Source organism: Physeter macrocephalus, chromosome 20 (genome assembly GCF_002837175.3).
Source record: "Physeter macrocephalus isolate SW-GA chromosome 20, ASM283717v5, whole genome shotgun sequence".
In the NCBI taxonomy this organism is placed as follows: Eukaryota; Metazoa; Chordata; class Mammalia; order Artiodactyla; family Physeteridae; genus Physeter; species Physeter macrocephalus.
Window position 1 is genome coordinate 84,504,042 of NC_041233.1, and position 53,986 is coordinate 84,558,027.

Here is a 53,986-nt window from a genome sequence, read left to right on the forward strand (position 1 = left end):
TAAAATCCACGCGCTAACCGTGGGGCCGTGAGCCAGGCCCCTCAGGTCTGCTCGGAGAGGAGAACCCCACTGGGGCAGCAGGGGCTGCCCTGGGGTGTTCCCATCAAATCCGGTGAATCTGCCCTGCCAACCAGCAACCCCTGAGGCGCTGCAACCCCGTCCCGCCGTGGACTCGGCCGGGCGGACGAGAAGCTGAAATGGGCTCCCTGTTTGCCTCTGGACACCTCGGCTCCATCTCCCCGAGCGGGGGTGCCCTTCCTGCTCCCCCCATTTTTCCTGAGCAGAGATTTGTCCCGGGAGAGAAGTGAGATGCACTTTGCACACCTTTGAGCCTTTGTTTTCTGGGCCCCCGACCCCCTCCCCTGCACGGAGGTGGGCGCACCGCCCTGCCCCTGACGCTGGCCCTGTGCCCCGGTCCCTCGTCTGAGACGGAGGACGCTGAGTGTGTTGCTCTCCGGTCTCAGCTGCAGGTGAACCTGCTCTCCAAGTTTCTGCTGCTTGCCAAGTCCTGCTACGAGCAGAGGAACTTCGCAACAGCCATGCAGATCCTGGGCGGCCTGGAGCAGCCGGCCGTGCGGCGGTGCCCTGTGAGTCACCGGGGGCCCGGCTGCAGCCACGCCGTGGGCACACACAGGGCTGTGGGAGTTTCACCTGTGCTTTTATTTTAGGCCTGGAGAATTCTACCCGCAAAGATAGCGGAGATCATGGAGGAGCTGAAAGCCGTGGAGGTAGCCCTCGGTCGCGGGGGAGGGGGGGATCGCCCGGCAGATCCTGAATCGTGGCGCCCACCTCACGGCCCCCTCAGAATCGTGCGTGGCCCCCGCATCTCCCCCGGGGCCTCGGCCGCTCAGCTGGGCAGAGGTGGCAGGGTTGCTCCAGGGCCGTGATTCCAGCCTGGGGTGCAGGTGCCCTGAGGCCCTGCCTGAGCTTGGCCGACCTACCTGCCTCCCGGCCGCCCCTCATGAGATGCTAAACGAGGACACGCCCTCTGGATGAGGGGCGTCTCCCAGACTGAGGAGGCGGAGCGGCCTGCAGCCGGCCCCAGACGCAGCGCTCTGCCGGTGGGGGGGCTGCTGTGTGTCCGCGGTTGCCACCGCACCCAGGGGTCCCTGCGGCCGGCCGGCCCGGCTCCCCGTCTACTGTGGGCGGGGGGGGGGGTCACCTGGCTCTTTTCTGGAGAGGAATCTGCCACCAGCAGCAGGAAGCGCACGGCTTTCTGCTGGGGGTCAGTGTTCCTTTTGTGTCTGCAAGCTTTAGACATCTGGACTTCCCCCAACCCAAGAGCCAAGGTACATTTTGGACTGGCTGATAAACCGGGGTGCTGTAGCCCCCATGCAGCAGGAATACAGGCGCCAGCTGGGATTGGCCGGGCTGAGCCGGCTCCTGCTGGGCACCTGGGCTGACCTCTCACCTGTCCGTCCGTCCCCCCGCCCACGCCCCTGGCTGGGCCCCAGGTCTTCCTGAAGAGCGACAGCCTGTGTCTGATGGAAGGACGGCGCTTCAGGGCCCAGCCCACCCTGCCCTCGGCCCACCTCCTGGCCATGCACATCCAGCAGCTGGAGACAGGGGGCTTCACCATGACCAACGGGGCCCACAGGTGGAGCAAGCTCAGGTGAGGGGCCCACAGGTGAAACGAACCAGGTGAGGGATCCCCAGGTAGCACAAGCCAGGTGAGGGGCCCGAAGGTGAGCAAGCCAAGTGAGGGGGCCCACAGGTGAAACGAACCAGGTGAGGGGCCCACAGGTAGCACAAGCCAGGTGAGGGGCCCGAAGGTGAGCAAGCCAAGTGAGGGGGCCCACAGGTGAAACGAACCAGGTGAGGGGCCCACAGGTGAACAAGCCAGGTGAGGGGCCGCCCCCATCTCTCCTGCTCCTCTGAGGCCTGGGCCGCCTTGCCCCTCACCCAGCCCTCACCCCAGCCCAGGCCTCCACACCCTCTCCCCTGGGTGACCTCCAGCCACCTCCTTCTGCACAAACAAGGGGTAAACAATTCGCACAGTCCAGCGTCCACAGCCCCAAACACTGCCCCAAGGTTGCCGAGACCTTCCTCCCTATTGGGAGATCCAGGCGCACCCAGAACGCCACCTCTGTGCGACCACCCTCCGTGACCCCCCGAGCCACGTCTCCCCTCTCTCCCTGCCTCTGCTGTCCCCTTTGGGGCCCCTCTGTAGAGCTGTCCGGAGGATTCAGAGTCAGTCCCCACCGTTCAACTGCCCGGCACACCTGCGGAGCCCCACCTGGGCGGAGCAGACTGGGGGGCTGCTGGTGGCGACCCACCACCGTGACCCTGCCAGGCACTGGGACCCTCCCAGCCAAGGCGATCGGTGCTCCTCCCGGCCTCGGAAGGAAGGCCACCCTGGGGCCGGCCGCTCCTCAGGAGCTCAGGCCCACGCCCCCCCGCAGCGCCCCAGGCCCGCCTCTCAGGACAGTGCCAGCCTGTCTCCAGGGAGACCCTCCCCCCACGACCTTTCACCCCCCTCCATCCTCTCCCCCCACCTCATCGTCCACATGGCAGTCAGGGGGAGGCCGGGCGGGACTCCTCAGGGTCAAGGGCGGACTGGTCCCTCGGAGTCTGGACTTTGATGCGGCCTGGTTGGGACAGTGCCTGACAGCAGGCTGGGAACCCACTGGCTGCAGACGCCGCCCCCGTGACTTGTGCAAACTCACGTTTCGTTTCTTCCCCCAACACAGAAACATCGCCAAGGTGGCGAGCCAGGTCCACGCGTTCCAGGAGAACCCCTACACGTTCGCCCCCGACCCCAAGCTGCAGTCCCACCTCAAGCAGAGAATCGCCCGATTCAGCGGGGCCGACATCTCCATTCTGGCCGAGGACAGCAGGGCTGGCTCCCAGCAGGTGGCCAGCGAGAAGCACTCCAAGAAGATTCAGGACAAGCTGCGGAGAATGAAAGCCACGTTCCAATAGCGCAGGACAGCGGGTCTGGGTGTGGAGTCCACACCGAGGACAGACCTGGGGTGGAAGGGGCCGTGCCTGCTGTGTCAGGCAGGGACCCCCACGGCCCAGGAGGGGCACCGGGGCGGGGGCATGGGCTCAGACCCAGACCCGAGAGACGGCGCCAGGAGAGGCTGAGGGGGGTTTCTAGAATTTTGAAATTAAATTTAAAGATTAAAAATGTAAACCAAAATAGGGTAAGTAAGCTCCGCGGGAGCCGAATACCCATTTATATTTCTCAAAGATAAACAGCTTTCACCCGATTCTCTGGCCATTCAGCCCCCAGAAACCCCGCACCCCAGCACCCAGCTCAGGCTTTAAACCCAGGTGCCCACTGAGCAGTGTCCCCGCGAGCCTGGTGTATGTCTGCCCAACAACGAAGGGCCGAGACGGACCTCTGACCCCCTGCCAACCACAGATTCCAGGGGGCTCTGAAACCTTCCCTTGGGGCCCCTGAGGCTTCCCGGGGCCCAAGCCCCACCCTGGGCTCAAGTCCCTCCCTGCCGGACCTCCCCCTCCTCCAGCCCCAACCCCCGGCTGCTCACACAGGCCCAGGTGCGGGTGCCAGAGGTGCCAGAGCCTCGCAGCCCTTCCCGCCAAGAGGCCCGGCCTCGCCTCCGTCCCAGCCCGCCTCCTGCTGCCGGAGAGTGCCTCGTGGCTCCACACTGGCAGCTCCCAAGTGCCCCGTGGGCCCTGTGCCCACGCCCCACCACTGAGAGCACTTCCTGGTGGGGCAGGTACACCTGGGCCGAGGCTCTGCTTCCAAAGCATGCAGGACTCAGACAGCCGCTCCAAAGCAGAGACACAGCCTCAGGGGCCCTGAGAGTTTCCTCTGCCCTACCTGGGGGCCTGGGGGCTGTAGGGCCACGGCCGGGTCCCCTCCTTCTTCAGCAGCCATGCATGTGATTTACACGCCCACGCCTAGCTCGCGAGGCTGGCCGCCACCAGCGCTTTCTGACGAGGAAATGAAGTCTGCTGCCTCGGTGGTACCAAGCTCTTCCCCAGGGCTGTTCCCAAACCGCGCTCGGCCGGGGGCATGGGACCAGGACGGCACGTCACACCTCCACAGCAGGGAGGCCAGAGCCCTGGCCCCATCCCAGGCACCAACGTTGTTACGTTGCAAATCGCTGCAAGACCCAAGACTGTTCTTTTAAGTTTTAGAATTAGTGATTCTTGAGCGCAGCCAGCTCGTGGTATTTCTAGGAAAACCATTACCTGTGATAAAACACTGAATTTCTATCGTCAAGATGTGTTTTCCCACATAAATTCATGCGCGACATCTACGTCCCGCTTTCGTGGAACACGAGGGGCACTCCTGGCCCTGCAAACGTGGCTTTTATATGAGAATTTGGTTCTGCAGATCAACTCCTACATTTTCAGGATTTGAATTCAACAAAGATAGCGCCACAAAGCCTGAAGTGAAGTTAGCATCCAGCGCAAATAAACATTCCAACTGTACCGGTTTACCTGGGGGAGCGGCCAGGCTTCGGCTCCAGCACGACTGTCTGCATGTCGCCCTCACGCGCGGTTTAGGTTTCTAAATAAAGTCATTTCTACCAAGATGGCCTCCGCGGACTCCCGGTGTTTACCTGCTCCGTGGGTCAGGGTGGCTCCTCCGAGCCGGACGAAGACGTCTTCAGGGCTGCTCGTGAAGGCGGGAGGGGACGAGGGGACGAGGGGGCTCAGGCCACGGCGATGTCCTCCGACGGTGCGCAGAGGGCCCACCCCCACCACCCGGGGCCCACGAGCAGGCAGACTCGCCCCGCTGCCCGGGACACACCTGCCGCTGGAGGAGGAGACAGCCAACCTCCCACAGCCGCTGACCTGCCGAGGCCTCCGGGCACCACGGCCCGCGCCTGCCTGCCACAAGCCCTGCCCATCCCGGCGTCCGGCCACCCAGACCTTGTCCGCAGCCCACAGGCCAAACAGCCGGCTCATCCTCGCCGGGGGCAGGCTGGGGTGTTCCCGGGGCTTGGTCACCACCGGGGAGGGTCCCAGTGGAAGAGCTAGGGATTGGTGGACACCGACAAAGACGGGGAGACGCTGGGGTCGTGTTACTGTGGACAGTAGCTGCCGTGGTCACGTGGCTCTGGAGTCCGGGCCGGGGCAGGGGGTCCTCAGCCACCTTAGAACCACTAGACCCCTGTCCCTCCTCCTCCCGAGACACGATTAAAGCACCAGGAAGGCCGGCTCTCCCTTCACTACACCGGCTCTGATCACATCAACACGTTTTTCTGAAAACTGCCAGCCAGCACCCCAGCCAGCACCCCCAAACCCGTGCAGCCCCTCCTACGCTGAATGGAGCCCAGCCCTGCGCACCCAGGCTCTGGGGAGGCCCCCGCCCCAAACGGGGTCCACTCCGCTGCGCCCGGCAGGCTGGGATCAAGCCCAAGGCAGCCCCCGGGCCGGCACCAGCACCCGCCCCCTGGAGGAGGCCGGTGGGACCCCGGCAGCCAGGCCATCTCCTGGGACACGGGCTTGGAGTGACTGGTGGTGCCGGGGTAAGAGGCCGAGGGGCCGGCTGGGTGCCGGCCACACCCCTCCCTGCGGCTTGTGTCCTTCAGGCTGCTGTCAGACACCTGCTGCAAGGACAGCGGGACTTCTCCTGGGACGGGACGGCCTGAGCTGCCACCTTCCTGCAGCCGCATCTCCTCACTCCCGCTCCCCAGGGGGTGGACCTCAGTGACCCTGGGAAACGCTGTTCTGAAGGGAGACTGAGCTGAACACAAAAGAACTGCAGTGAGGACCGCACCCCGGTGGGGAGCAGCTGCTCAGGCACCAGGCCAGCCCTCCAAGGCTCCTCTGCGCACTCGCTGGGGGGTGGGACGCGAGTAGACAGTTGGAGACGAGGGTACCAGGCCTCCTACCGTCCGAGAAAGGATCTCACGGAGCCCAAGGTGCGAGGCAGTCAGGGACCCGAGATACAGGTCGTGCGCGGTCCACTTCCTGGCTACCACCACAGGACCTCAGTCACAGCTTCGCTGACGTGTCGGGGGATGGCTCTCTGCTGCGGGGCTGTCTTGAGCCTGCAGGATGTTTCGCAGCATCTCTGATCTCTACCCTCTAGATGCCGGCAGCACCGCCCCCTGCCCCCAGCTGTGACAACCAACAACTGTCCAGACATCGCCAAATGTCCCCTGGGGAGCAAAACTGCCCCCAGAACCACGGGCCCAGAAGCGGTGACACCCCAATAGCAGCAGCTGCATCCTGTACCCAAATCTTGGTTTCCAGATACCATTCAATTCTCCAGGAAAAGGAAATGGCTGATTCCAGGGCTTGAGTGGGGAAAGTACCAGATGAACCAGGAGCTAGGAAGTGCTAAAAGCGGGGCTTGGGGGTAGGAGGGTAGATCACATCAAAAGGACACAGGACAAGAGGTAAAGAGCTGTGAAGACTCCCCACAGCCGGAGCTGGGCTGTCTGAGCCCCCACGTACGACAGTGATGGGCTGTGACCCAGGAACAGGACAAACGTCCATGAGTCCACACTGGAGTAAACGGACAACTGAATGAATAAATGAACGGGAGGAACTGGGAGAAACCCAAACAGTACACGTGGTTGCCCCGGGAGGTGTGGTTTGTTACCCCCTCGAGTGTGGGCGGCAGGGAACCTGGTGACCAGCCCCCACTGCAGGGCAGGACAGGAAGAGGGTGACCTGACAGTGGGGAGAGGCAGGCATCACCTTAACCGGAGATGGGGGCCAGCATCATGGCCCCAAGTCTGCCGACGTCATGCATCCTAACACGAACTAGTAAGATGGCACATCACCTCTGGGGTCTCGTCCCAGAACCCAGAACCCCACTCTAATCATGAGAAGACAGCAGACAAACCCAAATTGAGGAACACACCACAAAACACCTGACCCGTCTCCTCAAACTGTCAAGGATGTGGAAAACAAGATTTAGAAACGGCCACGGCCCAGGGGAGACTGAAGGGACAGGATGACTAAATGCAGCTCAGCACAGGGATGGGATCCTGGGACAGAAAAGGGACATCAGCAGAAAACCTGGCACAGCCCAGTAAGTCTGCGGTTTCGTCAACGCTAACTTCTTAGCTCTGCCGAAGTTCCACGGACAAGTAAGATGTTAGGGACTCTGTGCTGTCCGTGCAACTTGGACACAGAATTATCCCAAACTAAGGAGTTTTTTATAAAACTACTGTAGCTAGTATACAGAAATACAATTGACTTTTATTTTTGTATTCAATGACCTCGCTAAGCTCATTTATTAATTCTAATAACGTGCTTGTAGATTTTGTGCTTCCCACCTATACAACCATCTCATTTGCAAGTGGCGGCTGTTTTCCTTCTTCCTTTGCTATCTATAATTCTTACTCCTTTTTCTTGTCTTATTGCTCTGGCTAGGACTTCTAGAATAAGGTTGAGCAGAAGCCATAATGTTGGGCATCCTTGTCTTATTCCTAATCTCTCAGGGGAGTAGAGGCTCAATACTCTGTATTAACCACAATGTTAGCTGTAGCCATTCTTTATCAGAATAAAGAAGTTTCTTTCTGTGAAGTGTGTGTGTGTGTGTGTGTGTGTGTGTGTGTGTGTGTGTGAATTATGACACTACGTCTGACCACTGGCCTGGCTCTTCATCAGATCCAGCAGAAAACTGCTAGCAGGCAGTGATGAACACTACCCCCTGCACAGACTAAGACCACACTAGGAAGAGGGAGCAGGGAGCAGACCCAGCACACAATTACGTTTACAAACAACATCTAGAGTGCACCAATGAACAAAGGAGGAGGCGCGAGGGAGCCTCTGGAACTGGAATGTTCCATGGCTTCATCTGCGCAGCAGTGAAAGGTCATGGCACATGCGTACAGACGAATCAAACGTTGCGCGCCCAATGCACGTAGCCATATTTGTTTGTACCTCAACTGCGCAGTTTAAGAAGTACAAAGGGAGGTTGGGAGGGTTCTTCCCCGCTGGTCGGGCGGGGGCAGAACTTTGCTCCAGGCGCTCAGGGCCTAGGGGCCCAAAGACTGGCCGGGAGACCCAGGCGCCGGAGCAGCCAAGTTGAACTTGGCGCGCAGAGGCGGGGCGGGGCGGGGCGGAGCGGTGGGAGGGCCGCCTAGACCCGGCTGGGCTCCGGCGCCCTCTCCGACCGAGGGCGGACGCGCAGGGCCCACCGAGCGTGTGTGGGCGGCTTCTCCCGGGCCTCGGCCCCGACCCCCGCGCGCCCGCCGGCCCCGGGATGCTGCTCCGGCCCCGGCGGCCGCCCCCGCCCGCGCCGCCGTCGCCCGCCAGCCCGGACTCCGAGCCGCGGCTGGCGGGGGGCGTCCCCGGGACCCCGCCCGGGAGGCCCGCCTCGCCTGGCGCGCTGGCGGCGCCCGCGCCCCCCGGGTCGCCCGCATCTCCCGGGTCACCCGTATCCCCGGGCTCGGCGCAGCGCACGCCCTGGAGCGCGCGCGAGACGGAGCTGCTGCTAGGCACGCTGCTGCAGCCGACCGTGTGGCGAGCGCTGCTGCTAGACCGCCGCCAGGCGCTGCCCACCTACCGCCGCGTGTCGGCCGCGCTGGCCCGCCAGCAGGTGCGGCGCACGCCCGCGCAGTGCCGCCGCCGCTACAAGTTCCTCAAGGACAAGGTCCGCGACGCGCACGGTCAGCCGCCCGGGCCCTTCGACGCGCAGATCCGCCAGCTCATGGGGCTGCTGGGCGACAGCGGGCGCAGACGCAGCCGCCGCCGCTCCCCCGGGCCCGGGCGCCCCCCGCGTGGCCGCCGGCCAGCCCCCGCCGCGCCCGCTGAGCCGGGTAGGTGGGCTGGGGTGGGGGAGGGGCGGGGCGCCTCGGGCCGGGGGAAGTGGGCTGCGGGCCGGGGGGAGGGGCGGGCGCGCCTCACGCGACCCCCCGTTCCAGGCGCCCCACCGCTGCCCGCCGCCCGAGACGCCGATGCGGACCCCGCCTGGACGCTCAGGTTCAGCCCGTCCCCGCCCAAGTGTGCGGACGCGCCCCGCGCCCCCGGCTCCCCGACGGCCGTTTCCACATTGACCCCCGCGCCCGGCCGCCCCGAGGACCCCGAGCCCTTCCGCGCCCCCGGCTCGCCGCCGCCGTCGTCCCCCGGCCCCACCCGGGAAGATCCCGACTCGCCGCCTGGTCGCCCGGAGGACCACGTGCCCCCGCAGTCCGCGCCGCCGTCGCTGAACGCCGCCCTTCTGCAGACCCTGGGGCACCTGGGCGACATCGTGTCCATCCTGGGCCCGCTGCGTGACCAGCTGCTGACCCTGAACCAGCACGTGGAGCAGCTGCGCGGCTCCTTCGACCAGACCGTGTCCCTGGCCGTGGGCTTCATCCTCGGCAGCGCCGCCGCCGAGCGAGGCGTCCTCGCCGACCCGCGCCAGTGAGGCCCAGCCGCCGCGGTCCTCTCTGCAGGGCCGCCCCTCGGCTCTGACCCCTCCTGCGGCCCTCCCCCACCCCTAACCTAGGTATGGGTTAAATAAAAAGATTGCTTTTTCCGACTGAATTCTGTGAGTGTGTGCGGGCCCCGCACTGGGTAGGAGCGTAGGGCTGGAGGTCAGGGCGAGGTTAAAATGGCCTCGGGATCCCGGGGAGGGGCCAGGAGGGCTGGGGTGGGCTGGGGCCCCGTTGGGATGCTGCCCGGTCCTACCTACCCCGGCAGGCCAGTCTCCAGCGGGGAGGGGGCTGTGGGCACGTGGAACGCGAGGTCGGGGCCCTCACTGCACGCCAGCTTCTCCAGGTCTCCTGACCCTGCCCCCGGGACTTCCCACCAGGCAGACCAGCCATGGTGGGTGAGCCCGGCCGAGCAGGGAGGAGGAGGAGGGAGGGTCCAGGGAAATGGCGACGGCCTGGCTCAGCGGAGCCGGTGGGGGGAGGTATGATCAGTCTCCAGCGCCCACCGCCTGCCGCCCAGGGAAGAGTCTGAGGCTCTTGGCTGAGTTGGGTCAGGGAAAGAGGTGCGGGGGCAGGGGGGACGGGGTGGGCAGGAGAGCTAACGCACGCCCAGGGAAGGTGCTCCTTTCGTCCCCAGGGAGGTGACTGGGCCGGGGGCAGCTGGGGCTGGGGGTCTGAGATCTTCGACCTTGGCTGAGGCCAGGGTCCCTGCAGCTTCAAGAGGACTTTATCAAAATCGCCCCAGGAGCATATTCCAAATAGTAACTGAGGGCCCCACCCCGGGCCGGTGGATCAGACCCAGTGGGGACAGGGCGGGGCCGGAGGTGCTCACAGCCTGGCGGGAAGGAGGAAGTAGCCCGAGGAGCTGGCCAGCATAACAATGCAGGCTCCGGCTGAATGCGGGGCAGCTTCTCAGCGACTAGGGGCTCATTAAGAGACTTAAGCGATTGCTCTGGGCCACAAAGGTAAAAGAGGGAAGGGTGTCCCCACGGGCCCTAAGGTCCTGGCCCTCTGGGCCGGCAGTGGCATCAGCCCCTCCCCCAGCCCTTTCCTGGAGCCGTCTTCCAGGAGGCCCCAGTTGGGCCCTCTGCCTGCAGGGACCCTGGGCAGACCAAGGGCGTGCCTGTCCTTCGGCCGCGTACTGATGGCCGGGCCTGGGGGCTCCGTGTGAAAATCCCAAATCTTCACTTAAGACACACTGGCCTCTGCTCCACGAGGCTGTTTGTGCCCTGGTCCCTGTGAGTCCGGAAGCCACCAAAAACCTGGGGTGGGCTGACTCGAGCTTGTAAACACCCCTCCCTACCCCCACACGCCCCCGGAGGGCAAGAGCCATGGGCTGGGGGGGTCAGAGACAGCCTTGGGACACATCCCATCAAATATGCCAATCCCCCAGGGGTGGGGACGATGTCAGCCAGGACCCTCTGCTCTGGAGAAAGGCTGTTCCGGGGCTTGAAATCCGTGTAAGTCTCTGAGTCTGAGATATTTGGGGGCACCAAGGAGAACCCATCTGCCTTACTGCCCACGTTGCCTGGGGCCCCGGACGCCACATCCCGTGGCTTTCTCCTTGGGGCCCTAAGTTGCAGTAATGACTCTGAACACCCCTTCCCCCGGCATCGCTAACGTCTTCCTGCCTGGTGAGGGGAGAGAACGCGTCTCACCCCAGCTCCTTGGCTAGTGGCTTTAGTTTTAAACTTCAGCCATTCCTGATGCGTGGAAATTCTCAAATCCCTTCTTCTGGCCCTGCCATGACTCCCTTTGGATGTGGCTCTCTCGTGGGCCTGTGGGGTGAGGTGTGTCCCTGTCCCGCTCTGTGACACGTGTGTCTTAAGCCGGGCATACTGGGTTTGGCTCTGCGCCTGTGCGGTGGACACACCCCAGTGGGATAGTGTCCCGGCCACGAGAACATCTTTCCCGGTGCCAGACCCCAAGTGCAGGGCAGCGACCCAGCAGGGTCGCCTAGGACCAGTCCTCAGGTCAGTGCCCTTCTCGTCTCATCAGTGGCCCCTTGGCCAGCAGATTCACACTTTTTATTTTATTGTGGTAAAAGACACATAACGTTAAGTTTACCATCTTACCCATTTCAAGAGTGCAGCTAGTGGCATTAGGTATATTCACATTTTTTGTGCAGCCGTCACCACTGTCAGCTCCAGAACTTCATCTTCCCAAACTGAATCATTAAACACTGACGCTGCAGCCCCCCTCCCAGCCCCTGGCACCCAGCACCTACTTTCTGTCTCTGGATGTCAGTGGGATCAGCCGTTATTTGTCTCTCTGTGTCTGGCTTATTTCACCTAGAATAATGTCCACCAGGTCCATCCAAGTCACAGCATATCGCAGAATTTCCTTGCTTTTTAAGACTGAATGATCTTCCATTGTCTGGATGGACCACAGTTTGCTTCTCCATTGATCCATTGGTGGACACTTAGGTTGCTTCCACGTTTTAGCTATTGTGAATAATGCTGCCATGAACAGGGGTGTGCAAATATCTCTTCAAGACCCTGCTTTCAATTCTTTTGGGTGTATATCCAGAAGTGGAATTAATGGATCACATGGTAGTTCCATCTTTAATTTTGGGGGGAAAACTCCATACTGTTTTCCAGCCACTGCCCCATTTTACGTTCCCACCAACAGTGCACAAGGGTTCCAATTTCTCCACATCCTCGTCCACACTTATGTTCTGTTTTGATTTTGTTTTTTTATCTCGGCCATCCTAGCAAGTGTGTTACAGCATGCGGAACCATAGCAATGCTGCAACTGACCAGCTGATGCTCGCCTGTCCAGCTGCTTGGTGGACCCATCTAGCTGGTATTTCCACCAGCTGCTCCCTGTGTTCGTACCACGTGAATTCAACTGCACGCCCGTTCTGTCCTGCGGTGCACTGAGCCCCGTGAACAGGGTACCTGTGCCCCCACTAGCTCAGATGACCTCCAGCAGTGACCGTGGGTCCTCCGCTCCCTGCCGTGGGGCCCTGCCCCTGACAGCTTCAGGGCCCTGGGGCTGGCTTTGCTTTTTCCCTTTACCCCACGTCCTCTTCGTGCTGCCCTGTTGTGTGTGCAGGACCAGCCCTGGGCCCTCATCCTTGTCCACGCCCATAACTCAGGGTGGTAGCCAAGTCTCTCTCCTGGGGCCGGTTTTGTTTCTGTGTGGGCAGCCAGTAGGCTGGAATCCAGCTCCCGCCTCATTCAGCGCCCTCGTCCTTCCACCCAAAGTCCGTTTCCTCCCGGGCTGGGGCCAGAGAGAATTCGTTTTCACAGCATGTTCATCCATCAAGGATCAGTGCTGCAGGGCCCTAGAAAAGCAGCTATTTCCAATGAGCGATACATTGGTTATAAGGGAACACCTGATGTTAGATGTATTTTCCCCAAGAGGCATTTAACCCTATCAACTTGGGGGCTTCTTTACCCCTGGATAGGGCTACGCTCTTTATCTCTAATTAGTTCTGCTCCTGTGCTCCCTCCCATGTCCAGACTGTCCCTAAAAATTTAACTGAAGTTTCCTGTACAACCTCATGTTTCAGAATTGCCCGGATTCTTGATTCTCGTTGTTTGTCTTCCAAATTAGTCTCTTCTGTACCTGTTCCTCTAATCACACCATCTATACAATGCTCCACTGTCAAAGAGCTTGGTATTCGGAACAATCTCAAACTGGGGAGTCTGTGGGGTGCTTGGACTCAGGGGCAGGCTCTGAATCCACATCATTTTTCAAGTCAGTGCACATGGGGCCTGAGGATATCGATCTACTGTTTTTGCAAAGAAGAAATCCCTCACATTTGGTAAATGTACGTTTCTGTGATTTATAGTGAGATAAGGATGGCTCCCTCTAGTATTTCTTCCATGCTTTTGGTCTGCCTAATTACCCCCTTCTCTTACAGGACATCAACCCTGTCTGTGATTTCTTCCCCACTTTTGTGCCCCCGGGGGGGTGGGGGGCAACTGTGCCAACAGGCACAATAGCAATGTTTCCCTCTCTTCCTGGTTCTGCTGCTAAACTTATCTGTCTGCCAAAAACCACACTGCTCTGTGTTGTGGACTGAATGTGTCCCCAAATTCCTATGTTGAAATCAACCCCTAGTGTGGAGGTGTTGGTGGGATGGGGGGCGGGGGGGGGGTGTTGGGAGGTGATTATGTCATGAGGGTGGGGCCTCATAGTTGGGATTAGTGCCTTTGTAAGAAACGAAATGAGAGAGCTTGCTTTCGGTCCTGTTCCCTGCCAGACGAGGCCACAGCAAGAAAGCAGCCAGCATTTGCTGCTGAAGCCCCCAGTCTGTGGTGTTCTGTCACAGCAGCAAGAGCAGACGGGACACCACTGCCAGTCTACACACGTGCATTCAGGGTTCAGTGCTGCGTCTGCTCCAACATGCTGCAATCTGCCCAGCCCTCCTGCCCACGTGCTGGTTGGCCTCTCCCAGAACTGTCCTCGCTTACAATCTGCAGTTTTTAAACAGACAACGGCTACTCCAGGTGGGGCTTTCCTCCCCCTCACCTGGCCCAGATCCAGGCCCTGCAGAGTCCCCGGCATGGACCCTGTGTGTGACCCATCCTGGTCCTCTTCCCGGGCCTCACAGTGGGATGCAGCTCCTGCCCAGCCTCCATCAGCAGTCAGTGGGGAGTCTCTGGGGCCCATCTCTGTTGGCCGTTTATCCATGTGAGAGCCACTGTCCTTTCTGGTCCAGTTTCTCTGCCCATCGTGGGTCTAACCCAGTTCCTTCCCCTTCAGGACCCCCGTGGGCATCCCCTTCCTGCCTTCATTTTCCGAGTGCTTGGCTCTGATCTATCTGTTCCTTCAAGGGCCCTCCTGGCCTCCAAGAAAGGTCAGATCCCTGGCTGATGGGTGGTAAGTCTTACTCTTCACTGTGTCAACTGGGCCATGATTAATCCGCCTGCATTTTATGGTTCTGTCTTCTACCAGATGTTTCACTAACGTTTGTTACCACACCCACACCACACCCACACCGTTCTTTCCCGAAAGCCCTCCTTTGTCAACAGAGCAGAATGTCCCGTGTCCCTCGCCAGGCTGCCACCTGCCCTCTCCACCGTGTCGGAGTCACCACGGCTTTTAGAGCGCCGCACTACTTCTCCCCATCCTGTCTGTGACCCCTGACCCCATGTGACTCAGCCCTGCTCACGCGCAGCTCTGTGGGTCAGCCTGTCCCGTTTCGTGTCATCACAGATCGCGTTAGTCACCGTGGCTGCCGCCATCTGCAATGCCTCTCATCTTTGTCACCAGAATCTCCCATAAGGGGGTCCCTTCCTGAAGACCCCAGGGGTCATTGTCCTCATCATGTTTATAAGCAGGTGCTTGTCTGACTTGTCTTGGTTCATTGCTGTTTCTAATAACAGCACCAAGCAAAAGAACTCTCTGGGGTGATGGGAATGTTCTAGAACAACACTGTCCAATTCGACAGCCACCAGCCACATGTGGTCACTGAGCTCCTGAAACATGGCCAGTGCAACAGAGGAACTGAATTTTTTTTAATAGGTATTTATTTATTTATCTTTATTTTGGCTGTGCCAGGTCTTAGTTGCAGCACGCAGGATCTTTAGTTGCAACATGCATGTGGGATCAAGTTCCCCGACCAGGGATCAAACCCGGGTCCCCTGCGTTGGGAGCACAGAGTCTTACCCACGGGACCACCAGGGAAGTCCTGGAACTTAATTTTTTAATCTAAATTAATTTACATCGCCACATATGCCTCAGAGTTCCACATTCAGTCCTTATGTAAAATTCTGTTTTATTCTAGTGCCATTGGTTTCAGCTTCCTATCTTCAGAATCTCACCTTGAAATTTACATTTATCAGCAGCAAAATCCCATTCCTTTCACCAAAGACAAAGCCCTGGGGTCAACAGGGTCACCACAGGCCCTTTCTGAGTCTCAGACTTACGGGGGACTTACCAAATGCAGCCTGAACCCGCCCCCGTACCACTCCGACCCCGGGTCTCTGGGGGACAGATGCAAGACCACAGGGCCTGGCTGCGGGCAGTGACATTCAGTCTGTCTTCTTTCGGAGGACCTTGCCCGCACGAGGCCACACCCCAGCGCCTCCTGCCAGAGGCCTTCCCAGGACCAGAGGATGGCGGAGCCCCCACCTGCCAAGGGAGACGCGATGGGAATCAGCCCGTGCTGGGATCGCTTCTGAGGCAGCTGACCAGAGCAGGGAAGGCAAGGCCTGGCGAGGGGTGGGGGGTGGTGAGCAGAGGGGGCTGCGGCCCCCATACTCTCTACAGCACCAGCCTCAGGGCGGTGGTTTTGAGGACGGGAGGTGAGGGCTGGGGGCTGGGAGGTGCACCCTGCCTCTGCCTGTCCACTCGGCCTGCCCTGCTGCAGCCTCTGAGGGCAGGATGGAGGGGGATGAGGAGGCAGGGTCCAGGGCTGAGGTTCCTTGGGCAGCAGCAGAAAGCTCTCCTACCAGGTCCCCTAGGAAGGAAGGGGCATAGGGGAGGCTCCCACCAGCCCAACAGGGAGACCCAGACAGATGTGATGGGGTCCCCATGGGCAGCCCCTTCCCAAACTAGGGGAGGGCGTGCGGGGCTCTACCTCATCACACCTGCAACCTGGGAATCGGACACCACCCACCCATCGGGTGCTCTCCCAGACTACCGTCCTGCTGGGGTAGGGTCATGCCCACCACGCCCCCACACTCAAATCTCTGTTCTCGCCACCGGAAGCACAAACTCGCCCTCTGGGCTACAACGAGGGAGGTTAGGGGAGGGGCGTGGCGACAAGGGGGAGGGACCGACCGGCGAGGGAAGGGGAGGGGCGACAGCCGTGGCCCTGGCTCTCTGAGATCCTCGCGAGACCACGGGGCGTTGGAGAGAGATGGGACAGAGGGGCAGTGATGCGGTCACACAGGACCAGCCTCACCTCTTGGTGGGGGTGGGCGTGGACAAGGGGTCTTGGGAGGGGCGGGGCCTCCCTCGGCGTAGTCGTCCACGCTGTCGGTGGAGGTGGCCTGGACTAGTCGAGGCCGTGATGGCGAGAACCCGGCGGGTCTAAGGATTTAGGCAACTGAACCCCCAGGACCAGGTGCCAGGACGCAGGGCTGGGGCTGCTGGAAGAGCCCGTTTGCAAGGGGGGGAGTTGACTTTGGTCGCGGGTTGGGTCGGGCCGCAGGGCCTCCGAGTGTAGACGGGACTCGAGAACGCTGGGCGGACACTCACCGCTCGCCTCCACCAGCCCGCACTACCCGGCGCAGGAGGGACGCGACTCTCCGAGGCGCGCATGCGCGGGATTCGGTGCGAGGTCGGCTGCGGCGCGCACTAGCGGGCCAGCTGCAGAGAGCCAAGGCCACGCCTGCGCCTAATCACCCGGTCTCCGAGGAAGGCAGCAGTGGGGTTGCAGAGGGGCAGCAAACCCGGGGGGTGGGTCCCAGAGCCAGGAGAGGGGCAGGGCCTAGCACCCCCGGACGCTGCTCCCAAGCCACGTGAGGAAGGTGAGGCCAGACGTGGGTGACACAGCTGTCACTGGAGCAGCCAGGGTTAGAGGGAGGGGAGACCCCAGGGGACACGAGCCAGCCAGGTCGGGAGAGGGCGGGCCTGCGCCCGCGGTAGTGCTGAAGGAAGAGAGGGGACCACCCCAGGCAGCAGCCGGGAGCTGGCGGGGAGGACTCGGGGTGGGGGGCCGTCTGACCTGCGGAGGTGAGGTCACCTTAGGACTGAGGAAGGGGAGCTTCAGGTAGGGGCTGGGAAAGTCGAGGTGGCAGGGCCATTAGAGGAGGGTCCCGGATTAGGGAGGGGGTCGCCCAGCAGAACTGGGGTGGTGGGCGCGGAGGATGGTGCCCGTGTGCGGACAAAAGACCGAGGGGCCGGCCCTGAAAGATTAGGAAGGAAGAGAGGCTAAAACGGGTTTGAAAGGCGAGGTACATGTTAATGCCTGACATTTCATAAATCACCGCTTTTGAGCACACAGTGCTGTAGTTCCCAACAAATGTTCCCTGTTACCTAGAGGGTGCCTGTCCCGCCCGTTCTGTGCAGCTGCAGCAGTCGTGGGGCTGTGGGGTTTACTTCTCTTTGCCGCCCTGGGGAGGCACCACCCCGCCTCCACCCGGAGGGGCTCCGCGTACGCGACTTCCAGGACACCGCGCAGTAATCTCACAAGACACCCCACGCGACACACGGCGAGTGAGTTAAGTCCCCAGCCTCAACCCTCAGGGTCCGGTGACCGAACTGGGCTGGCCCGGGGTCGGGAGGAAGACGCGGGGTTGGCGACCCCGGCTCCTCCCCGGTGTGCCCGGCTCCCACCTCACCGGCCCCTCCCCAGCCCGAGAGGCTCGAGGGCGGGGTTGGGGTGTTAATCCGAAGGCGAGGCCCGTGGGGCCTTTGATGTCCGCGGGGCGGGCGCGGGGGCGGCCTCGGTGTCCTGCCCAAACTGGCGCCGGCGCCCCTGGGAGTCCAGGCTGCGGGCTCGACCCGACCTCTCGGAAGCCCTGCGGCGAGCTGGGGGCCGAGTCCGGCCGCCTGGGGCGCCGCGCCGACTCAGAGCCCGCGCTCCGGGGGGCGCAGCTCCCACCGGCGGGTCCCCGCAGCAGCGCCCTGCGGTCGTCTAGAACGCATCACGTGTCCGTCTGCCTGGCGGCGTGGAGGAGACAGACGCGGTCCGGCCAAGGTTGGAGGAGAGGTCCCGCTGACCCCGCCGCCACCCCAGACCTCGCCGCCCCCTTCCCCGAGGCCAGCTTGGCGCCAGGGACGCGGATGGGGCCAGTGAGTAGTGAGGCGCTGGCGGCACAGGGGACTCGGACAGGGTGACTGTCCCTAGGCTAGCCCGTGCGGCCTGGGCTTCTCAGTCCGCGGGAGCCCTGCGCCCTCCTGGCCACCACGGGGTGGAGCCAGGCAGCAACACAGCACAGAGCCCGAAGCGGTTGGGGACCCACAGCGGAGCACGGTGGCTCCCCTGTCCTTCCTGCTCGGTTCCTCCTGGGAGCCAGACGTGGAGTCATCCACGTCCTGAGCCAGCAGACCCCCTTTCTTCCTGTCACCCGAATCTGGAGGCAGCTCCTATGGCACCAGAGTGAAACCCAGCAGAGGGTCGGGGCAGGGGCTGCGGAGTGGAGAGAGAGCAGGGCCCGCGGAGCCTGAGGGACCCTCCCTGACCAGCCCCTCCCCACCCTGTCTGGCTAGTTGCCCGCCCACATTCCTGCCCAGCAGGAAAACGGGCTGCAGCAGACACGCCCTGTCCAAGCCCACCCTGTGCTGGGAGTAGTGGTGCGGACCCCTGAGCCCCTCGGGTGTGCACAGCTGTCACCCCTGGCACTGCAGACCCACGGGGGCAGGTTGGACAGAGGAGATAGCTCGGTACTCCACAGGACAGGCTCCCAGCCGGGGTGCTGGGTGGGAAGGGGCCGCCCTCGCCTTCCTGCAGCCCTGGCCAGCCGGGTGGGGGTGGGGGGGAGATGAAAGGCGGTAACAAGTCCTCAGTTACCGCTTCTCCCTTCACCAGGGACACAGACCCGCCCCTCCCCCAGACATCTTGGAGCCGGGGGAGGTGTGAATGGCCTCCTTTGTGCCTCTGAATTGAAGGCAATTAGGTGCTACTTATCTGTGGGGGGCATTGGGGTCCTCTTTGCAAATCCACCTCCCACCTCCTGAGCTTATAAGTGCAGCCCAGCCCTGCCAAGCCTGAGGCGGACCCTGTGCTCATCTTGGCCCTCCTTCCCGGCCGGGGTACCCCGTTCCCAGCCCCCACCGTCTGTCCAGAGGCGGATCCTGAGTTCGGCCGCACCATCCAACAATTCCTCCCTCCTCCGCCTTTCCTGGTGCCTGCGAGCCAGCCTCCAGCTTTGGCTCGGCGGACCGGCTCTCCCAGAGAAGCTGCGCGGGGCCAGCACACACCGCCAGGCCCGCCGAAGTCTCCTGGGGGAGCCTGTCTGCCCCAGGCCGGGTGTGCGGCAGAGGGGACCACCCCCGGACCGTGGGCAAGGAGGAGGTGAAGTCCTCAGGAGTGTCTGCACCGGGGACGCCCACACCTGGTAGGTGTGGGGATGGGGGGGCCTTCCTTCCCAGGCTGCGAAGGGAGCTGGGGAGGGTTCAGGAGCAGGGTCACACATTTGTGTACTCCGGCCGCAGGCGGGGCATTCTTTGCAGGGCTGGGGCTTGCGGGTTGTGCCGGACCCCTCCGGCCGGTGAACCCTTTCCCTCGGAAGCAGAAACCACAGTGGCGGTCTTCCCTGCTCAGACCCCTTGGAACTTCTCTTCCCACCCGCCCTGGAGGGGCTGCCCCCACCCTCTCTGAGCCAGGATGCCCACCTTAGCACTCGGTACACGTGGCCTTCAAGCTCTAAGTCCTCGGGGCCCACTTCTGCAAGAGGGTCACAGGTAAGTGCGTCTTGCAGGTCACGAACCTGCTCAGTTCAGAGGGCTCACCATGGCTCCTCCTGCAAAGCTGGGTGCCTTCGTTCGGCATCCAGACTATGGCCTGTTCGCTGGCCACCTGGAGTCCTGCAGGGTTGCTTAGGGACAGCCGCGACCCGGAGCCCACTGTGGTTCCGTCCTCGTGAGCTTCCCGTGGTTTCCAAACTTGACGGAACGCTTTGTCGTTGGCGGAGGGGGATTTCTTAGTCCGTCTTTTAGTTGTTGTGACTTAATCACCGCTCTTAGGTGTCAAGTCCTACGTGGCCAAAAGTGGGGCTGGTATTATCTGTAAGTTTGCATTTTTTAAAAAGTTTAAATAATGACCATGGAGACATCTTCACCTCATGGGGCTTCTTAGTGCTGCCCTATTTGGTAATTAGAAATCAGAGAACAGACCTGCAGGAGACAGAGCCTGGGTACACGGGGAGTCTACGGGAGGGCTTTCCCAGACCGCAGGCCTTTGCCGAGGGTGGGCTCCGCCAGCCCCCACTGCACACACCCCCACCCCCCCGTGAGTTGGAGTTCCTTGTCTGCGAGTGAAAGAAACTGGTTTCTGGAAGGGAGCACTGGGCAGCAGGTGAGGGGCCGGTGTCAGGATTGCTGTCCACTCCGTCATCCTCTTCGACATCCACGCCTCTGGACCCCCTCCACACTCAAGCTGAAGGCGAGGAGGGGTGTCGCCTTGGCCCAGCGGGAGGCTGGAGGGCGGGCTGCTCTCCTGAGGCCCCGCCACCAGCACCCTCTGCGGTCACAGCTGGTGGCATCTCCGGGGGTGGGGCCTGTCCCCCCGGGCAGCAATTTCAGGCAGCACTTTCAGCCACACGGACTGGGTGCCCTCCCGTCCTCCCTCAGGGCTGAGCCAGGAGGCAGCAGGAGCTCGGGCTCCCCGTGTGCGCACAGCCTCCACGGCGGAGCAGGTCAGCGCCCTGGAGTACTCCTTCCGGCACCGCCGCTACCTGGGCCCGCTGGAGCACCGGAGGCTGGCCCGGGAGATGCGGCTCTCCGAAGTGCAGGTGAGGGGGCTGGCCGGGCAGGGGGGTGGCCCGTCGTGTCCTGCTCACCTGGTTTCAGAATCGCCGCGTGAAATACAAACGCCACGTGCAGGGCTCCCTGCTGAGCGCGCCCTTCCCCCCGGCGCTCCGTGTGCCCCTGGCGCTCTGACCCCCCACCCTCTGCCCTGGGCTGCGGCCTGCAACTGCATGGGCATCCTTGCCTGGGCCCCCGCCTCTGGCCCCACCTCTGGGCTCCTTCTGGGGTCCCTGCCGAGCGGAACCAGCCTCCCTGGCTTCCGCGTGGGCCTCGTGTGGCAGGCAGCCCCCCAGACGCCGGGAGCCCGGAGCACACACTGAGCCCAGCTTTGCCCTGGGGAGCCTGGCACCTGGGCGCCCCGCCAGAGACCCGGGATGCCTTTTAAGGACGCGTGGCTGCCCAGAAGCCCGCAGCTGAGGCCTGTCAGACGCTGGGCCTCCGTGCAGAGCTGTGTCTGGCATCTACCTGCAGAGACACGGTGATCCCCTGTTTGGGCCTGAGGCCGGTGGCACCTGGAACCTTCCGGCCTTAGGACTGTGGAGGGTTTACAGTCGAAGGCGTTTCAGGGCCACTTCATAGCTGAAAATTGCCACAAAGGGCCGGTTTAGGAAGTGATGGGTCAGCAAACAGTCAAAGGCCAAAGTGGACTGTGCTGCGCCGGGCCCTCACACACGTGGGTAACGTTACCCTTCGTTAAGGGTAACTTATTCAATAGAAGGTTTCCAGTTAGGATAATAAAGTCGGATTCTTATTATGCTGTATGCTTCCAAGCTCTGTGCGTGAAAATGGAAACTGGCAGGATCAGGAGGAAGTGAAGGTGCTTCTCACCTTGGTGTTTGAATTCCTCGTTAACGGTGACCCCGAAGCTGGAGGGGAAAGGAACTGATGGCAGCTTCCAGAGCATGTGAGCCAGGACTGCTCCCTGTGTGCTGCCCCGCCCCTTCCTTGGCTGAGGAAGGACCCACGCAGCGTCTGGCCTGCTCCCCCTGAGCTGTCCTCTGTCCCCACCTGCAGGGCTGCGCCCCCGGAGCAGGAGAGAGAGGGCCCCTCCCTGCCGGAGGCGCGCCTGGAAGCTGCCTCACCGCTGGAGGAAAGAGCCAGGGGTGCAAACTTTCCGGAGGGTTATGACACGGCACCCCAAGGGTGTCTGCGCCACGTGGGTGACAGTGAGCGAGCCGGGGCGTGGGGATGATGCCCGGATACCGCGGTGAAGGGCCAGTTCAGAGGGGACCTGGGTACTCATTACAGGATGAGTGCTTTGGGGGAGGGTAGGAGGACTGAGGAAGAGGCAGGTGATGGGGAGGGCAGCGGGGCGCAGCTGGGCGGAGGATGAGGGCGCCCTGGGGCCTGCCAGGCAGGAGGGCAACGAGGGGCCAATACCCTGAGACCTCCCGCTCGCTGTGGAGGGTGGGTTCTGAGCGGAAAGCCTGCGCGCAGGAAGCAGAAGCCCGGGTATCGGAGGATAGAGCCGGGCCAGGGTGGGGGCAGCTGCCCAAGGCCAGTTGGAGCCTTTGGGATTTTGGCCAAGTCCCGCGGCAGCACGGTGTGGGCCTTGCTACTGCCTGGCGAGTGTGGCTTACTTTACAGAGGTGGGGCTTTTACAGCTGTGTGGAGCCGTTTAGTCACGATTTCTCGTGGGATCGGGATTTGCTTAAACATGTACAGGTTTGAGTGGTTTCAGCTGTTTCAACCTTTGGTTCAAACCTGGATTCTCTCTCGACCCTAAAATCTTAGCCAGTGTCTAGCTTGTCTTGTTACTTTCAAGTGTGTGTGTGTGTGTCTCCGTGTGTGTGTGTCTTTTGCCTGAGGGCTGTCGTCCCCGCTCCCAGGGCTTTGGGTGTCTCTTGTCTGCAACCTCCACTCTCTGCTGGGCAGCGGTGCCCACTTACCTGGCCCTCACTAACCCACCGTTGTCACGACCAGCAGTGACGGCTGGAACCGCGCTTCCCAAGCCCTCCTTCCCTCCTGCAGCTCAGACAGGAGCCGTAGAGCCTCACCCGCTGGCAGGGACTGGGCAGAGCAGTCTAAATCCCAGTTTAGGGAAACAGGGACTTTGCAGTGGACACTGGCTGGGGCAGCCGGCCTTGAGCAGGAGCCGGGTGAAAACGGGAGAGCCCACGGCTCTGCCAGGTCCACCTCCTCTGGTGTGGGAGCAAGACCTGGTGACAGTCTGCAGGGCCTCATGCCTGAAATTTATATGCAGAAGGTTCCAAATCCATACGATAAGGTACATAGGCCAAAATATTTACAGCGGAACCAGCTGGTGGGGTCTACGGGCTGTCTGTCTTGCTCTAAACGTTTCTGTCTGCAGTTGTCATAGGAGGTGCTGGGCAGGGCTGCTTGGGTGTCGGCCCCTCCCTTTCCCAGGGCCAAGCGCATCCCCCTGCCCCCCCACCCCAGTTCTGAGCCACCCAGTTCTTGGCGCCCAGGCAGTGATGCCTGGTTGTGGGTCAAGAATGGGTGCTCTCAGCCAGGCCACCCACACAGGCCCCATAGCCCAGTGGAAGGAGTGGGCTTGCAGAACAGACGCGGCACTGCCAAGCCCCCTTAAGGGTGTGGGAGCACCTCCCCACCACGACCGCACAGATTCTTGGTCCTCCTCCCGCTTCAGTGGCCCCTGGTGGCAGAGGACCTGCCATATCCACGACCATTGCTGTCCAGGGGTCAGGACCACCAGGGCCACACGGCGGGGCTCCTGGCCACCAGGTGGGAGCACAAGCCTCCCGGGGTGGCAGGTAGGCGCCAGCATCCAGGCCTCTGCAGCTGGAGGGCTCCGTGTCGCCCCCTCCCCAGGCCGGTGAGATCCACATTCCCAGCTGTGGTGGTAATTGCAAGAGACACGGGGGCAGGTGGAGGGAAACCCCTCCCCAGGGAAGCCATGCTGAGGTTTGTGGGGCAGGATCATTCACCTAGTGCCTCTCTGATCCCACCCCACCATTTACAGGACAGGGGGCCCCTGAGACTGGCGGCCTGTAGGGGCGTCACCTAGCTTTTCCGAGGGCTGCCTGGCCCCAGGCTCTTTTCTGTTCTCCTCAGCTGAACCAGAGCTGATACAGGACACACTGGCCTGCTCTGCTCGACCTCCTGGTGGGGACTCCTGGCCTATCTCCCTGCCCAGGGAGCCGCCCACAAGGGACCCCACCCTGTGGCTGGGGCAAGTCCGGGTATGCCCGGCCAGCTGCAGTGACTCTGAAGGGTTTCCCTCCCTGGGCCCAGGAGCCATACCTGCAGCTGCTGACAGGAGGATAATGGTAGAGAGCAAGGCAGAGCCACTGGCTGCCTGGATCCAGCCGTGCCTGCAACCCATCTCTCTCCCCATCACAGGAAACACAGGTGTCTGGATCAGGCCACTGTTCCTCATGCACTCAGGGTATTGTATATACCTGCTTCCCTTCAATACTCTCAGTGGTCCAGGGGGAGCCTCTCCAGCAGAGCCAGCCCCCAGCTCCCTGGTGAGGATGGACCAGACGGAGAGGGGCACTGTGGGGGTGGGCGGCTGAAGGGAGCCTGGTGTCTGAGCTCCGTGCGCCGGGCTGGTTGCCGATAAGTTAAGCCTGACCATCACTGTTGAAGCTCTCAGTTCACTGGGCTCCCTCCGTCCCTTTTCCTGCTGCACGATGTTAAGGCCAACAGGCTCCAGGGCCAGGGAGTTCCCACCTGGACCAGCGGGCCGGTGCCCCGGGCAGTGCTGGGGGGCGGGCTGTGCTCACTCCAGCCCTGGGAGTCCTGGCCCACCCACCTGGCGCCGCCAGGGCCCTGGGAGTGTCCTGCCCCCATGACCCTGGTTATCAGAAAGCCCCCCCCCACTGCCCCCCCGCAGCTGATGTGTCTGGGAGTCGTTTCATTCCCTCACATTGACATATTTTTTATTAAGTTCCCTCAAGACCACTCCCCCTTACTGTTGTGCCCCCCCCCCCCACCCCCACCAGCACGGACGAGAGGAAAGCACACAGCGAGGGAGCTTTGCTTGCTTCCGGCGCTTCCACGGCCAGAGCTTTTCCGCACTGAACTTTATTGACGTTTCCGAAGAGAAAATCCACTCACGTTCGTTACAGGTGTGTTGTAGGTGGAGGGAGAGCAGCCCTACGGCAACCCCGCTGACGCCCTCCCCCCGCCCGCTTCTCTGCACGTCCGAGCCCCCTGGTCCCAGACCCAGACCCGCAGTGGTCCCAGTGGGCTGCCCCCGCTCCTGTTCCAGCACCTGTAACTTTTCAGGGCAGCCCCAGTGACAGGCACCGTGGAGCAGGGGCCTGCTCAGCCCCTCTCCCACGCCCCTGCAGGGGCAGGGCCTGGACCACGGAAGCGAAGGTTACCCGATCTTCTTGTCCTACGACGGGCGACCCCTCCCTCTCCCTGCCCCCGCCCCCGATTCATCATCCTGATGCAGGAGGGCAAGGACCCCCTGGCCCCGACATCCTGATCCATCCCCGATCCGGCGTGCGGGACGTGGAAGCAGGTCCAGAGGCAGGTGCGTGGCGGGGACTGGGCTCTGCGGCACGGCAGGACCTCGGCGCCCCATTTTCCCATGCCCTACACCTCTTTAGGCCAGACCCTCAAAGAAGTATATGCATAGGAAAAAGGAACAGCGAGCGGCGTGGCCGGCGCGGGTCCGGGAGGGTCCGTGCTGGGTCGGGTGAGGCGCGGGGACGAGCTGCGGGCTCGGCTGGGCGGCTGCAGGCGTCCTGTGGGTGCGAGCGAGCGGGACGGGCTGGTGGGCTGAGGGGGAGGCCGGGAGGCCAGCCGGGCCTTACCTGGTCAGCCTCGGGGCCGGGGTCTGCGGGCGAGCCGGGCCGGAGCAAGGAGGAGAGCCGCTTGCTAGCTGCGGGCTCTGCCTCTGCGGCCTCCGGGCGCCCCTTTATGCGAGGCGGAGACCTTGGCGGGCGGCGCCCGGAACAGCGGCCGTCATGTGTGGTCACGGGCTGCTCTGTGCCAAGGACCCCACCCGCCCCCGCACCTGCGAGATTGGGGCACAAAGACCCGCTCTGAGCAGAGTGCCCAGCCTCGGCAGGCGGGCGGCGAGGCCCACGGGGCCGGGGGGCTGCTGGCCAGGACCTGGGACCCGGCCAGCCCTGGCCGGCAGCCTCCTCCGGACCTTATCTCCCCACGAGCCTCTGCTTGCGTCACGGCCCAGAACACACAGGGGAGAGAGAGCCTCCATGGAGGTGGCACCTCTCCCCTCCCCTCCCAGCCTCCCGGCCTCCGGGCCTCCCAGCCTCCTGTCCCGGCCACAGAGCCCCAGGAGGCCGCCTGGGACCTGGGGCTGCCCGGAGTCCAGAGGGTCCGGTGGGGGAGCTCTGCCCGGCCGCACAGCCGCCCGCTGTGTGCTCAGCTCTGCCCCAGGGCCCCAGGCTGTCGGGAAAAGGGCAGGGGCTCCGCAGTCTTGGGGGGACACTGTCAGGACAGGCGAGGGAGCGGCACCCAGGGGACAGCTGATCGAAGGCCCAAGGCTTCCCACACGGAGACAGACACACAGGCGCGCCACCCCTCTCCCAGGCCCAGGGGCCCCGGGGGGCAGCCCAGCCTCCCGCCGTGCGTGGGTGTGGGCGCAGTCGGTACCCGCGGGAGGGCAGCTGGCTCCACACGGGCAAGTGCCCCCACTCCGCTCCCGAACACTTCTGACCTGTGGGGAACGGCGGAGGTGGTGGCCTGAGTCTGAGACTGACCGGCCATCACATCCCCCACCTGTCCCCCGGGTCCCAGGGGCCCCTCCCATGCAGCCCCCACAGCCTCCACCCCTGGGGTGGTCTGCGCCTCCAGGACCAGGGACGGTCCCCCTCCCTGCCTGAGGGTCCAGACAGGCGACCCCACCCCGCCCTCCCTTTGCCCTGAGACCGGCTCTGGCGTGTCTGCACGCGTGTGTGCTGTGTGTGCAGCAGACCCTCGGCTCTCAGCCGACCAGTGGAGCCTCGGGACTGTTGCATCGCACCCCGACTGAGGGGCGGGCTCCTGGATGGGCAAAGGCAGGCGGAGGGCACAGGTGGACGTGTGAGGGAAGCCAGGTGAGAGAGCGACCACCCATGCCCGTGGACGTGCCAGGCCCTCCTGACACACGCCCACCGCGGCCTGGACGCGTCCCGGCCGAGCAGTGTGGCTGAGAAGCTGCAGACCCTGGGCTGCCTGGAAGCAGCGGGTACCCCTGCTGGGAGACTGTCCGCAGTCCAGGGCCTCTGGGGGCCATGCAGCCTGCCAGTGGGCGCAGGGTCAGAAGGCGCCAGCGGGCAGTTGCTCAGGGCTCTCCCGGGCGGGCGGGCGGGAGGGGCCTGGCCGACCTCTGGGCTGCCTGGGGCCACAAAGGCGGGGTCAGACCCCAACCTCTGCTGGGCAGGGGAGGGGCCCTTGGTGGAGGAAGTCCCCTCGGGCCTCTGAGCTCCCGGAGTGGGGGAGCTTCCTCTGCGCTCTGGCCGCAGACCCGTCCAGGGGACCCCGCCTGCTGAGTCTCAGGCTGATGGGTGAAGCCCCAACCCGAGTGGTGGCTCTGAGACCATCTGCTCAGGCCCCTGTTCTCTGGAGAACCACTCGGGGTCCCGCCATCCCCACGCTGGGGCTGCCCCGTCCTGAGCCTCCATCGCCCTTGACCTTGGGCTCCTCAGGTGGGTGGGCGATGGGCCTGAAGGAGGGAAGGAGGTGAGAGGCAGATGGATAGAGACAGAGACAGACAGACAGACAGAGACGGGGAGTTGGAGGGGTGATGGGTGCGGGAGGCCCTGTTGCTCTAAAGCAGGCCTCTGAGGGCTTCCCTCGTCTACTTAATCTTACCGTCCTGATTATAAAATCAACGCCTGCTAATTACAAACCACTTTTTGCATCCAGAAAGGCAGAAAGAGAAGACAGGGCAGGGACGGCAGCCTGAGCCTTCTGGCCCCAGCCCAGCGTCTTCGGTGTGTGGACCCCAAGCCGTCCGCTGCTGAGCCGCTGGCCCTGCTCCCGCCACCCCCTTAAGTCCCTGCCTCCACTTTCCCCCGGCAGTGGGGGTCGCTGGCCCTGTACCAGCGGGAGCCCTGGGGGCTTGGGTGGGAGGCCAGCTGGGGTGAGGGGGCTGGACCCACTGTGTTTCCCCAGGGGCGGCAGGGAGTAGACTGTGTGTCCAGGAGCCCCCCTCAGGCTGGTGCGTAGAGCCAGGCAGAGGGGAGGAGGCGGCTGGGGGCTGGGCCTTCCTTCCACAGCGGGTTTCAGTCCCATCCAGCCCACCTGGACCCCTGGAGGGCCCAGACCCTTGGGGTCTCAGCCCCCGAAGGCTTGCTCTGTGGCTTCTGGAGGTGAAGGAGGGGACTTGGGGCCAGCTTCCGGCCGTGTGGCCGAGGGCAGGAAGGCCCCAGCCAGAGGGCGCTGAGGCTGCTCGCTGCCCAACAGGTGCATCCCAAGCGCTCCCCTGTCTCGAGGTGCTGTGCGGCCCCTCAGGGCTTTCAGTGGGACCCAAGCCCAGAGCAGGAACCCAGGCCCCGGGCTGCCCCTTCCTGCGCTCTGGCCGCAGACCCTTCCAGGGGACCCCGTCAGACTTTTCTAGGAGCCGAGTGGAGCAGTGCATGCCGGGTCCAGCCCCCTCCCTAAGTGGTGAGGACGGGCCCCTGGGCAGACACAGCAGCTGGATCCCAGGGAGGCCGGACGAGTGACACAGGGTCCTGCCCCTCACTTCTGCAGCCGCTGGCCGGACCCCACTGCGGGAAGCCTTCCTGTTTGCCAACCCTTTGGCGTCCACACAGTCCCGGGCACTGCGTCCTGGTCCCTGTCACCTGGGGCAGGGCCCCCTGCTGGGTCCAGCCAAACCCTGGGCGCAGAGGCACCCACAAGCAGCCCCTGGAACACAAAACATGCTGGGCCCGGCCCGACTTTTGCCCACAAGACAGAAAGTATCCTTGCTGGCCCTGGAGGACGTGCTTGGCATGGAGTTGACGGGTGATAAGGGGTGTCCTTCAGGACGGCTCCCTCCCTCCCCCTGCTGCATTCCTGGGGTGGGGGGCGCCCACAGCTGTCTGCTCAGCTCAGGCCAAAGTTTCCAGCCACCAGGAGGTAGCCACATTAACCCTTGGAGGGTTCCCAGAGAGGGTGGCCTGTGGAACGCAGACCTCGGCCTCTGCCCTGCCTCCTAGCCTTTCCTGTACCCCAAGCTGTCCTGCTCCCCAATCCTGCTCTGCACCCCAACCTGCCCTGTGCTCCAACCTGACCTCCCCAGTCCTGCCCTGCGCCCCAACCTGCATTCCCTGGGTTATTATCCACTGGTGCTCCCCACCCCAAGAGGCAGGCCAGGTAGGGTCAGCAGCCCCTCCCCAGGGCGTGGCTGAGGCCTGGTTGCAGCTCACACAGCTGTGCTGTGCAGGCCGCCTCTCCTGGCCTCAGTTTCCCCACCCATCAAAGGAGGCTCTGAAAATGGCCAACCTGTCTGGAGACGGCAGGTCGAAGCGGTGTCTGCCCTGTGACGTGGCAGTTCCACTCCCAGGTATCTGTCCACCCAAGAGGAACTGCCCCAGACAGACTGGAACAGGAGTGTCCTCAGACTGGAAACCTCTCCAAGGCCCCTCGGCGAGCAGAGGGTGCAAATCCCGGCAGCCTGAGGTCCACGTGGTGGAGAGCACACGGTAACGGGAGCGTGGCCACGGGGAGAATTATGCGTTGTTGGTCTGACGCTGGACTTTAACTGGGTGCCCTGGATTTTTATTTGCTAAATCTGGCGTCCCTACACCCTGTTTATGGAGAGGACGTGGGCCTGGAGAGGCGGGGGATGGGAAACCAGGTCTGGGCCGAGACTCCTGTGGCTCCCGGGGCCTCCTGGGCTCGGGGCTTCTGGCGCCGAGAGCCTGAGCCCGGCCCGGTCGGGAGGGCCGTGTGGCAAGCGTGACTGCGGTCAGAGGCCCCGGCGGCCCTGGGGCACCTGTGGGAAGCCCCTGTGGGCGCTGGGTCCCCAGGCGGGACCAATGCATGGGCCAGGCTGGGCCTGAGGGCTCTGAGGGAGGGCCGGGAGGAAGACAGAGAGTTAAGCCTGGACCTGGGCCCCCCCCGCCCCCCCGCCTCCACGTCGGGGTTTCAAGGTTGTGTCTGAGCAGCTCCCTTGTTGGGGAGATAATCTCGGCTTCTGGATATTTTCTCTCCCCTCTCCAGGGCGGATCCGGAACACTTGCCCGGCCATGGGAGCTGCCCTCCGCCCTCCAAGGCCACGGCGTAGACGGCCGTTCCCAGGGCACCCTTGGCCTTCCTGGGACCCCCAACCCGAGGAAGAACTGTGGCCGCTTTTTCCAGACTGCTGACTCGGCAGCCCCACCCCGGCCACTGGCTCAGAGCCTGGGCCGCTGGGCTTGTCACACAGGCTTGCACGCACACTCAGCCCTACCCACCGGCCCTGGGTCCGGACCCCAGGCTTGGCCCAGGTCCCCAGCCCCCGGCCCCTGCACGGTCGCTGCTGTCCATGACCCAGGGGCCGGGGGTCTCTTTCTCACAGGGGGCTGGGCTCCCAGGTTTGGGGAGGGACCCGCTGCCCCCTCGATGGCTGCAGCCCCGGCAGTCTCCTGGGCCCTCAGCCGGCTGACCCACAGGCAGACAGCGCTCCTCAGGCCAGCTCAGCATCCCTGATCCAGGGCCCCTCGGGGTCCCCGCAGGTGCTGGGGGCCCCTTAGTAGAGGCCTGGGGTCAGTGAGGGGTGGGGAGCGCTGCGGGTGAGGGCACAGCCTGAGACTGGGCACCTCCTGCTTCCCTCAGCACTGGCCCCGCTCTGAGGAGGAAACCGAGGCCCAGACCAGCAGGGGGGCCTAGCTTCCCAAGGACAAGGGCAGCCTAAGCTGGAACCAACATCCTCTCGGCTTCAGGCGCTTCCCGGGGGCCCCTTCCCACCCTCCTGGGTGGAGAAGCCGCCGGGCTGGGCCTGTGGGAGCCCCCAGCTGAGCCGCCCCCGTGGACTCGCTGCCCCTGACCTGGGACGGGGCTGGGAGGGCCGAGCGGACCCTGGATCTGGGGAAGGGCCTCGGCTGGGGCTGACCTGTCCTGGCTTCCAGGCTAAGGGCCGCACTGGGGGGAGTCCCGAGACAGTCCCGAGACCCTCCCGCTCCAGGCAGCCGTGGATCACAGAGGAGCACCCAGCCGGAAGGTCAGAGCCGGGGCCACAGGCGGTGGGAAGAGGTGGAGCCCTGGGGGCTGAGTGCACCCACATATGTGTGAGCACACGTGGGAGGACCTGTGGGTTTGGCGCTGTGACCTCGCGGTGGTGAAGGGGGTGAGGCGGCCGGTGAGGAACGCTTGGTCTCTCCCGGGGCCTGGCTTGGGAGGGTGGGCTTTCCTCTGGGAGCCCAGAGAGGGCTCGACACCCACCGGCCCGCTACCCAGCGTGGCTGCACCCAGTGGGCGGGGTGGGCGGGGTGGGCGGCATGCTATCATCCGGGGCCAGGGGTCTAGGGGTGGGGCCGGCAGTCCAGGTGTCCAGACATGCCACACCCCCACCCAGCCCCGCACTGCCCCGCCCACCCTCCTGGGCCTGCGGGCATGCCCTCTGCCTGGATGGCCACTCAGCTGACTTGAGGGGTGGAGTGGGGGTCACAGAGGGCAGGTACCACTTCACCGCACCGGGTGGCCTGTTACACGGCGGGGACAAAGACCCCCCGCCCCGAACACCAGGTGGGCAGCAGTGGATCTGGGCCTGGGGTCCTCGCGCCTCCCCCGGGGCGAGGCCAGCGCTGCTCTGGGCCCTGGCCTCCCAACAACGTTCTCCTGGACGGTTCCATTTTTGCTGGTGGGTGAGGCCCAGCGCGGCTGAAGGCCGAGAGACGGATCAGGCCCTCGGCTGCCTCGTTGGCTTGTTCTCTGAGGGAGCTTCTCTCCCTTTTAACAAGTGGGTCCTTTTCAGGGTCTGTGAAGGGACGGGGCAACCGGGACGGATGTCAAGCGTACGTGGGGCGCAGCAGCAGGCCTGTCTCTCTCAGGCGAGCTTGTTAGAGCCATTATTCTCATCTTCTTCCAATTACAGAACAACGTGTTGCTATGACTGTCAACGATACACAAGTGATCGTTCTGCCAGCCAGGGGTCTTCGCTGTGAATCGTGTGGGTTTCCGCCAGCCTGTTCTCTGGGCATCTTTTTGCCACTTTCTACGCGTGAGCCACATCCCTTCCAGGGCAGCTTCCCGCCCCAACCCCGTGGCAGCGGCGCAAGGAGCAGCGGGGCCGCCAGAGGGGCCTGGAGCCCTGGCCTATGGGTGCTGCGGGCCCGGCTCCTCTGCACCGGCCTCGGTGGCCCTGCCTGAACAACGCCACCCTCCGCCTCTCAGTCCCTCAGCCCTCCCCGCCCCGCAGCCCCGGTGCGGAGCCCTGCTCTCTGCCCAGGCCCCTGTATGAACTGCTCCTCTGTCTGAGCCGCCAGCCCCTCATTTTCTTCACGCCTTTACTCAGGAGTCAGGCGTGGTGCGCTTCCGTGGCCCCCACTCCCACACATCCGGCTCTGTTTTCATCTCCCCACCCGGCTCTATTTCTGGGGGGTGCACCCCTCCCCGACCCCAGGCCTCACATTTTTTTTTAAATGTCTTTATAGGAGTATAATTGCTTTACAATGGTGTGTTAGTTTCTGCTTTACAACAGAGTGAATCAGTTATACATATACATATGTCCCCATACCTCTTCCCTCTTATGACATTTCCCTGCTCCATCCCGCTCTCTGGCTCTCTGGACAGTGCGCACAGGAGAGGGTGGTGGTTCCTTGCAGGACTCACAGCGTGTTACCACTTTTGAAGGCGGGTCGGGAAGGCGCGATTTCTGTCCTGGCCACGCGGGGTCGCCCTCGGGCCAGCCTGGCGCTGCTCCTGGGCTGTGTGGGTGCGGCTGCCCCGGGCACCTCCACTTTCCCATTTCACAAAGGTTGGGGAAGCCCGGGCTGCTCACTGACCCCGACCCACCCTGGGCGGACGGTGTCACTGCTGGGCCCTCAGGATCTCATTTACACCTCTGTGCCTCCTAAGGTTTTCCCCTTAAAAATGTTTTTAAAATTATGAAATATTTAACACGTGCAAAAAGATCTGTCAGACGACGCACCAGGTACCCAAGCGTCCACCTTGCGCCCACGGAGACACTTAACAGGCCTTGGGGTCTGCTTCCTGGGCTTGGGGGAGGGCAGCCCGGCCTTAACCTCCCCGTTAACTGCCAGGCAGTCTCTGCGCCGCACAGTTCACAGCCGGAGAAAGCCGGAGTGATCTAAGACGCTCAAACCAGAGAGCTGCCTTGAGCCCGCAGCCCGCAACGGTGAGAGCACGACGGCGGCGGCACCGACGGGATGGACCAGCGGGCGGCCTCGGGGCGGCCTCCTCACGTTCCTCCAGAGAGAGCCCCGCCTCTGCTCCTCCCCCGGGACCCAGCAGGACTCGGATCCACTGCCCGTCACACGTCCCCCAGGCCCACCAGCCAGGGCAGGGGCCTCCCTCCAGGGCCCCCGAATCAGGCCCTGCCGATGCGCCCCGAGCCCAACCGTACCCGGGCTGCTCCTCTGCATTCCTGCCCCTGCTGGAGGCACAGCCCCTCCTGAGGTCCCCCCGGTGAGCCCCCTGCCTGCCCCCAGCCCCATCCCTGGGCTTAAGGCCCCTCGAAGCTAGAGTAGGGCGGGGGCTCTGGCTGGGACCCCTGCAGGGGCCACCTGTGGGCTCGTCTGCAGGCCAGCGATCCGGGGCCGCCTCTGGCCCCTGCAGCCCAGCACCTGCTCCCAGGTCCCCGTCAGGGCAGCCCTGTGCCCCGGCTTGTGTTTCCCAAGCTCCGTCCTCTGTTTCCAAAGCCCAGCCTCCGGGCTAGCCCCACGGCCACCTCCGCTGGTCAGCGAGCACATGGGCACTCCCTGACACACAGGCACGTGTGCGACGCGCACAGCAGGCTCCTGCTTCAACAAAGGGCCAGCCAGCCTCCCGCGTGTGTGCGTCTGGGTGTCTGGCCCTGGGGCACGGTGGCAGCGCCTTGCTGTGCCCTGAGGTGGAGGGAGGCTGCGGGAGCCGGCACTGCGCCCGGGCTCCTGCCCAGCTGGCAGGACACTGTGAGCTCCGGGCTGCGGGAGCTCATCTCCGTGGGCCTGCCAGCTCCTGACACCAGGAATCGACAGGGGCTGCTTGTGTCCCGGAACCCCGCGGCCGGCAGTCTGGAAGACCCAGCACACGGATCCTGCGGTCCTGGCCCCACAGGCAGGGCTGCTACCCCCACGGCAACGTGCTGCCCCCCCGGAGGCTGTGTCCAGGGCAACCCTCAGAGATGGCCCCGTCCAGGCTCTCCCAGAGGCAGGGCCCCTCCCGGGGGCAGCAGGTCCTCGGCCTCAGCCGTGCTTCTAGGGAGCTCGAGCCCCGATTCTCTCCGCAAGGGCCTCGGAGCCTGCCCTCGGAGAGCCATGGCCCTGACCTGGGCCATGGGGCCGCGGCCGTGCAGTCTGACTCAGGGACGATGCAGGCTGACTCAGAGCTGGAAGCGGTCCTGAAACCCTGACAGAGGTTTTCAGCTCTGACGCCGCTTCCTGAAACCCTGCAGGGGCCCAGGAGCTGAGTCAGTGGGCGAAGAGCGGAACCAAGGCTCCGGGGCGCCCCCCAGCCCCCCAGCCTGGATGCCAGGACACGGAAGCCAGCAGGATGCAGCCCCTGTCCCCAGCCCCCAGCCCCCCTCAGCGTCTGGGGCGCCCGGCCGCACCCGCCCACCGCCCTGAAGTCCCCGTCCAGGGCCAGGGGCCCCACGTGGCCCGGGTGGGGCCCGTCCCACAGGTCCTGGCTCCGCTCTGACCGCCCGGCCTCCAGAGCAGAGCGGGGTGATCACCACGAGGCTCTGCCGGCCCCCACAGGCTCTCTTCAGGGAACACGACCTCCCAGCGAGCTGTTTCTCCGGGGTCCTCGGGGACTTCAGGTCAGCTGACGAGCAACGCTGCCGCCCCCGGGCCCCCACGGCACACAGCACGCCGCAGACCCTCCACGTTCACAGACACAGCGATGACGGGACAGCTTAGGGCCTCTGGGGAATCGGACCCAAGTCTTCCCGTCCAAACGAGTCTCGGGCGCGGGGGAACCACACCGGCCGGGAGCCCTGGGACGCGCAGCCGGGCCGGGCCCGGGCCTCGCGCTTGTGGACACACTCGCTCAGCCCCCCACGGCGCTCTGCGCCTGCTGGACGGCGTGCGGCCACACCCGGAAGCACCTGGTCTGGGGGAGCTCCGCGTGGGTTCAAGGTCAGAGTCTGGTGGACGGGGAGCGTGGCCCCTCTGGCCTGGGAGTCCCTCTGTCACCGGGGCTGGTCTCTGTTGCACGAGTTCTCCAATTCGCTGGTCCTTCTGCTTCACCAGGTGCTCCAGCCTGGCCGCCTTCATCTGCAGGACGTGCAGGAAAACACACGTTCCTGAGGGACATGTGTCCACCCTCTGGAGCTGGGCAGCTTCCGCCCCGGGCTACAAGGTCACACGGCCAGCGGTCAGACCAAAGGCCCTCGAGTGGGGCACCCTGGACGGAGACGACGTGGGTCTCCGAAATGAGCCTGAGGGACCCAGGGGATGGAGGGCAGGACACGAGGTGGGGGGCCGGCTTCCCTCCCCCATCCCTTCCAGCCTACTCCTGGGTCCTGCCAGCCGCGGGCTGAGACCTCCGGAGCCTCCCGGCCTATCCCCTCTGCAGCCCCTCCCTGCCGGGCCCCGGGGAGCACGCCTGCTGAGGTATGGTGCAGTGCCACGTGCAAGGGTCACTTCTGAAGGGAAACAGCCAAGAAAACGCTCCCGTGAAGACTGACGGTCGGGAGGGACCGCCCAGCGCCCCCTGCTCAGCTGTCCTGCCTCGAGCGCAGCCGCTGGCCCTCCTGAGCCTCCTCCCAAGGGAGGCCACGGCGCAAGCCTCCCCTTATTGGGAACACAGAGCCTGCCTCGCTCAAGCAGGTGAAAAAGAGAATAGATTTTGAAGAGCTCATCTGCCCCCTAGATGCCGTGTCCAGGGACAGATGGCTCCAGCTGGCCGAGGCAGGGGGTCGGCCGCTCAGCAGACAGACTCCTCCGAGGACCCTGGGCAGGGTGCACCAGCAGGCCCAGTGTGCCACCACCCCATGCGGCCTGGCCACACCTCTCCCCAGTGACAAGCTGTGAAGGGCAGGGGCGTCCCGAGGCAGCACGCCGATTGAGCGAGCGTGTCCAGTTCTAATTTCAGTCGATGCAGGAGGCCCCGGCGGGGCCCGCCCAGGCCCCTGGGCTGGCGCTCCTCCACGGCCCTCCCCGAACCTGCCTTATCTCACATCAGTGACAGTCACGGGAAGGGCACTTAACTGTGTCACCATCTTAAATGGCAGGCGAACTGTTTTCCCCTCTGGGTTTCATAAAATAAAACACAAGTGGCAGCTGAACAACGCGGCGAGCAGTGTGGCTGCGGATGTTAGGGGTGCCAGACAGCCCCGCCCCGCCCAGCCAACAGCCCGCCACAACTTTACGCTCAGTCCCGTACCCTGGGTCTGCGGCACACGCAGCGCAGCGCCGTGGTGCGTATCTACTGAAAAACACACACGCCATTCAAACCCATGGTATTCAAGGGCCCACGGAGGCCAGGGCCCCCTGTGTCAGCCCAGGGGCCAGAGCCACGGCCATGGGCGCGAGGGCTGCGAGGGACCTCCCTGAGACAGCAGCTTCGTTCCTACCACGGCTTCCTCTCTGCTGTCCAACACACGCAAACCACACGATGACACCACTTTCCTACTTCCTCAAGAAAACTGAGTCAAGATCTGCGTAGCCCTCAGGAACCGTGCTGTCATCACAATTCCTGACAAGCCCTCGGACCCTGAGGCCCGACACGTTCGGCCTACACACCCGCCCCACCCCCCACCGTCTTGGGCCCAAAGATGCAGCCTGGGCTCCCAGGGGCCTGGGGGAGCACGCAGTGGTCGCCGCGTGGCAGTGAAGGGACCTGAGCGCCTCCCAAACCCAGGAATGCTGGAGACCCTCGGTGAGAGAGAGGGGAAGAGGCTGCGCCCCCAGAACCAGGAGTGCACCTTAGGGATGTGCCTTCTCTCCCTGACCCGGCCCCACGGCCCCTGGGCTGCTGGCCCGCACATCCGGTGGCAACGCCTGTGAGTCTGCAGCCCCTGGCTCGCGGGCCCCACGTTTTGATGACTGGTGAAGCTGGGTGGTCAGTCTGTGGGGATGGGGGCTTCCAGGTATCTTCGGAACATCCTGTATTTAAATAATCAAACTAAACGTGGGTCCCGCCTGCCCCCCACCGCCTCACCGCACACCAGCCCGAGCTGCTTGGAGGGGCGCCCAGGCCTGTGCCTTGACTGCCTCCTGCAGAACGCCCAGCACCTGCTCTTTCTCCAGCAGCTGCTGCAGCCCAGGGTCCAGGTGCTGCCAGGGCTTGCCGCTGGGCCCCGGGGCCTTCGGCCCGCGGGCCAGCGGAGGTGGGGCCCACCCTCTGTGTGCCCAGCAGCCCGTCTCCTCTGGAGCCCTCTGACTCCCAAGGGTCTCCGGCCCGGAGGGCGCTGAGGGGCTCGGCAGGCCTGCAAGATAAGCGGACCGCCAGCTCAGGGCCTCCGGCTGGGAGAGCGGCACACAGGGGCGCGGTGGTGTGGGAGGCTGCGCCCACACAGCGCCACGGGGGCACAGTCGGGCCTGCCGTGCCCAGGCGCAGCCCTCGGTGCCTCTGAAGGGCTTCCCCGTTTGGAGAGGTGACCATTGAACGACGGCCACGCCGCACGGCCTGTGGACAGGGCCCGGGGGCGCCCACTTGCGGGGGGGAGGGGTTGGCCATTACCAGTGTGTGCAGAGGTGGTGAGACCCATCCACAGTCTGTCAGTGTCGCCACTGCAGCTCCCGGGTCCTGCAGAGGGTTCAAACGTTGTGCAGGGAGACCGGCGGGAGGGGCTGACTCTGCTCTTGTCGCCCACAGGCCCGCCTGGGTCTCCCAGTCACAGACAGGGAGCGGGGAAGGGCTAACTGGGGGCGCTGGGCCTGAGCCCCTCTGAAAAGCGAAGCAGACGGGTCAGGCTGGAAGGGGCCCTGGCCTGGGGCCGCACCAGCAGCGCGGCCAAGACTTCACCGCAGTCTGGGCCCCAGGGCCGTGGGGACCCGGGGCTTCATCCCCACTTATTTCCTGGTTTTACTCTCTCTTTGGCAGATAACGAGCCGACGTCCAAACACAGCAGGTTCCAAGGCTGTACGACGGTACCCACACATCCAGCCCTGCCGGACGGGTCCTCGCCGGCCTCCACCTTATCCCTCACTGCACACAAGACCAGCTCGATGGCCCCAGGAGTGTTGGCCACCACCTTGCGGATCTCCTCCTCCGAGACACAGAAACCCAGCTTGTGGAGGACTCTCCTGCAGAGGAAGCAGGGTGCAGCCCTCAGAGCGGAGCGCCCTGCGGAGCCAGGCAGCAGGGCTGGCTCGCCTCCGTGCAGAGGGGCCGGGACAGGGGCACCTGCTTGCCCCGGTACCCACAGAGACCCGTGGCCATCTCGTTCCCGGCCACCCCGTCAGGGGTCACGGGACACATGGTGCCCTGTGCCTTCAGGCCAGGTGAGTCCCAGCCTGGGCCACCACCTCCCCGATAAGCGTCCCAGGGACTCTGCGGAGGACTCATCCTCTTGCCTGAGTCTCCTCTGTTCTGGGCGGAAGTCCTGCTAGCTCACCTCCAAAGCGCTCAGAGCCTGACCTCTCACCATGTCTGCCTGCAGCTGCCATCCTCTCGCCTCTGGGGGCGGGGGCAGCCCACCCCTCCTCCGCCTCCCCCGAAGTCCCCTGTCTCCTCAGAGTAAGTCCTCAACCCTGCCACGGCAGTGACCCCCCCCCCCAAGGCAGTGTCCTCCGAGGACCCTTGGTGACATCCCCTCCCCACTGCAGCCCCACTGTTCCCTGTCACTGCCTTATGGTTTCTGCCTCGTTGCCCCTCATGGGACTTGTCACAGCTGACACTGGTCCCATATCTTCATTTATCTGTCTTCCCCACAGACGTACAGCCCCATGAAGGCAGGGGCCCATGTTGTCTGCTGGGCCTGAGCAGAGCCTGTCACCCAGAATTGTTGGCGGGTGGGTGGGTGAGCGAGAGGTGTGGTCAGCATGATCTGGACACGCAGTGGGAGGGCAAGGCTGGTGCCCCGGTGAGCGGGTCTCGAGCTGACCGGTGCTGTCCTCTTGGCGGGGAGCCCCCAGGAGCCCCAGGTTGGACTGGACAGTGTCAGGGAGACCCACAGCAGGGACACAGCCTGAAAAGTTGTCCCAGGGGCTGGGAGGGGCTGGGGGGAGGCGGCCCGTCCAGGCCAGCCTTGGAGAGTGAGGAGTGGGGCCCCAGCAGAAAAGGCAGGGGGCGGAAAGCCCGCCGCGAAGCCCTGCCTGTTGAGAATGCTCCAGTTGCTGAGCTGTGGTCCGTGTTGCAGGTAGGGATATAGCTGTGCAGGTCCACGAGCCGGGGGCGGAAGAGCTTCACAATCGCCGCCAGCATCACTGGGGCAGAGAGGGCGGGGGCGCGGGGTGAGCTAAGAGTCCTTGGATTCCTTGAATCATCAGTCATCCAGGGCATCCGAGGTGGATGAGGACGGAGAGGAGTCCTGGGGAGCGCCCGCAGGCTGTGGGCGCCCCAGGGGGGAGGGCTGTGAGAGCCGGCGGGGTCAGAGGAGCTGCTAGGAGACCCCCAGTCTGCCCCATCCTCCCCGGGGAACGCGGGGTCCGGGGGCAGAGGAGGAATTCCTGTGGCAGGTTGAACACATAGCCGGGCCCTCTCTTTGCCGCATTCCTCCTCCTTTCGGGGCCATCGAGGCAACGCCCCTCCCACGTCCTGCCCACTCCTTCCAGAGGCCCCTCACGCCCTGCCTCTGGGGTCTTCTGCATTTTGCAGGGAGCCCGGGGGGCGGGGACCCTTCCGGGGCCGCGGCACATCTCTCTCGGGGCTCCCGCTGGCCGGGAGGGATGGATGACCGCTGGGCTCTTCCCCTGAGCAGAGAGCGCCAGGGCCCGGCTGACAGGCGGCGGCCCTGCGGCCTGGACAACCGGCGTCACCCCGGCCCCCGTCGTGGCCGCCGCCCCGCCCTCACCGCCGTCGCTGAGTCCCGGGCCAGGTGACGCTTGCGGCGGCTGAGCGGCAGTGCGTCCAGCCAGGCGCAGAGGCCACGGAGGGCGCCGGGCAGCAGCGGCGGCCGGGCCGGGGGGCTCGGCCTGGCGGCGCCCAGCGTACCTGCGCCCAGCGTGGAGCCGGGAGGGTGGTCGGGCCGTTGCCGGGAGACGGCGGCGGAAGGGCGGGGCCGTTGCCGGGAGACCGGAGCGGGGTCGGAAGGGGAGGGGCGCCGGCCACGTTGGGTGCTAGCGGTCCGCTCCGCGCGCGCGCGGACCGGGCTGCTTAGTTTAGGCAGAGGAGGGCTTACGATAAAGTCTAAGAAGAAAAGAAGGGGAAAGTCTGACCTTACCCATTTACAGTAGCCTTTTATTTTAACAAGCACTGGACCCTTAAATCTTATAAATTCCACATGGTTTCGCATGCAACATTTTCCACCGATCTCCCGTCATTTAGAATTTGATCAATAATTTAATTGTAGAATACAAAAACTTTATTATAAAGTTTTCAGCCCTACCGAATGTGCATCTGAGGTTTCCAGAGACCCAGAGAAGACACCAGTGGCAGTCTGGAGACACACGTGGGTGAGGAGGCACTGGCCTGGCCCCCGTTCCTGAGGTCAGGACAGCAGCCGAGGGCTCGACCGCGGACTCCTGGGCGAAGAGGGCCTGGGCTGTGACCGTGGGGTGCTGAAGAGTGACCTTGGCCATGAGGAGTTGGTTCTTCCGCTAGGGCTTTTCACAGTGGACCCAGCCCTCGGGGAGGGGGACGGAGGGCCTGGGGCCAGGCAGCTGGTCTGTCAGTGCTGGTGGCGAGGTCACATGACCACAGGCAATGTCCAGACAGGTGCACAGATGTCCCCCAGGGTGCTTTGAGCTCGGGCCCCATCACCTCCTCTGGACGGGGGGTTTCAGAGCAACCTTTGGGCCAACAATTCCCTTGGAAAAGGAAGAAAGAACTGACATTAAAAACCATCTGCTACAAAGAGCACAACTGAATCTCATTTTCTTTTACTTTTCTTAAAATTTGGATCCTCAGTTCATCCAACGTTATGACTGTGCTCAGAGCTCAGAGCTGAGTGGAGACAGCCCAGGTATTAACAGCTGATGCTTTATCAAGAATAGACTTCTGTACTTACACTAGTGGAGAAAAAGACACAGTAACAGCTGGAAGCAGTGGCAAGCACTGAAAAGTCCTCTGACAGAGTAGAGGGCGGATGTTATACCCTCTCAGGGCTGTGCCCCAGGCAGTCAGCTGGGGACAGACAGCTCGCTCTGCCCGGCCAGGTGGGCACTGCCCTGTGTGTGAGGGCCTCACCTGAGTGGGTCCAGGCTGGGCCCCTCCGGCCCTGGGCTTGACGGGTGGCATCGGTGGAGTGCAGGTTGGCCTGACGACCTGGAAGGAGGTAGACACAGCTGATGGCCAGCTGGGCCAGGGCGCCAGCTTCCCAGCACCTTCTAGAAAGTTCCCTGGGTGCTCTGCTCTGCTCCAGACCGGCCTGCACGTTTCTCTTCGCTGAGCTCTCTACAGAAAAGTGCCCCCAACCCCCTCCCCACCCACAGCTGTCACTGCCCCGAATGAAACCCAAATTGGCAGGGCCCCCATTCCTGGGCCCATCGGCTTATCTCACTGCCCCGCCCTCTTCCCTCAACTCCCCCCCTCCCCCCCCCCCCACATTACCCAGGAAAAGCTCTTAAATTGCCAGAATGTGGGTCTTCGGAAGCTCTAAAGCAAAGGATCCACTACCAGAATTTGCATTTGTTTGCATCTCAGCTTTCCTGGGGCCAGGGCTGGAGTGGAGAAGGAAGGCCTCCAGCTGGGGCCCTGCTCAGCCCAGGCAGCTCATTCCAGCGCCAGAGGGACAGGGTGGGCCCAGCACACCGAGAAGGGCCCTGATGAGCAGAGGGGGAGAAGTCGCCTGCACTTTTCTCCCCCAGCACAATTCCCTGGCTGCCACCATCTCCTTGGCCAGAAATCTCTCGGCCCAACCCCCCTTCCCTGTTTGGCCTGTCAAAACCCCTCCTAAGACTTTTTTACGGACTATTTTTGTAACTTCACTGTAACTCTAAAATTAATTCAAAATAAAAAGCAAAAAATAAAGAATCTCCGTTAAGCAAACGCCACAGTAATGGTTGTCGTCGGCGAGATCCACCCACGGAGGCACCGCGGGTCAGCTCAGGAAGTAACCAGCCGGGCATCGCTCCAAGTATCTCCACGACATTAACCGCTGAGGGAAGACGGGCCCTACAGAGATTCGGAGCCCTGCAGACACCACTGCAACCAAGTGATGACTCCACACCGCCTGGTGGACAGGCTGCCGCGGGGGGCCCCCCAGTCTCCTGGTGGGCGGAGAGAGGAGCCTGGGTCTCCCTGCCTCACTATTCGCCAGACCAGGTGACCTCCCCGCCTGCCGGGAGGTGAGTGTGCCTGTCCAGAGGTGCGCAGGACCCTTGGCAGTACCCACGGGGCTCCCAGCAAAGGAGGGGACCCGCCAGGGCCAGACCTCAGGACAGGCGGGAGGGGCTCCCGAGCGAGCCCAAAGGCAGGGCCTGCTGGGGCTCCAGGGACTCACATTGGGGAGAGAGCCTTCCCAAACCCCTGAAGTCTCAAACCAAAGGCAGCGCTGCGATGGAGCCCCCAGCCGCGCACACCCCTGTGCCCCTCCCCCGGTGGTCCTCTCACCTGCTTGGCCACTGGGAGGCGCTTGGTGGGAGGGGCAGGTCTGAGCTGGTGGGAGGGGAGGAGCCGTCAGGACCCCAGTTCCCCCGGGTTCCGTTCATGTCAGCCCCCTGAGGGTGCAGTGGCCACCACCCTAGGGCCCCTGGCCCACCAAATCCAGCCCCAGACCCTCCGCCTCCCAGGGTCTGCTTTATGCCACCTCGATGGCCCCTCTGCCAGCCCCCCACTCACCTGGCCCGGGGCCTGCCGGGTATACACAGGAACCGGGGACGGTGTGCTGGACATAGCGGCTGGAGGCTGCAGGAAGCCGGCCGTGAGCCTGGGTCTCAGGGCGGCCACGTCCGGGGAGCCCCGGCTTCGGAGCTGCCCCCACCCAGCTGAGGACCCAAGGTTCCGGCCCCTCCCAGAGTGGGAGGAACAGAGCCCCGTGTGTGCACAGGGGCGCCATCCTGCCCGCCGCTGGGCAGGGCCCCAAGTTATGCCCCCTTCCCACCGCCCTGGGGACGCACATGGCAGCAAGGGCGTCTGGGCCTCAAAAGCGCCCTGAGGCGGACCTGGCACAGGCCTCGAGCCTCAGATCCAGTTCTGTCACCAGCTCCTGCGGGCCCTCAGACCGCTCGTCCTAAAGCCTCATTTCGCCTCTAAATGGCAGTCGTGGTGGCCGCTCTAAGCCCCAGGGGACCGTATCCTGGCCTGAGCTTTGGGGGTGGCCTGGGGAGCCCGCTGGGGATGCTTGGTGCTTACAGCAGGGGGTGGCCACTTAGGGGTCACTGCGGAAGCCGTGGGTTTGGGGGGCGGGCTGGGGTGGGAGGAAAGGTCCGGCTCTGGGGGCCCCCCGGTGGGAGCCGGGGCCCTGCCCTTCACGGGTGCCCTGTGCCCCTCGTGGAACAGGGGGTTGGAGAGCCCCACGGCCGTCTTGGGCAGCTTGGGCGCCACATGCCTGGGGAGAAATAAGATGGGTCAGTGCTTCCTGGCCTCAGGATTCAGCCCAAGGACTTGGGGCTCCTGAGTGTGGGAACCCTGGCCTGGCCAGAGGCCCACTTAGCTGCAGCTGCCCCTCCAGGTGCGCCAGTGACAGCCGCGCGCAGAGGGAAAGGCAGCCTCACGTGTCCTGGCCCCACCGGCTCTGGGGTCCAGGTGGGCCCGCAGGAGGTACTTGGAGGCCACTGGGCAAGTGTGTCCTGCTGCGGCCAGCGTGGGGGTCGAGGTCCCCCCAGAGTGAGCAGCGGGGACACCCAGAGCCCAGGGCAGGCTCAGAGCGCAGTGTCCACCGAGGGCGGTGGGCCGGCGCCCACTGGGGTGCAAGGGGGAGACGGGGTCCTCTCTGAGTTTCCACATCACCAGCCTGTCACCACAACCCACACCTGCTCCCGTGTCAGTGAAGGCGGGGGCCCAGAGCGCGTTCTCCCGCTCCAGCGGTGCGAGCAGGCGACTCGCTCCGCACACACACGCTGAAGCTCTCTGCAAGCCCAGAGCTCGCTCACCTCCTCCGGGCGGGACGCCGGGCTTTGCGGTAGACGACCACGCCTGCCAGGGTCAGCGCCACAAGCACCAGGAGCGCCGCAGGCACCAGCACGCCCGCCAGGAGGCTCCCGGACACTGTGGGGACACAAGCGGCCAGCTGCCACCAGGGCCGGACGTGCCTCGAGGCAGCAGGGGCTGGGAGGGCCCGCGGGAGGCTCAGCGCCTGCCCAGGCCAGCCTGGGGCCAAAGAGGGGCCTGAGGAAGGCGCCCCCTCCTTGGCCACGCCAACAACCCCGAGCCCCGGGCCCCCTGCGAAGGCCAGGGCCATCTGAGGACCCTCGGTCCTGAGAACCGGTACACGACGCCCGCGCTCCGGGCTCTCAGGGGACCAGGTGGAGGGCTTGGCGGTGGGCGGCCCCAGGCCCTCAGTGACGTGGGTGCGGCCAGGCCAGGCCCTGTAGGCCCGACCGCTGGGGAGGAAGGCACTTGTGGGGGCGGGGGGCCCCGAGGGTCCCGGGCCCAGGGTGGGGCGGAGCACCCAGCAAGGAGCTGGTGCCGTCCCCCGTTGCTCCTGCAGCCCTCCCTCTGGGACGGGCCCCCCTTCTCCTGTAGGGCCGAGGTGGGGACTCGGGATCCTCCTGGTCCCCGCCTCGGACCTGTGGGGTCTGGAGGCCGGGGGCTGCAAGGCCACATCTTCAACATGCCCCTCACGGTTTAGGGGCCCACGGCCTCCTTCTCGGCCCCTCCCAGGTGGCCTGAGAAAAGGCAGGGCCCGCAGCCAGACCCCCCGGGCTTGTGAAGGTGTGTGAAGGCGCAGGGAGGGGCGGGCCCTGCCTACCTGTGCGCACGTTAGACAGCAGCTCTGCGCAGTAGGGCGGGGCCCAGCCCGGGTGGCAGTGGCACTGGTCCTTGTGGTTGCACACCTGTGGGACGACCAGGCATCAGGGCCTCCAGACCCCCACCTGCCGCACCGCCCAGTGGCCACTGAGGCGCCGTCTGCTCTGCTGGGGCCCCTACTGACAGAGGACAAGCTAGGGGTCCAGGACCGCCACCACCCAGGTTTCGTCAGATGTGCTGATGGCAGCAGCCCCTCCCCGGGTGAGGGAGGAGGGCTCTGATGGGACGCTGCGGGCTTTCTGAGCAAAGCAGGCATCGCCGCAGGACGGGCAGGGCAACTTTGGGGCAGGCTGTCCTCCTGAGACGGGGGCACAGGGGGGCGCTGCCCCAGGGCCCCCAGTTTCAAGCCCTCAGAGCTCTGACCTCCCCAGCGTCACAGCACAGGTTACTAAGAGCTCAGAATAGGACACTTCACATCAGACCGGCCTGGCCCCTGTGTCCACCGGCACCGTGACTGCCCCGGGCTTCCGTGTCCACACGGGACGCCCAGATCCCTGTCAGTTCCAGCCTCGGGAGGCCCCAGCGGGCTCCTGGCACGGCCCCAGGGCACCAGCCTCTGCCCTCTGTTTGTCTGGGCTATCCTAAGCACAGCCTGCGCATCTTTCAAGCCCAAAGGGCTGGTGGCAGGCCATCCCCTGGGCCCACGTACCCCATGGTTGCTACACCGGGCAGAGCAGTTTCTGGATCTGTAGACATGGAGGTCCTGGCAGAAGCCTTTCCAGCAAATCTGGAGGGCAGTGGGGGTCTCCGTAGGCAGCCAGTCTAGACCCCTGCTTGAAGCACCCCAGCTCTCCACCATCAACCAGAGCCGACCCAAAACCTGCGTCTGGGCTTCGGAGGGGCAGGCCACGGCCTTCACACCCCCGGTGGCCTCGCCCACAGCCCATCTGCTGGCCGGCCTTGGCCACGGGGAGAGGCCGTGCCCGGCCAGCCCTCTGCTGCCACCAGGGCCACAGAGGACCGGCCCCGCCCATCCCCAGAGGGCTTTCATGACAAATAGTCTTCAAACCCATTAACTGAGAAGGGTCTTCTCCAGCACCCCACATGCGCCTTCCGAGCTTCAACCCAGAACAGAGCCCCCCTCCAGCCGCCACCACCCTGCTCTGGGCCCCGCCAGCTCGCCCTGGGGTCCAGCAGCCCGACCGAGAGGCACGTCCGGCCCACCTGCTCCTTGCCACACTTGGTGCCTTCTGGCACTGGCTCGTACGCACTGCTGCTGTCCTGGACAAGAGCCTGGCATTCACCCGAGGAGGAGGCGAGGGTGCAGGAACCCCGCTCCGGGGGCTTCAGCCCCCCCTCACAGAACAGAGGGCCACACCTGTTGACCCTGAGAACAGAGGGACGTGCGTGGAGCCAGCTCCGCGGGGGCTCCTGCTCGGTGGTCACCACCGTGCTCAGCGCGCCAGGAGCCGTGGCTGAGGCCCTGGGTCCACCCGCAGGGGTCCACAGCCCCGCCACAGTGACCCACTCTCCCAAAGGGCAGCATGCTCTGGCCTGGGGCTCCTGCAGGGCCAGGTAGGCCCCCGGAGAGGCCCCTGCCTCAGCTCCCGGACTCCTTTGTGCAGAGGGCTCTCTTGGTGGAAACATTCCGCGCCCTGGACCCAGGGGGGTCGGGCCACGGGCGGACGCTCACCTGCCCAAGTCCAGGGGGATCCTGCCCCTGCAGCCTGCGGAGATGCTGTAGCTGTAGCACGTCTCCACGGCAACCCGAGCGCCTGCGGGGCAGGAGAAGGTCAGCCCTCCGGCTCAGGACCCGCAGCCACCCTGGCAGGCCTGAGGGTCCCACGACCGGGGCCCATGCCCGCCTCACCTGGCCCCCACAAGTCCCGGCACCTCTGGGCCACCGTGGGGCAGGCCCCATTGTAGCAGTAGCCCCCCGGGCAGGGCGTGCCGTTCTCCCAGAAGGCGTCCTCGGGACACACGGGCTGCCGGCCGTCGCAGTACTCCCCGAGGTCACACTGGTCCTTTGCAGGGCGGCACGGCTCTCCGGCCGGCTTCACCTGGTCCAGCAGAGCCAAGCTCACCGCGGGAACAGGAGGCCCCCAAACACCCACGCCTGCTGCTGTGCCCCAGAACCCCAGGCTCACCCTGCACTCGTGGCAGCAGGTGCCGTGGGCACACTCGGCCCCCTTGGCCAGCAGGCAGGTGCTGGCATTGCAGCAGCGGTTCTGACAGTCCTGGGGGGTGGGGGCAACGGCGAAGGTCTGAGCGGGCTGCACACTGGACCGGCCCCCGGCCCTTCCCTCGGGTGGTCCGGCCCCTCCCACCCGTGAGCCCGGCCGTCGTTTTGGTGTCAGAGGACAGGAGGTGTGGCTGTGCGCGCGCAGGGTGCCGGGGGTCAGGAATGGTCGCCCCAACCTGTGGACGGGGACCGGCCCCCATGTGGGCGGGCAGAAAGCAGGGATGGCCGGGGGCCCGTACCTGGGGGGCGCCGCAGTCGCATTGCTCCCCACGCTCCACGAACCGGTTCCCGCACACGGGGCCGCCCACCAGCCGGTCAGGGTCCGGGGCGACCACCAGGCAGGCCGTCCGGGGCTTCTCCACGAACGTCTCCAGGTCAGCCCGGCTGCAGTGGCTGAACTTTCTGGGGAAGTTGGAGCTGCGGGGAGGGGAGTCCCTGTCATCAGAAGGGTGGGTGGGCGGGGGCCGGCCTCCCGTGCCCTGCGGCACCCCTGCTCGGCGGGAGGCCCTCGGGCGTGCCGGCCGGGGCCGAGCCTCACCCGATGCTGGCCGCCATCACGCAGCCACCGCCGTCCCGCGGCACCGGGCAGTAGCAGTCCTGGATGTTCTCGTCGTGGTCCATGCCCAGGTTGTGGCCCATCTCGTGGGCCATGGTGCTCGCCACGCCGATGGGGTTCGGGCTGTGGTCCTACAGGAGGGGCCATGCTGGCTGGGGCCACTCTGGTGGCCAGTCCCCCGCCCACCCCCAGCAGGCTGAGGGGCTCGGCGGTGCCTCCTGCCAACATCACTTCTTCAAACCTAAAGCGTCAGTGCATCCTTCGGAAGAGGCAGCTGCTCAGGTGTCCAGGGGACAGCGTAGGGACCAGCAGGTGGGCCGGAGCCCTGAGGCGCCCCCCGCAGGCCCCAGCTCAAGCTCCGATCCCCACTCCCTGCCCCCACCCCCGGGGGCCAGCTCCAGCCCCTGTCCAGCAAACCCAGCTGGACCCCCCGCACCTGGTTCACAGCCCCCGAGTCCTGGGAGCACATGGTGGACACCCTGGCCAGTCCCACGGTGGTCCCTGCGAAGTCGACCCCGCTGGGAAGGAGAGCAGTGTCTGCACGTGGACACCTCGGAACCCGCGTGCCCTGGGGGCCCCCTCGTCCTGGCGGCAGCGTGGCCCTCCGCCCACTCACGTGATGAACTGCGCGTTGTCGTGCAGGTGCCGCCCCGCCAGGTCTCGCACTCGCCAGGACAGGAAGTTATTCAGCGTGGTGTCGGCCTGGGTGCTGACGTGAATCTTGTCCCCACTGTTCCACATCTCCAGGCCCACGAGCACCACGCGGAAATTGAGCTCCTGATAAAGCTGCCAGAGGACAGCGAGCCCCGAGGGTCAGGTTCCAACGGTGAGGCCAGCGGAGGGCCAGAGGTCCCCCCAGCGTCCGCTGCGATGGGACAGGTCACGAGGGCTGGGGCAGAGTCCTAGCCCCCCCATCACCTGGCGGATGGTTCTACCGGCAGCCGGGCACCCCCCATGGCCAGCCCTCTCCTCCTCTCCAGGTGCCCTAACAGGCCTCTACAGCCGGGGTTCCTGTCGGGCTGGGTGTGTGCTGCCGCGGGGTCCCGGCAGCCCCTGCCGAGAGGAAGCCCCCAGGGCGAAGCGGCCCCCACCTTGTCCACGTGGTTGACCACCTCCAGCACCCGCTGGCGCACAGCCTCTCTGCTCCCCAACCACTGGAACTGGAGGACAGCAGACCCTCAGCTGCAGCCTGTCGGCCCGCCTGCGCCCGCCCCCCGGCCCCGCCCCAGGTACCTCTGTGCTGTCCGTGACCACGAACAGCTCCACGTAGCGGGTGTCTCGGGGCACGGGCCGGTTCTGAGGAGTGGGGACAAGAAGCTGCTCAGCCACCCAGCCGCAGCCCACCTGTGCACCCTGAGCATCCCCAGGCCCCACAGCGCCGGGGCGGGGGGCTCCGGCGCAGACTAAGGAGCCGGCTCTGCAGCCAGCGCGCAGCCAGGCCCAGGCCCTCCCCAGCCACGGGGGCGGCAGGCAGCACCCCCGCTTCGCTGGGCACCCAGGAGTCTGGGGACGCATGGGGCCAAGCGGACGGGCAAGCAGCGGGCAGGGCCTCCCCTCACCCGGGGCCTGAGGGCCGCCGAGACCCGCGGCCCCAGGATGGTCTCCAGGCTGCTGTCGTTGACCCCGCAGGTGCCGGTCTTCTGCTGCAGGTGCTGTGCCTGGTACAGCGCGTGTTGCCCCTCTTCCCCGCCCCCATCCAGGGGCTCGATCAGGTGCACGGTGGAGCCGGCCCGGAAGAAGCCCCTGAGGCGGAGCGAAGCCCGCGGCTCTGAGTTAGTGAGGGACCCCAGGGCAGCAGGTGCCCCCGGCCCACCCCTCTCTCTTCGGCCTCAGTTCACTTCGCTGGAGAGTGAGACAGTGCTGGGCCCTGACGTCCTGACGCGCCCCGCCTGGTCGGCAGCACCCACCTGAGGCCGGCGCAGGTGCTGAGGCTGGCGGCGGAGCCCTGGTGCCCCTCCACGTCGCCCTGGTAGAAGCAGTGGTCCTGCGGGGTGGGGGGGACGGACGTGAGGGCTCCGCTGCCAGTGTCTGCACTCCCCGCACCGCCGCTGCTGGCCTTGGGGAGGGTCACTCGGGGGGCCATACCTGCCTTGGCAGCTGCTCTGTCACCTGGGAGCCATCGGCGGCCGTGTAGGTCTCCACGTAGCCCGAGCCCACCAGGTCCCTGGAAAAGAGCCCCCGTGATGCTCTGCGCCCCGCCTGCCTGCCCCAGAAGCCACCGCTGGTGTGGAGGAGAGGCTGGGCCAGGGAGCTGGATGCCCAGGACACAGGTGTGCTGGGGGCAGGGGTGGGGGCAGGCTGCAGCCTTAGGTCCCTGCTCACCTGTTCTTCCGAAGGTGCAGGGTGAAGGTGTGCCCTTGGGCCCCCAGGATGTAGCTCACACTCTCCGGGTACAGGCCCTGAGCCGGGAGAAAAGGGAGGGGTCTAGAGAGAGGGGCCCTGCCCCGGCCACGCCCACCTCAAACCTGGGGGTGGGTAGCACGGGGCCAGTAGGAGGAGGTGGGGCCTCGGGCCGTACTGGAGGCAGTGGGCAGGTGGGGAGCTCCACCCGGAACCGCCTCGGGTGCCTCAGGCCTCGGTTTCCTCACAGGTCCACACAGGGAGAAGGAGAACGCCCCTTACCAGGAAGCAAGGGGAGGGGGGACACAGCCCCTGACAGGCAGCCTTAGAACCCAGGTGGCAGAGGTGACCCGCCCCTGCGAGGCCCCGCCCCTTCCAGCCCTGGGCCCGGCTGGCGGGGCGCCCCCAGCCCGCAGCTGACCCCTAGGACACCGTGCGCTGTGGCCGCACCCCCCGGTCCGGACGGGGCTGTCCTCGACACACACTTGGGCGCGTCCATCCGCACACCCGCCCAGACGCAGGCGCACACGGGGCAGGTCTCAGGAATGCCCCCAGGAGCCCCGGGGAATCCCAGCCCGGCCCCAAACGCCCGAGAGGCCTAAGCTGCGCCCCTGCTGAGCCATCCCGTCCGGTCTCGGAGGAGTCTGACTAATCGCTGCAGTGAAACTGGGGAGAGGCCGCGGCTGGCGGAGCTCCCGAAAGGAAGACGGGGAGGCCCAGCCGGCACCCCCCACCCCGAGGTGGGGCGGCTGTGGCCCTGCCCAAGGGTGGGCGGGCCGGAAGAAGAAGGTGCGGCCTGGGGGGAGGAGGAAGGCGGCCCAGGGAGAGACGGCCCAGGTGGGCTGTGAGCTCCCCAGGCGCCTGGCCCTCAGCCCCAAAGGCGGCCCCTCACAACTCGCTGGGCGCGCGGGGAGCTATCACCCTGCTCACAGACAGAGACGGGCTCTGAGGGGCCAGGGACGGACCCCCAAGCCAGCCTCCTGCCCGGGCTTACCAAGTGGGAGGGCAGCGCTCGGCGGGTGCGGGGCACTGGCAGGCGCCGGGGCCTCACCACCTTGTACTGCTCCACGTGGGGCAGGGAAGCCCTGGGGGCGGCCTCTGCAGGAGAGGGGGGTCAGCAGGCGCACAGGGCTCCCCCCGGCCCTGGGGGTCCCTCCCCAGCCTGCTGTGCGCCGGCACCTCCTCCTGGGGGATCGCCCGGCAGCGTGGGGACCGCAGACTCTGAGGCCTGGCCGCCCAGCCCAAGTGGGGTTCTGCGTGAAAAAGGCCACAGGACCCCCGCCCTGGGTGGGGTCGGGCAGACTTGCGCCCAGCAGTGCCCAGAGACCTCGCCCAGCTCCTGCCCTTCCAGGAGCCCACCAGGCTGCCTCCCAGACCCTGGGCTGACCCGGATGCCCCCTCCCCCTCAGGACGAGGACACACACAGGCCCCGGGCGGGGGGAGGGGTGGGGGGGCACGGGGGGACGGGTCTGCTCGCCCAGCGCTTCCAACTAATCACGTGACCGCATCTAACGGGGAACTGGCAGCCCTCTTCCGCAGGGGTCACCCAGCCCAGATCTAGAAGCTGCCCGGTATCCAACAACAGACAGCAGGGACCCAGCCCAGGCCCAGAGTGGGGACCTACTCCCCAGCTGACTCTTTTCTCCTTCTCTCAAGGTGTTAATGGTTGTGTCTCTGTAACCGCTACCTGGCAAACCTCCCGGAGTGAAGGCCAGTGGGGAGGGGGGCGGGCCTGCCCCGTAAGCGCCCTCCCCCCCGAACCCCAGGAGGCTCTCAGGAGCTAGGGTGGGGGCCAGGGCCAGCAGCACAGTCAGTCCCCCCAGAGGAGAGGCAGGTCCCCAGGTGGCAGAACAACCCCCTGGGGCGCCCCCAAGCCCTCGGCTCCAGGCCACTGGTCCTCGGCCCTCCCCTCCCCGCCAGGCTGGGGGGTCCCCGTGGAGGTGGGCAATCCCCCCGAGGCCCCGGAATGGAGCCGAAGCAGCCAGGTCCTCCACCCTGTTCTGTCCCAGGCGGTCCCCACCTCCAGCGCAGGAAACGCCCAGGTGGCCGTTTCCCCACGCACTTCCCTTTTGAAGGTTCCGTGTGTACACCGCCCAGGGCCTCCCCGCCGCATGGCCACCTCTGCGCCGCCGAATCCGAGACCAGCCCAGAGCCCCGCGCAGGGAGCAGGGGACCAGGCGACCGGACCAGCCAGAGCCAGATGCCCAGCGCTCACTCACCCTGTAGCCACAGCGCAGCAAAAAGCAGCAGGAGCGGGAGGCCGTGCATGGCTGGGGGAGTGGGGCGGGCGCAGTCCGGATCCGAACCCACGGTTCCGGGGGTCCGGGGAGAAGGTGCTCCGTGCTCAGGCTGGCTCTGGTCCTACCCTCGCCTCTGAGGCTCGTGCCCTCGCGCCCCGCCCTGCCCCAGCGACCAGCCCCCTGCCCGCAGCCAATCAGCCCCTCGGGGCCGGGCCTGGGCACCTGAGGGCGTGTCCCGCCCCCACCCCGCCTCCCCGGTCTCCTTCTGGTCCCCTGGGGCTCCTGGACTGTGTCCCGTATCCAGTGTTCACCACACAGAAGTTTTGTCAACGTGGACTGAATTAAGCAGGGCAGGTGCACAGACTAACCTGGACCACTCCTGCAATTGCATCCCCCAGGCAGGTGAGGAGATAGGCTGGGGCTGCCGGGGCCCCGCCGCGGGTGGGGGCGCGAGCGGAGGCCCTGCTGCGCGTGAGGCGTGCGAAAGCTCCAGCAGCCCACGGCCAGCCCTGCTCCCGGCTCCTGAGGCCTCACTGGGGAGACTGAGCAAGGGGAGCACTCAGCTGGGGCTGCTGGCCAGGTGCCGGGCAGCCGCCTGGCTCAGGGACCAGACCCTGCTCTGTGGAGAGGGCGGATGTGGAGGCCCAGTGGACAGCCCTGGGATGCGGTCGCTATGGGCCAAAGTCTGCAGCTGCCTGCCCGCTGCTGCCCCCAGCCCCCAGTTTCTGCCCGCCCTGACCTGCCCTGCAGGCTGGGGCCACCCCACTCTGGCCTGGTACCTGGGGACCCAGGCTTCTTGCACCTGAGCCGGCCGGTGGCACCTCAGCCTCATTCTGGATGTGCCCCTGGGAAGGCAGGACATCAGAGCATGTCAAGGCCTCAGGTGAAAGGGTGTGGTGCCCACAGTGGGTCCAGACCAGAGGTCAAAGTTCAATGGACCATCATTTCCCCCAAAGTGAACAGCAGAAAAAGGAAAACATGGCAGGAGGGGTTTGCACCCACTTTGGGGTAGCTCGGGCGTGGGAGACAGAAGCCCCCAGGGCCACAGTGAGCAAGGAGCACAGGCAGCTTGTGTCCTGGAGCCCACACATGACCGTGTTTCACGCAACGACGCGTGTGAACCACCCCGAACCCTCCTGGCCGTTTTACTTCTCTTTTTTGATACCGCGTGTTATCTGATAGCAGAAGCTCAAAGGCTACGTGTCCCTATTTGGGCAAAAACCCCAACAGCTGCCAGGACTACACGCTCTGCTGCCCAGACCTCAACAGGGAACTTGGCAACAGGGGCTCAGCACTGGCACCCCCCACCCCACCTACAGGACCAACGTGGGTCCACAGAGAACCCTTCCCCAAGCCCACAGGGTGCTCCCCTCCCGCTGTCAACACCTGCAACCCGGAGGTGTCTCCTTCAGGAAAGCCCGATGCCCAGAGCCCAGGACACGGACGCAGGGCTTCTGGGCCTCGGGCCAGGAGGGAGGGCCAGTGGGCGCCTCTGCTCAGAGCCTGTGTTGCAGAAGCCGGACCGTGGCATTTTGGGTGCACCCACACGCACTGCAGCTTAGAAGAGGAAGCGAAGCAGTCTGTGGCTTGAGTCCAGGCCCCCAGCTCAGGGTGCCCCCTCCGCAGGGCAACAGCGGGTCTGGGAGCTGCTCGACCCCTGCCCCTAGGGGAACCCTGTCGTTCCTCATCTGCCGGGGGGGGTGGTGCACCTGGGGCAGGCGGTCCGAACTGAATTTTGAAAACGACACACGTGGAATTCTGCAGGAAAAGGTAGGGTGGCCGGGAAGGGAGCAGAGCTGCGCAGAGGTATTCACCGCAGGCCACACCTGGGCCTGGCCGTTCCACCCACTTCCCGATGGGAGGGGCTGGACGAGGCTGGGCCTAACAGGACACAGGCCACAGCCTCAGCCGCCCGCCGGCCCCAGGCAGCTCTTTCATCCTCAGTGGGCGTGTCGGTGACTCACCC

The 53,986-nt window shown here is 64.8% G+C and overlaps 3 protein-coding genes and 1 long non-coding RNA gene across 5 annotated transcripts in view; 3 read left to right on the plus strand and 1 right to left on the minus strand.

Moving 5' to 3' along the window:
* KNDC1 (kinase non-catalytic C-lobe domain containing 1) overlaps positions 1-2,922 on the plus strand; it is a 57,626-nt gene extending 54,704 nt beyond the window's left edge. Inside the window, exons 28-31 of the mRNA XM_024121644.1 lie at positions 465-587; positions 669-728; positions 1,455-1,612; positions 2,691-2,922. Coding sequence (XP_023977412.1) covers positions 465-587; positions 669-728; positions 1,455-1,612; positions 2,691-2,922 — 573 coding nt within the window. The remainder of the gene's footprint in view (positions 1-464; positions 588-668; positions 729-1,454; positions 1,613-2,690) is intronic.
* Positions 2,923-8,146: 5,224 nt separating this feature from the next.
* On the plus strand, positions 8,147-9,292 carry UTF1 (undifferentiated embryonic cell transcription factor 1). Its single transcript, XM_024121248.1, has 2 exons — positions 8,147-8,702; positions 8,808-9,292. The coding sequence occupies exons 1-2, from the start codon at positions 8,147-8,149 to the stop codon at positions 9,290-9,292; spliced, it is 1,041 nt and encodes a 346-aa protein (XP_023977016.1).
* A 14,703-nt stretch (positions 9,293-23,995) lies between these two features.
* Positions 23,996-28,504, plus strand: LOC129391668 (uncharacterized). The gene is made up of 4 exons (XR_008616255.1): positions 23,996-24,042; positions 24,602-24,727; positions 25,060-25,140; positions 28,311-28,504. It is a non-coding gene; the product is annotated as an uncharacterized lncRNA (long non-coding RNA).
* An 11,515-nt stretch (positions 28,505-40,019) lies between these two features.
* On the minus strand, positions 40,020-52,128 carry ADAM8 (ADAM metallopeptidase domain 8). 2 transcript variants are annotated; one of them, XM_024121490.3, is made up of 24 exons: positions 52,000-52,128; positions 50,775-50,878; positions 49,763-49,839; positions 49,526-49,604; positions 49,348-49,424; positions 49,000-49,183; positions 48,674-48,736; positions 48,532-48,600; positions 48,057-48,226; positions 47,877-47,958; positions 47,423-47,571; positions 47,124-47,301; positions 46,790-46,879; positions 46,513-46,702; positions 46,336-46,417; positions 45,867-46,029; positions 45,352-45,429; positions 44,644-44,728; positions 43,826-43,940; positions 43,086-43,281; positions 42,573-42,638; positions 42,345-42,389; positions 40,980-41,057; positions 40,020-40,600 (listed from the first exon to the last, which is right to left on the minus strand). In XM_024121490.3, the coding sequence occupies exons 1-24, from the start codon at positions 52,046-52,048 to the stop codon at positions 40,550-40,552; spliced, it is 2,520 nt and encodes an 839-aa protein (XP_023977258.1). In that variant the 5' UTR covers positions 52,049-52,128; the 3' UTR covers positions 40,020-40,549. The 2 variants fall into 2 exon arrangements, with proteins under 2 accessions (XP_023977258.1, XP_054937293.1); XM_055081318.1 differs by lacking the exon at positions 42,345-42,389.
* Between the last annotated feature and the right edge of the window lie 1,858 nt (positions 52,129-53,986).

Excerpts from the sequence above, each read along its gene's own strand:
- ADAM8 (XM_024121490.3), bottom strand. The coding sequence starts at position 52,048 with ATGCACGGCCTCCCGCTCCTGCTGCTTTTTGCTGCGCTGTGGCTACAG. Across the intron at positions 49,840-50,774 it reads GAGCGCTGCCCTCCCACTTG|GGCCTGTACCCGGAGAGTGT; the intron begins GTAAGCCCGGGC and ends CTCCCGGCTCAG. Across the intron at positions 46,703-46,789 it reads CCTGCTGCCACGAGTGCAGG|GTGAAGCCGGCCGGAGAGCC; the intron begins GTGAGCCTGGGG and ends CTGCTGGACCAG.
- UTF1 (XM_024121248.1), top strand. The coding sequence starts at position 8,147 with ATGCTGCTCCGGCCCCGGCGGCCGCCCCCGCCCGCGCCGCCGTCGCCC. Across the intron at positions 8,703-8,807 it reads CGCCGCGCCCGCTGAGCCGG|GCGCCCCACCGCTGCCCGCC; the intron begins GTAGGTGGGCTG and ends CCCCCGTTCCAG.